This window comes from Salmo salar, chromosome ssa03 (genome assembly GCF_905237065.1).
Source record: "Salmo salar chromosome ssa03, Ssal_v3.1, whole genome shotgun sequence".
NCBI lineage: Eukaryota > Metazoa > Chordata > Actinopteri > Salmoniformes > Salmonidae > Salmo > Salmo salar.
The window spans coordinates 38,753,729-38,825,817 of NC_059444.1; the positions used below are offsets into that span (position 1 = coordinate 38,753,729).

At 42.1% G+C, this 72,089-nt stretch overlaps 1 protein-coding gene across 8 annotated transcripts; it reads right to left on the reverse strand.

Annotated features, from left to right (window-relative positions):
• Positions 1-4,314: 4,314 nt before the first annotated feature.
• On the reverse strand, positions 4,315-30,500 carry LOC106600054 (glutamate decarboxylase 1). Of its 8 annotated transcripts, none has more exons than XM_014191393.2 (17): positions 30,297-30,500; positions 27,934-28,078; positions 26,012-26,065; positions 19,722-19,874; positions 19,273-19,515; positions 16,110-16,200; positions 8,938-9,050; positions 8,489-8,604; positions 8,291-8,370; positions 8,143-8,197; positions 7,822-7,938; positions 7,672-7,736; positions 7,506-7,584; positions 6,880-7,029; positions 6,604-6,711; positions 6,366-6,458; positions 4,315-6,274 (listed from the first exon to the last, which is right to left on the reverse strand). In XM_014191393.2, exons 2-17 carry the CDS (start codon positions 28,007-28,009, stop codon positions 6,101-6,103), a joined length of 1,767 nt encoding a protein of 588 aa, XP_014046868.1. In that variant the 5' UTR covers positions 28,010-28,078; positions 30,297-30,500; the 3' UTR covers positions 4,315-6,100. The 8 variants fall into 8 exon arrangements, with proteins under 8 accessions (XP_014046868.1, XP_014046871.1, XP_014046870.1 ...); XM_014191396.2 differs by lacking the exon at positions 30,297-30,500 and adding an exon at positions 29,922-30,035; XM_014191395.2 differs by lacking the exon at positions 30,297-30,500 and adding an exon at positions 29,806-30,034.
• Between the last annotated feature and the right edge of the window lie 41,589 nt (positions 30,501-72,089).

Below are 72,089 nucleotides of genomic sequence, written 5' to 3' on the forward strand. Positions count from 1 at the left end.
TAAATGCCTTCTATGCTCGCTTCGAGGCAAGCAACACTGAACCATGCATGAGAGCACCAGCTGTTCTGGATCACTGCGGGATCACAATCTCCATAGCCAATGTGATTACAAAGGAAGACCCAGCCGTGATCTGATGTGAGGCCCGCCAACGACCCAAAAGATTGGGAGATCTTGCTCTCCGAGGCCGACTTGAGTTTTTAATTAGGTCAACATCCACAAGGCCGATGGTATTCCAGGGCGTGCTCTCAGAGAATGCGCAGAACAGCTGGCAGGTATATTCACAGTCATTTTCAACCTCTCCTTGTCCCAGTCTGTAATCCCCATGTTTTAAGATGACCACCATCATTTCTGTTCCCAAGAACTCTAAGGCTTCATGCCATAATGACTACCACCCTGGAGCACTCACATCTGTAATTATGAAGTGCTTTGAGAAGCTGGTTATGGCAACCCTTAGGCTACAATTTCCACGCCCCCCCATCCGTCTGTTTAAGATAGAGCATGGGCTGCGTCTCAATCCACCGTATCTGCCGATATCATTGTTCTTCATCTGTGGTAAAAGGTGGCAGAGCTAGAGCGTAGTTTGTCAGACCATGAGACATCCTGAAAATCGTTCTTCTCACGAAAACGTCTGGGCTACACACTAATATAGCTTAGGACCCTGGGACAGGAATGCCTCCCTCTGCAACTGGATCCTGGACTTCCTGACGGGCCGACCCCAGGTGGTGAAGGTAGGCAACATCACCTCTGCCACGCTGACCCTCAACATGTCGTTGCTCACGACTCCAACACCATCATTAAGTTTGCTGACAACACGATGGTGGTAGGCCTGATCACTAACAAAGATGAGACAGCCTATAGGGAGGAGGTCAGAGACCTGGTAGTGTGGTTCCAATGTCAGCAAGACAAAGGAGCTGATCGTGGACTACAGGAAATGGAGGGTCGAGCATGTACCCATTCACATCGACGGGGCTGTAGTAGAACGGGTTGAGAGCTTCAAGTTTCTCGGTGTCCACATCACTAAGGATCTATCATGATCCATACACACCAACAAAGTTGTGAAGAGGGCACAACAACGCCTCTTCCCCCTCAGGAGGCTGAAAGGATTTAGCATGGGCCCTCAGATCCTCAAAAAGTTCTACATCTGCGCTATTGAAGACATCTTGACTGGCTGCATCACTGCTTGGTATGGCAACTGCTTGGCATCTGACCGCAAGGGCACTAAAGAGCCCTCAGATCCTCAAAATGTTCTACATCTGCACCATTGAAGGCATCTTGACTGGCTGCTTCACTGCTTGGTATGGCAAGTGCTCGGCATCCGACCGCAAGGCGCTACAGAGGGTAAGGATCTCTCATGGTCCATACACACGAACCTAAAATAGTTAAATAGTTAACCAAATAGCTACCCGGACTACCTGCATTGACCCATTTTGCATCAACCTTTTTGGCTCATCAAATACGCTGCTGCTACTGTCTATTATCTATCCTGTTGCCTAGTCACTTTATTCTAAGTTATACAGTGTATTCGGAAAGTATTCAGACCCCTTGACTTTTTCCATATTATGTTACGTTACAACCTTGTTCTAAAATGGATTAATCGTTTTTTTCCCCTCATCAATCTACACACAATACCCCATAATGAAACACAAGCAAAACATTTTTAGAAATGTATTCAGACCCTTTTTTTGTATTTCACCCCTTTTTTGATCTTGTCTCATCGCTGCAACTCCCCAACAGGCTTGGGAAAGGCGACCCGCCAAACCGCGCTTCTTAACACCCACCCACTTAACCTAGAAGCCAGCTACACCAATGTGTTGGAGGAAACACAGTTCAACTGATGACCATGGTCAGCCTGCAATTGCCCAGCCCGCCACAAGAGCGCAATGAGCCAAGTAAAGCCCCCCAAGCCAAACCCTCCCCTAACCCAGACAATTGTGCACCGCCCCATGGGACTCCTGGTCACGGCTGGTTGTGACACAGCCTGGGGTCTGTAGTGACGCCTCAAGCACTGCAATGCAGTGCCTTAGACCGCTGCGCCACTCGGGAGGCTGTATTCAGACCCTTTACTCAATACTTTGTTGAAGCACCTTTGGCAGCGATTACAGCCTCGAGTCTTCTTGGGTATGACGCTACAAGCTTGGCACACATGTATTCGGGGAGTTTCTCCCGTTCTTCTCTGCAGATCCTCTCAAGCTCTGTCAGGTTGGATGGGGAGTGTCGCTGCACAGCTATTTTCAGGTCTCGCTAGAGATATAGCCAAGTTATCGTTACTCATTGTGTATTTATTATAACTTTTATTATTACGTGTTATTACTTTTCTATTATTTCTATATTTTCTCTCTCTATGCCTTGTTGGGAAGGGCCCGTAAGTAAGTACTTCACTGTTAGTCTACACCTGTTGTTTTCCGAAGCATGTGATGAACACAATTTGATTTGGCAGGTAAATTCATTAACCCTTCCATTGTTTAACGCCTCCTTCATTTGAACTGCAACCAGCACCCATGATGGTAAATAAGGGTCTGTTTGAAAGGGGGTCATATAAACATTGCCTTATATTTTTTACAGGTAACATACCCATTTCAGACAGAAAATGTGGTATCTGTCTGCTCTCTCTCTGTATCTCTGTCTGTCTGTCTGTCTGTCTGTCTGTCTGTCTCTCTCTCTCTCTCTCTCTCTCTCTCTCTCTCTCTCTCTCTCTCTCTCTCTCGCTCTACTGTATGGCTGTCTCCTCCATATTCATTAGTTATCATTGTTATTGCAGGCTTGGAACACCTGCTTCCAAATTACTGCTGTAATGACCAATTACAGTCCAGACTATATTAACACTTTCTACTGTGTGCGAGCTGCTGATAGGCTTTTTGGTTACCGTCAACATAGAACATTCAATGGAATTCCAAATCAACAATTGAAAAGTGGAATTCATTGTCAATGACAATGTTTCTGTTCTTGAATAGGAATCTCAATTCACTAGACATCTATATCTTCATTACTCTGAGGTCAGAACTACACAGGGTTCCTTATTCGGCAATTGGCACACTTGAGTACCTCTGATTGACGCACGGTCTAGAGCCACCACCAGGGGGAGTCATGCCGCATCAGACCACTCAGATGAGTGGCTGACAGCCATAGGGAGTGGAGAGGAATAAAGGTGGAGGAGAGTAGGCTGATTAAAAGGAGAGGAGAGGAAGAGAGGTGAGGAGGCTGAGAGAAGATGTGGAGCTGTCAACAGCTCATCAGGCAGCGGTAGACAGCTGGGGCCAACCAAATAATTTCCCTGGGTGATTAGGTGTGTGTGTGTGATAGCATAAGGGCAATTGGGGTGATTACCACTGAGATTTTGGAGCTGGAGAGAACACTGTGGGTAGGACACAGAGGAGTGAAGTTTCCTTCAGGTGGTACAGAGAGAAAGAGAAGTGAAAACGATAAGAGGAGAGAACTGACTTCTGACTGTAAAGGAGGAACATGGTGTTGTCTTCTTTCTTCTAGATGAAGTTCATTTTGCAATGTGCTGTCGTGTGTCACTCTGGAATGAGGTGTGAGTCTATTTTGTGTGTGTATGTGTATTTTCTGTACATTTATCAACATGTACAGCGGGGATTTCAAACTCATTCCATGGAGGTCCTAGCATCTGCTGTCTTTTTCCCTTTCAATTAAGACCTAGACAAACAGGTGAGGGGAGTTCCTTACTAATCAGTGACCTTAATTCATCAATCAGGTACAAGGCAGGAGCGAAAACCCGTGGAATGATACAAATGTATACACACTCCTATCCGACAGGTACAGTCTTCTACACACTCCTATCCAACAGGTACAGTCTTCACACTCCTATCCGACAGGTACAGTCTTCACACTCCTATCCGACAGGTACAGTCTTCACACTCCTATCCGACAGGTAGTCTACACACTCCTATCCGACAGGTACAGTCTTCACACTCCTATCCGACAGGTACAGTCTACACACTCCTATCCGACAGGTACAGTCTTCACACTCCTATCCGACAGGTACAGTCTTCACACTCCTATCCAACAGGTCCAGTCTTCACACTCCTATCCGACAGGTACAGTCTTCACACTCCTATCTGACAGGTACAGTCTTCACACTCCTATCCGACAGGTACAGTCTACACACTCCTATCCGACAGGTACAGTCTACACACTCCTATCCGACAGGTACAGTCTTCATACTCCTATCCGACAGGTACAGTCTACACACTCCTATCCGACAGGTACAGTCTACACACTCCTATCCTACCAGAAACAGTTGAAACAATAACATTTACATTACATTTAAGTCATTTAGCAGACAATAAGACACACTCTGTTTCTTAATAGACTTTATTGTAGCTGCACATTGCATGATTGTGAGTTAAAGTGCCTACTGTACCTTCCCAAAGACAATTCCCCCACTACGGCTTCATACACATTAAGATTGGTCACATGGTTTAGGTCACTGTGCAGTTTACTTAGCTGGTCCCCTTAGCTGGTCCCTATTTCTATAATCACATCATTCTTAAATTACTGCAATACACATCCATTTAAAATGGAAGAAATAAAGAAGGATATTACTGTGCAAAGACACTAACTGAAACTCTTAGATTTTCCAATGAGTTCCCAAAACACTGAAGGTACAGGAAATATGTAACTTAAGTAAGTATATTACATTTTTGTAATTATATTTCTGACAGGAACAATCCTCTTTTTCTCCTTCTTTGAAGAGTACATTCCCCTCTCGATTGCCTTGTGCTTCTTGCTAGATGAAGGACTGACAAGTTAACACCAGAGTTGACACTATAGCCAGTAAGGTTGTTTCTCAAATGACACCATCAGTACCATATATATGGCTCTTGGCATATGAATAGATGTATAATCTCCTTATAATCTTATAATAATTAAGTAGCATACAGTCAATCTGATCACTGCAAAACATTCAGTCAGAGAGACACAATCACAGATACACACTATACAGATTGCATTGAGGATCAGGGTAATTAAGCAACATATTTAGAATATCTTACATGTGATTTAGTGTATTTCTGCAATCTCAAGGGCTGTGGATTGCTGTACGTTCCCGATTCACTTTCTTTGGCTCACACATTCACTATAATATATTAATATATCATGGACTAATAACATTATTAATCAAAACATACAGATTACATAGAGGCTATAGAATATACATAAAATATACATTTACAAATGGAGGAAAATACTTGACTTTTGAAACACTGGTAATGTCATAAATAACTCATATTTTAACTTTATATATATTTATAGTTATCATATTAGTATTTAAACATCTTCAAAAATGGCATACTGTTTGCTTGTTCCGCACAGGCCAGGAGCCAGTGTTTTACACTCTGCAAGTATAATTTGCCTTTAGACATAGATTCAGGATCAGCTTACCCTCCCCAATACCTAAAATTAATAATATTAACCATTAGGGAGAAAAACATAATACTGACCCTTGATCAGTAACTAGGGGCATTTTCAGCCAATAGTCAACACTAAGGTCATAGTTCAAAGGTCAATACAACATTATGTTACAGCATGGGGTACATACACTGTTACAAACACACACCTCCACGAAACACACACTGGAGGTCAAGGTTTAACGCTAGGAGAAAGGGTTGGTGCATCTGTCTCTAGAATTATATATATGCTGAGCGCAAGTGATGCATCGTGTATATCGTAATATTCATATATCATAGTATATTGTATACTATATGTGCTCTCAGGCATTTCTTTGTTTTCACACACACACACGCATACACACACACACCGATGTAGAGGGTTTCCCTGTGTTACCTTACCTTACATAATTTAATCTACTGAATCTACTGTGCAACACAGACAAATGACTGCTTTACGGACTTGAACACACACACAACACAGTACTCTACTGCAAACACACACATAAAAACATTAGTCAAACTTTAGTATTGGAATGTGTACCCAACATGCCATAAAAGCTGTGGTTTACACATCCTACCTACAGAGAGAATTGTTTAGGACAAATCAAGAACAGCTCCAAAATTCTCTCAGAGCCCGATTAGTGTGGTCACATGGTCACAGGTATAACATTGAAAACTGCCGTTCCCGCTATCTACAGGTCACGCCCCAGCCTCTCGATCTCGTCAATAAGGAAGTCGATGTCTGACTGGAGGGCTGCAGGGTTGGAGATGACCATGCGGAAGAAGTTGACCTTCTGGCCCTGAGGCTGGTAGCCCACCATGGTCGTACCAGACTCCATCATCATTGCTTTGATATTGGGCGCCACCTGTAGGATGGGAGGGGAATAGAACATCTTTAGAATACTGGAATAACGTTTCTGGAACATTTGAAAAGATAGAAGACCGTATAACAATTACCTTGTGAAGTTTCTCTCGATACTCTTTGCTGTTGTGTTCCATGCCTCTCAGGCTGGGTGGAATGTACCAGAAACACACATTGGTGTGCTGGGGCTACAGAGAGAAGACACACATTTAGAATATTTGGATTTGTTTTATTATTATTCTTTTTTCAGCACCCCTACTTCCCGCGGCTATGGAAGGAAGGGGGGGGGGGGGTGACTGAGGGAGGAAAGGAAAAAGTAGGACAGTTGCTTACCACTCCCTCGAACACCATCTCGTATCCCTCCCTGTTTCTGATCTTGTCGTAGAGGTACTGAGACAGGTCCAGACACTTGTCTATGTGCTGCTCAAATCCTACGGTGCCCTGCGGAAAAAAAATATAATATTACAATGATTAATAGGAGCTGAAAATACAGAGGTGCTGGCTGGGGACAGCAGGGCATTCCTATAAGTGTTGAAACCCCATTGGGGTCTATATGTAATTAGAAGCCTGGATATGACAAAATACTAGATTCATGTAACATTGACTCACCTTGGCCTTCCACATGAGCCAGAACTTAAAGATGTCAACGTGGCGCCCACACTGGATGGCTTTGTCACCTGTGTCATAGCTGACATCATACTGTTTATCAGGCTGGAACAGGTACCCTGCGCACATCGAGTTACAGCCCGCCAGAATACCCTACAGAGAGAAAGAACAGGGTAATATAGAGAGCGAGTGTCACGTCCTGACCATAGAAAGATGTTATTTTCTATGGTAGAGTAGGTCAAGGCGTGACAGGGTTTTCCCCCCTATGTTTTCTATTTCTATGTTCAGGTTCTAGTTTTGTATTTCTATGTTGGGGTTTTGTTTGAGATGATCTCCAATTAGAGGCAGCTGGTCCTCGTTGTCTCTAATTGGAGATCATACTTAAGTAGGGGTTTTTTTTCCACCTGGGTTTTGTGGGAGATTGTTTCTGAGTTAGTGTATGTTTCTACTCTGCGTCACGGTTTGTTGTTTTGTTATTCAGTTTGTTTATATGTATTGCATAGTTTCACAGTGTAAATAAAATGTGGAACGACACACACGCTGCACTTTGGTCCGCTCCTTCCTACGACAGCCGTGACAGCGAGAGTGTCTGTGTGTATGCGCACGTGCGTGCGTGTGTTTGTCCTCACCTTCTCTCTGACCAGGATGGCGGAGCACTGTAGAGGCACTCCCATCATCTTGTGAGGATTCCATGTGACAGAGTTAGCCCTAAAAGAGGAACAGCAGCCGTTACTGTGTTTGTTGTGTGAATTAAGGAGTGTGTGTATGTGTGTTTGTGTGTGTGTTTGTCAGTACCTCTCAACACCGCTGAACTTATGGCGATGCTTCCTGGACATCAGGAGACCACCTCCCCATGCACCCTGGAGAAAGGACACATGCACCATTAGAACAATAGGAAAAAACTATACACACACACACACACACACACACACACACTGTACTCACGTCTACGTGCAACCACATGTTGTATTTCTCGCAGATGTCAGCGATCTCATTGATGGGGTCAAATGCTCCGTAAACAGTGGAACCAGCTGTAGCGTTCACAAACAGTGGATGATAACCCTGGAGGAACACAATATCACAGGAGTCGCAAAGTGACATAACCCTTCATGTAAGAAACAGAGAGAGTGAGAGGGTCGGACGTACGGACAGAGAGAGACAAAAAGAGGTAGAGAGACAGAGGAAACGACAGAGGGACAGACAGAGAGAGAGAGACAGACGGAGAGAGAGAGATACAGAGACAGAGGGAAGGAGAGAGAGAATCACCTTCTGCTTGACATCGAGGATCTTAGCTTCTAGATCAGCAGGAATAACTCTCCCCCTGAGAAAGAACAGGAACAGAGAATCAGCTGATCTATCTTAATGTATATCTACGGTGGGTCAGGTGCGACCTTTGTGTGTAGCTGTAGTGTACCTCTCATCTGTGCTCAGCAGAACCACGTTCTCTGAACCAAAGCCCAGAGCTGCCCCTGCCTTCTTGATAGAGTAGTGGCTCTGTGGGATTACAGGAAAATACAGGAACTTAAACAATTTAAAACCAACATTATTGAGGATTTCTTCAGAGTGTGTTTTTGCTTGTGAGTGTGCGTGTGTGTGTGCGCGTGTGACGTACATGTTCTGATGTGAAAAGCACCAGGCGGGGAGCGGCAGACATGCCCTTGGTCTTGACCTCAGGGAAGTACTTGTAGCGAGCGATCATCACACTGTACATGTTAGAGATGGCACCCCCTGTGGACAGAGAGAGAATGACTGGTCAGTACAGGACCCTGGACAGCAGCTAGTCCAATACAGGCAGACATGACCACCTGATTTTCGCACTATCCAATGATACATTTCCACATAACATGACAATAAAGCTATCCAGTCCTGTTGTACATGATCACTTCTATATTGAAAAGATATCAAACAGTATTGGACATGTAGTAACACACATAACGTACTCACATACTGTATGCCTGCCTGCGCACACACACACACACACACACACACACACACACACACACACACACACACACACACACACACACACACACACACACACACACTCCATATTCTACATACCTGGTGAGAATATGCCGTCCCCCTCTCCTGAGGGCCAGCCAATAATCTCTCTCATCTTCTTCAGCGTCAGCTGCTCCATCAGGACAAACACTGGAGCGATCTCATAGGTGAACCTGCCGGTCAATATATTAATACATGAATCAATCAATTCATACAACTATCAATTCACTCAAAACAATATTTATTGCAACATTTCACTTAAAATATTTCGGTCACATAGACCTTTGACCCTTTTCCTACATTCCAGCTAAGACTTTACTTCAGGTGAACAAAAGTTCAACATATTCAAGGATGTTATTTTTGCACGGCTAAACTGAGCTGAGAACCCAGAGCTACTGCTAGAACTGCAAGACAACCCAATGGACTCAACGTTCCATTAAATGAGCCTCTCACACACACACACACACACACACACACACACACACACACACACACACACACACACACACACACACACACACACACACACACACACACACACACACACACACACACACACACACACACACATACACATAAGCAAATTTTGCTGACAGAGTTGAACTAATTAAAAACCGCCTGATATGAGACAGGGAGCAGACATTCATATTCAAATCCCTTTAAAGTATCAGTCAGCGTTTAATTAAAGCACACAAAGCTCTGATGGATATCTGTCAATTCTGTCAATCACAACAGAGGCTTTTGATGCGACTGGCTGAAGGGTGTGTGTGTGTGTGTGTGTGTGTGTGTGTGTGTGTGTGTGTGTGTGTGTGTGTGTGTGTGTGTGTGTGTGTGTGTGTGTGTGTGTGTGTGTGTGTGTGTGTGTGTGTGTGTGTGTGTGTGGGAGGGAGGGAGGGAGGGAGGGAGGGAGGGAGGACTTGTGTTGAGGAGAGATAAGAAGGCTTTAGCCCCAAATCTATTTCCTGCTTCAGAGTGGAGGAACCAATGGAATGGAGAGAAAAGGGAAGACAAGACGCAGATGTAGAGACAGAGGGAGAGAGGAGACAGATGACAACAGAGAGGCTTTGTTTCAATCTCTATTGAATATTGAGATCAGGGTTTGGCTCATTTCAGAATTGAATTGAGAATGCCTCATAAATTCCAATTCAAGTCTTGAATTTGAATTACATTTGAATTGAAGTAGTAAACAGGATACAGAATCACAATTCAAATTTGAATCAATGGAAAAATAATTGAATTCAGTGAAACTCAATGAAATTAAAATGCCTCTTCTATTCCGCATTAGGTGTAGTCTATATAAATATACATCTTGTACATAAAACATAAAACAGGTCGTTATATACATGCATATAAAATATTGTTGTAAAAATGTAAATTAATCTTGAAATTAATGGTCAAGGAAAACAAAACTTGTATGTGAATCAGTGGAGGCTGGTGAGGAGAGGACGGCTCATAATAATGGCTGGAATGGAGCGAATGGAATGGCAACAATACTTGGAAACCATGTATTTGATGTATTTGATACCATTCCACCAATTCCGCTCCAGCGATAATCACAAGTCTGCCCTCCCCAATTAAGGTGCCACCAACCTGCTGTGATGCAAATATTCTAATTACTTATTTTTAATTAATCACTTACATTTTTCAATATGGGGAAAATACAACATTTCCCAGAAGGCATTAGTTTAACCCTCAAGTTAACCGCGAGGCCTTCAAAAAGAAGCAAAACAAATGAAATGGTCGGTGGAAAAATAATGGTCTATTCTAAGCACTAAGGTAAAAAGGTACATGAGCATTGTTTCCAGAGGAAAATTATATTTTCTTTGTTATCTGGAAGTGTGACCTTTCAGATTCAATGAAACTCTCATGTTCTATGACTGAGTGGAATTTATTTGAAATGCACTGAATTAAATTCTACTTCCTGTTAATCAAATTAAAATTCTACATCCTGTGGGGAGTGGCCAATTCTAATTTCAATGAGTTGAATGGGAGTCAATTCAAACATTCTAAATTGGGCCCCACCCTGGCTGAGATGTTGTGATTTGATCATTTCAGAAAGAGAGGGCAAAATCTCTGGTTGACTGAAATGATCTATGACATTTGTAAGCAACTCTGGGTTGGGATGTGTGAATTTTGTGGCCCTAAGGCTATGTACCTCTGATGCCTGACCTCCCCACATCCTTCCCCTTCCTTCCCCGCCTCTCTCGCCCCTCCAGCTATGGCGCATTTCCAATTATAATTTACCCCAGAGTTTTACGCAAAAGGCTCAGACTTTTCTGTTTCACTCTGCCATAGCTCTGGCGGACTAAATTGGAGCCAAGGCAAGGCTCTGGGTATATTTCAGCTAGCATTTACATAACAATGGCTAACTGTAAACTTTGACACCTTCTCACAAAAGCAAAAGTCTTGAATGATGCAAAGGCTGTTGATTCTGCTCGTCACAAGTCTTTAGTGTCACACTCCTGATGGAAACACGATAACATTAGCAGCACACTAGTTTTGGGGGTAAATCTCATTGGGAAAGCAGCACTACTGTCTAACAAGGCCAGTTACACAACACACACACAACCCCCCTTCTACCCTTCACAGCCCTCCCCTCTTCATCTGGGGACAGGGGAGCCGCACTGACAGTCACACAAATATACACAGAGGAGGGGAGGAAGAGAGAGGGGAAGGGGAATAAGACATGACCGAGAGTGTAATGAAAGACATTTGTGGCAAAGAGGATAGTAGGGGGAAGAGAGCATTTTTTTAACCTTTATTTAACTAGGCAAGCCAGTTAGAACAAATTCTTATTTAAAATGATGGCCTAGGAACAGTAGGTTAACTGCCTTGTTCAAGGGCAGAACGACAGATTTTTACCCTGTCAGCTCAGGGATTTAATCGAGCAACCTTTCAGTTACTGGCCCAATGCTCGAACCACTAGGCTACCTGCCGCCCCAAGAAGAAGGAGGAAGGAGGGAGTGAAAAGTAAAGGGAGAGGAAATGAGAATGAGAGCGAGAGAATAGAGAGGGAGAGAGAGAGAGAGAGAGAACGAGAGAGATAAATCTCGGCAGCAGCCTTATAATTAATGTGCATTTATTCTGGCTGTAGCAGCCATCCTAGGGAGAGTTTGATTAGAACATTAGGTGCCAGTCAATACGCCAGCACAGATTATGACTGATGAGCCCTAATTACACACCACAAAGAGAGACAGACAGACACACAGACAGACAGACAGACAGACAGACAGACAGACAGACAGACAGACAGACAGACAGACAGACAGACAGACAGACAGACAGACAGACAGACAGGCACACACACACACACACACACACACACACACACACACACACACACACACACACACACACGGTCGGATTAAGAAATCATGATTGGCAACTCTGACTGACAAACTGAGATCAATCTGGTCTTCAGTTCAAACAATGAATAGCCCAGGCCAATGAAGCGACACACAGATTGTACAATATTAGCAGGCAATATATATATATATATACACAGTACCAGTCAAAAGTTTGGACAAAGCGTATCATTCAAGGGTTTTTCTTTATTTTCACTATTTTCTGCATTGTATAATAATAGTGAAGACAATAAAACTATGAAATAACACATATGGAATCATATAGTAACCAAAAAAGTGTTAAACCTTGAATTCTAAATAAATCACAACAGTGTCACCAGCAAGCACCCCACACCATCACACCTCCTCCTCCATGCTTCACGGTGGGAACCACATATGCGGAGATCATCCATTCACCTACTCTGCGTCTCACAAAGACACGATGGTTGGAACCAAAAATCTCCAATTTGGACTCATTAGACCAAAGGACAGATTTCCACCGGTCTAATGTCCATTGCTCGTGTTTCTTGGCCAAGCAAGTCTCTTCTTCTTATTGGTGTCCTTTAGTAGTGGTTTCTTTTCAGCAATTCGACCATGAAGGCCTGATTCACGCAGTCTCCTCTGAACAGTTGATGTCGAGATGTGTCAGTTACTTGAACTCTATGAAGCATTTATTTGGGCTGCAATCTGAGGGGCAGTTAATTTAAATTAAATTTTCCTCTGCAGCAGAGGTAACTCTGGGTCTTCCTTTCCTGTGGCAGTCCTCATGAGAGCCAGTTTCATTACAGCGCTTGATGGTTTTTGTGACTGCACTTGAAGAAACTTTCAAAGTTCTTGAAATTTGACTGACCTTCATGTCTTAAAGTAATGATGGACTGTCGTTTCTCTTTGCTTATTTGAGCTGTTCTTCTGTATACCACCCCTACCTTGTCACAACACAATTGATTGGCTCAAATGAAGGAAAGACGTTCCCCAAATTAACTTTTAACAAGGCACAACTGTTAATTTAAATGAATTCCAGGTGACTACCTCATGAAGCTGGTTGAGAGAATGCCAAGAGTGTACAAAGCTGTCATCAAGGTAAATGGTGGCTACTTTGAAGAATCTCAAATATCAAATATATTTTGATTTGTTTAACTTTTTTGTTTTTGGTTACTAAAATATTCAATATGTGTTATTTCATAGTTGTGATATCTTCACTATTATTCTACAATGTAGAATATAGTAAAAATAAAGTAAAACCCTCAAATGAGTAGGTGTGTCCAAACTTTTGACTGGTACTGTGTGTACTGTGTGTGTGTGTGTGTGTGTGTGTGTGTGTGTGTGTGTGTGTGTGTGTGTGTGTGTGTGTGTGTGTGTGTGTGTGTGTGTGTGTGTGTGTGTGTGTGTGTGTGTGTGTGTGTATACATATATATATATATATTAAAGGGCTCAATGACTCAGAAAACACAGACTAAATGTTGTAACCATGTTACAAAATGTCACTGTTAGAACATCCTATTTGCCTTACTTACCAGCAGAGCATAATCTTATATAAGGAAGACAGAATATTTTGACAAATCTGCCGATTTTGGCTGAGAACAAAGGATAATAATTTTTCCTCGTCTCGGGCAATAATATCTATAATGGCGATCATTATCACAATCACAGCCAATCATTGGTCTTTTCAGGATGAAAATTACCCTTCAGTCACCTGCCTGTCCTATGGGACAGCCCCTAAATGCCCTCATATTATCCTCAACTCAGATCCCCTAAGTGACTCTGAGCACCATTGTGTCAGTTGTGTGCATGTGTGTGTGAGTGTGTGTGTTTGTGTGTGCAAGTGCAAAGGAAAATCAGTCTTTATCTACAGGGACAATAGAGCCAGAATGAGTCCTCCACAGGGAGCCGGGGCAGTCAGTCGCTGAGTGTGACAGGGTTTTCAGTGCCGCCGGGCGGCCATTGTGTGTGGGGCCCAGCTGGGATATCTGCTAAGACCAGCTCACAATGAGCCTGCAGTCAATGGGGCGTTAACACTATCTCCTGAATCTGGGCCAGGCTGAACTGGTGTGTGTGTGTGTGTGTGTGTGTGTGTGTGTGTGTGTGTGTGTGTGTGTGTGTGTGTGTGTGTGTGTGTGTGTGTGTGTGTGTGTGTGTGTGTGTGTGTGTGTGTGTGTGTGTGTGTAGTGTGTAGTGTGTAGTGTGCAGTGTGTATCACTATTTAGTGTCCCTGCTCTCTGAGTCTCTCTCTCTCGGCATGGTTCCAAGTTTCCAACCGAGAGATGAGATGGAGTTTTCCAAGCAGGGTGATTGCCTAAGCTAATGTTTAAGAAAGAAGTGAAGCGTCTCTTCTTTTCAATCTTGTTCTGTTACTATCAAACTCTGATCTTGAATTCTTCTTGTTTTATTACCATTAATGAACATGTCTGGTCTCTCAAAATCCTGTGTTCTAATTAAGCAATAATGCCCGAGGTGGTGTGATATATGGCCAATATACCACAGCTAAGGACTGTTCTCAGTCACGACTGCCCCTGAACAAGGCAGTTAACCCACTGTTCCTAGCCTGTCATTGAAAATAAGAATTTGTTCTTAACTGACTTGCCTAGTAAAATAAAGGTAAAATAAAGGTAAAATAAAAAATAAAAAAATATATATATATATATATTTTTATTTTTTTTATTTATTTTACCTTTATTTTATATATATATATATACTATATATATATATTTATATATATATATATATATATATACTATGGCTGTCAGCCAATCAGCATTCAGGGCTCAAACCACCCAGTTTATAATTAAGCAATAAGAGGTGGAGGAGGAGGAGGAGGTGTGGTATATGGCCAATATACCACGGCTAAGGGCCGTTCTTATGCATGATGCAAGGCACAGTGCCTGGACACAGCCCTTAGCCGTGGTATATCTGCCATTTATCACAAACCCCCGAGCTGCCTTATTGCTATTATAAACTGGTTACCAACTTAATTAGAGCAGTAAAAATAAACGTTTCGTCATACCTGTGGTATACAGTCTGATATACCACGGCTGTCAGCCAATCAGCATTCAGGGCTCGAACTACCCAGTTTATAGTCATGTATTGTCTGTGATCTCTCTTGTATGTGCATGTCTCTCTTGCAGCTCTGGCATTGCCCTGCATGCTCTCTCTTGTAATGCTGTAGTCATTTGTCTTTGTTATATATTTGGTCTTGCACGGTCCTGTATTACTATTAAGTTATTAACCCGTTTCTCCTCTCTACATATGTGTTGTCGTTGCATTCTCTCTTGTAGCCCAGTCCTGTATTGTGTGTCCTGTATCCTGTGTTGTTTAGCTCTGCAGGGCTTCATGCCCTCTGTCAGAGTGGGCCACCAACTAAAACTGAGTTCTGATCGATGTTCAATAACCAGCCTGTGGGGCGTGTGTGTGTTATCTGAGATGTACAGTATTCAGGCCTACTGTTCGATACACGGTTGGTACAGTGCCACCATCAGTCAGGTCAAAACCAAAATTGTATACAACGGTCTTATAGGAACTTCATTTTAAACACCTTTGATCTAACCAATCAGAGGCCTTGGCCTTCGTTTTACCCCTGAGGTTAAAGATTTCCGATTCCGATTCTGTAACTGAGCAGGTCTGAGGGGAACCACACTTCCTGAGAAATAATGATTTTATTATATTTTTTTCTGCATGGCGGAAATCCTTTAAATGTCAATCACAACCCACGGGGGCTTTCCTGCAAACGTTGGCTAGCCATGCACACACACACACACACACACACACACACACACACACATACACATACACACACACACACACACACACACACACACACACACACACACACACACACACACACACACACACACACACACACACACACACACAAAACAGCAGTGTATGTCTCACATGTTTGTGTTGGCTGTAGAGGTGAGCCACTCCCCAGCCAGCCCAATGATGTCCAGCCCAGTAGAGAGTTGGTTGAAGAACCGCGGATGACCTGGGAAGCAAAGAGAGGGAGATGAGAGATTATATCTCAATGGGACTTCCTGGATTAAATAAAGGTTCATAAAGAAACAAAAGAACGTAGTGGAATATTTGCCTGGAAGGTTTCTATAACCTTATAAAAAGGTTTACCCTGGGGGCTGAAACAGTGTGTGTGTTCTTTTCTGCTATTAAAACAAACCACTTTAAGTTAAAACAAAAAAACAAAACAAAAAACACATTCACTCTTCTCTGTATTCCTATTGTGACCCGAGCCACAGTGAAACATTTGCCTTGGAGGTGCAGAGAAACTATACTGGGGACACAAAGCACGTATCCACTGATAACAAGGTTACATAACAACCACTTTGTCTGAGTTCACATAAAGATGCTCACAAAGCTTGAAGTTTAAGTTTGAAAGATATTAAACAAACAACAATCATCATCACTAGGCTACCACTGTTGTATTTACAGTTGAAGTCGGTTGGAGTCATTAAAACTAGTTTTTCAACCTACCACAATTCTTTGTTAAAAAACTATAGTTTTGGCAAGTTGGTTAGAATATCTACTTTGTGCATGACACAAGTAATTTTTCCAACAATTGTTTACGGACAGATTATTTCACTTATTATTCACTGTATCACAATTCCAGTTGGTCAGAAGTTTACATACACTAAGTTGACTGTGCCTTTAAACAGCTTGGAACATTCCAGAAAATTATGTCATGGCTTTAGAAGCTTCTGATAGGATAATTGACATAATTTGAGTCAATTGGAGGTATACCTGTGAATGTATTTCAATGGCCTAACTTCAAACTCAGTGCCTCTTTGCTTGACATCATTGGGAAATGAAAAGAAATCAGCCAAGACCTCAGAAAAAAAATATAGACCTCTACAAGTCTGGTTTATCCTTGGGAGCAATTTCCAAACACCTGAAGGTACCACGTTCATCTGTACAAACATTAGTATGCAAATATAAACACCATGGGACCACACAGCCGTCATAATGCTCAGGAAGGAGATGCGTTCTGTCTTCTAGAGATGAACGTACTTTGGTGCGGAAAGTGCAAATCAATCCCAGAACAACAGCAAAGGACCATGTGAAGATGCTGGAGGAAACAGGTACAAAAGTATCTATATCCACAGTAAAACGAGTCCTATATCAACATAACCTGAAAGGCCGCTCAGCAATGAAGAAGCCACTGCTCCAAAACCGCCATAAAAAAGCCAGACTGCGGTTTGCAACTGCACATGGGGACAAAGATTGTACTTTTTGGAGAAATGTCCTCTGGTCTGATGAAATGAAAATAGAACTGTTTGGTCATAATGACCATCATTATCTTTGGAGGGAAAAGGGGGAGGCTTGCAAGCCAAAGAACACCATCCCAACCGTGAAGCATGGGGGTGGCAGCATCATGTTGTGGGTGTGCTTTGCTGCAGGAGGGACTGGTGCACTTCACAAAATAGATGGCATCATGAGAGAAGAAAATTATGTGGATATATTGAAGCAACATCTCAAGACATCAGTCAGGAAGTTAAAGCTTGGTCGCAAATGGGTCTTCCAAATGGACAATGACCCCAACCATACTTTCAAAGTTGTGGAAAAATGGCTTAAGAACAACAAAGTCAAGGTATTGGAGTGGCCATCACAAAGCCCTGACCTCAGTCCTATAGAAAATTTGTGGGCAGAACTGAAAAAGAATGTGCGAGCAAGGAGGCCTACAGACCTGACTCAGTTATACCAGCTCTGTCAGGAGGAATGGGCCAAAATTCACCCAACTTATTGTGGGAAGCTTGTGGAAGGCTGCCCGAAATGTTTGACCCAAGTTAAACAACTTAAAGGCAATGCTACCAAATACTAATTGAGTGTATGTAAACTTCTGACCCACTGGGAATGTGATGGAAGAAATAAATTAAATAAATCATTCTCTCTACTATTATTCTGACATTTCACATTCTTAAAATAAAGTGGTGATCCTAACTGACCTAAGACAGGGAATTTTTACTAGGACTAAATGTCAGGAGTTGTGAAAAACTGAGTTTAAATGTATTTGGCTAAGGTATAAGTAAACTTCCGACTTCAACTGTATGTCATGTAGCCCCCTAGACGGACTGACTGAATGACTGGCTGAAGAGCGCAATATCGGAGATATGAAAGGCGAAGCGGATTTGCTCCCACTCTGTTGGCTGAGTGCAGCACCGTGGACAGAGAGTCATTGGAATGAAGGCATGGGAATCAACTGCGGTAGGCTAATTAACACAGACAATTTTTTCTTAGCTATCATCACTTTGTGTGTGTAAATGATAAATTAATTAAGCTAAAGGTCTTTAAGAAGGAAAACCCAAGGGACAGCTTGACTTTTGTTGTTCCTAATGGCTTGTAAAAGCACATGCAGGCTTGCATCCCTGCCGGCGGTACTTGGTTTAATAAGAAGAGAGAAGGAGAAGAGGTTGTCAACAGAATTACCAGGGGAATTGTAACCCGTCATTGTGATTGGTTGTAGCCTATCGAGGGAAATGCGTAAATGGTTTTGTGTAGTATTCCATTTTGCTCATCTGGTGTGAACACGAGCAGATGACTGTGACAACGATAAAACATATTGTAGCCCAATGCACTAATTAATGTGAAAAACATGACATGCAATATGTACAATATAACAGTGCATTAAACACTTCCAGATAGCCTATACAATATAAAAATATTATAGGCTATAGTCCTAGTATATAGGTTGGTTGAGTTTCATATAACCTAAGCTTATAGCAATCTTGTTTGTTTTGGATTGGAATGTAGCCTAAAGAGCAGAATGAACCGTGTTTGTTTCTAATCTCATTTCCAATTAACAAAGGAGAAAAACAACAGCCTATCTTAATTCGCTTTATAAGTTAAGGCCTTTTCCAATGAAAAGCTTTTAGTCTGCCTGGCCTGGTGAGAGATAACTGCTTTTATAAGAAATACAAAGAATAAAAAAGTTATACACACAAAAACTGTCCTAAAAGCATGAAAAGCAAACATCTGGTTTAAAATTTGTAACATATTTCATGTAATTATGTTGTGGCCAGTTTAGTGGTCTATGTTGTACAGTACGTACCTGTTCGCACGCCGTACTTGAGCGTGTCCCTGCAGTCCACAAGGATCTGCTCAAGGGACTCTGGCTGGTCAGAGAGCTCGAGGTTGAAGCCCTCCATGCCCTCGAGCAGCTGATGCGGATGGTGGAAGTCCAGAACCTTGGTGGAACGGTCAAACGTCTTCCTGACGTAGTTGGTGAGGATGTCCACAAGTTCCAATAAGAACTGCATAGTCGCCTCTTCTCCATTTTTGGCGGGAAGTAAGTCTAGAAGAATTAGAGGAAAAGCATTTACAAAACAAAAACAAATGTATGTAGAGGCTGGATTCCCTCATAGATAAGGGGGCCTGTAACGGCTATAACAAACCAGCAACATTGTAGGCCTAGACCAGCGTTCACTACATGTCTAGAAAATTAAAGATAAAAAAGAGTAGGCCTATATTGAAAGTCTGGCAAGAATAAACTTCTCTTACCTCTCGCAAACATGTTGGAGAAATCGGTCTCAGTGCGGCGGAAGCGCGCATCCCGGTCGCTGTTGACACAGGAGAACAGGTTCTTCTGGCGTTCTGAGAGCGAGCCTGCGAGCCGGCCTTCCTCCCCTAGACTGTTATTCTTCTGCAGGAACCCTAGGGTGTTGCATGGAGGCGCATGAGTGGGGGAACACGCTTGGTTACCACTGCCCAACATCGCTAGATAAATAACTTGATAATAACTTTTATTGAAAGACCTGAGTTTTATCTATCCTTGTTATCAGCTACAAATGCAACACAGGGCTTTGTGGTGTCCTCTCTCAGACAACGCTTATATACCAGGGTGGTAATCCCCATATAGCAGGAGGGTTATGGATCAATGTATGGATGAGGGTTGCCTGTGTGTCTGTGTGTCTGTGTATGTGAGTGTGTGTGTATGCTTGCATGGGTGCCCTGCCCAACCCTGCACAGTGACATCAACCCATAACCCAGCCATGCTGGGTTGGACAGTAGTTACACCTAATAGAAACAGGTTATTTTGGACAGTAGATACACCTAATGGAAACAGGTTTTGTTGGACAATTGGTACACCTAATGGAAGCAGGTTGTTTTGGATAGTTGGTACACCTAATGGAAACAGGTTTTTATGGACAGTATTTACACCTAATGGAAACAGGTTATATTTGACAATTGTCAAACCTAATGGAAACAAGTTATTTTGGACAGTAGCAATACCTAATGGAAGCAGGTTGTTTTGGACAGTAGTTACACCTAATGGAAGCAGGCTATTTTGGACAGTAGGTACACCTAATGCAACAGGTTATTTTGGACAGTAGTCACACCTGTCACATGGGTCGTATTGAGTGGACCAAAACACAGCGATTAGGTGCTCATCTTCTTATTTTTATTAAAGAAAACACTTAATCAAAATAAACAAATGACAAAAACAGTCCAGTAAGGTGCACAGACTATACTAGAAACAACCACCCACAAAAACCAGTGAAAACAAACACAACTAAATATGGCCTCCAATTAGAGACACCAACAACCAGCTGCCTCTAATTGGAGGTCATTGACAAAACTCACATAGAAATAGAAAAGCTAGATTTAAACATAGAAATAAGAAAACTAGAACCTAAACCCACAATACCCAAACACACAAAACAGCCACGCCCTGACCAACTATAATGACAAATAACCCCTTTTACTGGTCAGGACGTGACAACACCTAATGGAAGCAGGTTGTTTTGGACAGTAGTTACACCTAATGGAAGCAGGCTATTTTTGAGAATTGTCAAACCTAATGGAAACAAGTTATTTTGGACAGTAGCAATACCTAATGGAAGCAGGTTGTTTTGGACAGTAGGTACACCTAATGGAAACAGGTTATTTTGAACAGTAGATACACTTGATGGAAACATGTTATTTTGGATAGTAGGTACACCTAATGGAAACTGGTTCTTATGGACAGTATTTACTCCTAATGGAAACAGGTTATTTTTGACTATTGTCAAACCTAATTGAAACAGGTTATTTTTGACTATTGTCAAACCTAATTGAAACAGGTTATGTTTTACTATTGTCAAACCTCATGGAAACAGGTTATTTTGGACTATTGTCAAACCTAATGGAAACAGGTTATTTTGGACTATTGTCAAACCTAATGGAAAAATGTTATTTTTGACGGTAGTTACACTTAATGGGAACATGTTACTTTGGCTAGCAGTTACACCTAATGGAAACAGTTTTTTTGGACAATTGTTACACCTAATGGAAACAGGTTATTTTGGACAATTGTTACGCCTAATGGGAGCAGGTTATTTTGGACAGTAGTCACACCTAATGGAAGCAGGTTGTTTTGGACAGTAGTTACACCTAATGGAAGCAGGCTTTTGGACAGTAGGTACACCTAATGGCAACATGTTATTTTGGACAATTGTTACACCTAATGGAAGCAGGTTATTTTGGACAGTAGTTACACCTAATGGAAACACGTTATTTTGGACAGTAGTTACACCTAATGGAAGCTGATTATTTTGGCCAGTAGACACACCTAATGGAAGCAGGCTATTTTGGACTGTAGTTGCACCTAATGGAAACAGGTTATTTTGGACAGTAGTTGCACCTAATGGAAACAGGTTATTTAGGACAGTAGAAACACCTAATGAAAACATGTTATTTTGGACAGTAGTTACACCTGATGGAAACAGGTTATTTTGGACAGTGTAGTTACACGTAATTGAAACAGGTGATTTTGGACAGTAGTTACACCTAATGGAACCATGTTATTTTGGACAGTAGGTACACCTAATGGCAACATGTTATTTTGGACAGTATTTACACCTAATGGAAACAGGTTCTTATGGACAGAAATTTACACCTAATGGAAACAGGGTATTTTGGACAATTGTCAAACCTAATGGAAACAGGTTATTTTGGACAGTAGTCACAGCTAATGGAAGCAGGTTGTTTTGGACTGTAGTTACACCTAATGGAAGCAGGTTGTTTTGGACAGTAGTTACACCTAATGGAAACAGGTTATTTTGGACAGTATTTACACCTAATGGAAGCTGATTATTTTGGCCAGTAGATACACCTAATGGAAGCAGGCTATTTTGGACAGTAGTTGCACCTAATGGAAACATGTTTTTTGGACAATTGTTACACCTAATGGAAACAAGTTATTTAGGACAGTAGATACACCTAATGAAAACATGTTATTTTGGACAGTAGGTACACCTAATGGTACCAGGTTATTTTGGACAGTATTTACAACTAACAGAAACAGGTTATTTTGCACAATTGTCAAACCTGATGGAAACAGGTTATTTTGGACAGTGGAGTTACACATAATTGAAACAGGTGCTTTTGGACAGTAGTTACACCTAATGGAACTATGTTATTTTGGACAGTAGGTACACCTAATGGCAACATGTTATTTTGGACAGTAGGTACACCTAATGGAAACAGGTTCTTATGGACACTATTTACACCTAATGGAAACAGGTTATGTTGGACTATTGTCAAACCTAATGGAAACAGGTTATTTTGGACTATTGTCAAACCTAATGGAAAAAGGTTATTTTTGACGGTAGTTACACTTAATGGAAACATGTTACTTTGGCTAGCAGTTACACCTAATGGAAACAGTTTTTTTGGACAATTGTTACACCTAATGGAAACAGGTTATTTTGGACAATTATCAAACCTAATGGAAACAGGTTATTTTGGACAGTAGTCACACCTCATGGAAACATGTTACTTTGGACGGTAGGTACACCTAATGGTACCTGGTTATTTTGGACAATTGTCAAACCTAATGGAAACAGGTTATTTTGGACAGTAGTCACACCTCATGGAAGCAGGTCCTTTTGGACAGTAAGTACACCTATTGGAAATCTGTTATTTCAGACTATAGTTACACCTAATGGAAACACGTTCTTTTGGACGGTAGTTACACCTAATGGAAACAGGGTATTTGTATATGAAATTATGAATACATATCTACTGAATTTAATTGGTTTATTGAAACACTATTGAGAAAAAAATATTATTAATTATTATGTCAGATTGCCAAAATGTGTTCAGGTGATCAGGTGTCAGTTGAATTTGAACAAGTACCTCCCAAATGAATCAATTTTGTCAGCTCTAGCTCTTTTTTAGTTGCATTTGTCAGAACTACTAAATGAAATAAAAAACACCAATACATTACAAAGTTTCATTTCCAATTAACAATGGTACAGTGAAGAGGTCAGTAGGGAGCTTTGTGCTCCCATCTGCTTCTTACTCAGCCATGAAGTTCTTTGCCAGTTCCTGAGCCTGCAGCCTGTCAATTGAACTAACCTACAGACCAGTTTAACTACAATGACTTCATCAGTTACGGTTACATAAACTTTTAACTTTTAACATGTGGTTGTTTCTCTACCTTAGTTGAACGCACTGACTGAAGTCGCTCTCGATTAAAAGCGTCTGCCAAATTACCAAAATGTAAATTTACAAATGTACAGTTGGAAAGCATGCTGACGATTAATCTAAAGAGCTCTGCCCCCTAAAAAGACAAACTCTTAGACCAAACAAAATTTGCTCAGTTAATTTCTACATGAATGAATCTGGTGCAGATCAAGTTCCACCGAGTTAATAAATCAGTCAATTCTACAAGAAACAATTACATTCCGCCATAAAACATTAATTGTTCGTGTAATGTTAACAAAATATGATAGAGCAAATCTTAAAGGCAGCCAAAAAAATGTGTGTAGAGGAGACATTGTGGAAGGGAAAGGGGATACCTCGTTATTTGAACAACTGAATTGATTCTACCAAAATGTGTCTCCGCATTTAAATCAACCCATTCGAATCAGACTGGGGTTAATGATGGATGCGAGACATGTATTAACGGGCTCTGGATAGGCTAGTCTATTTTTTACTAAAGTCCGTGTGTATTAATAGCCCATTGATTTTAGAGAAAAAAACTATAGCAGACCACCATCAGAAAAGGTCATTATGGAAGGATTTAAACATTTCTTTTCACGTCATACAGTTTCAATTAAATTATTCTATCAAAATCGGATGTTAAAATGTTTTGCAATATCGAACAGACAAGGCTCTCTCAATCTCGAACAGACAAGGCTCTCTCAAACAGAACCCATTTTCTGTTTCAGAGCTTCAGAGATCCTTTCATTTAAATGTACTCCCCTAATCTTGGATGGCAGATTGGCACTGATTATTTTACAAGACCAGCAGCCTCGACAACTGGTTCTCGTTAATCTTCCCTCTCATCCACAGGACGCGTCTCTTCACTGAAAGGAGCTGACGACTATAATGGCCTGTAAATCCAACATCTAACAACTCGGCACAATTTTATGATGACTGTTGTCACAGAGGGATTTTTCTGTTTTCTCCTCCCCACAAAAAAAAATATTTCAACCCCGAGCACAAAACAATTCCTTATCAGCCCAAAGGGGATATTATAGAAACGAGGGTAAATTATTGGGGCTGGTGCATAATGAACAGAAATGTGAAAATTACACTTAAGGCCTAAGCAATGTCCTCTTTAAAATGAATCAGTCAGTTTATTGAATAAACATGTTTCCTCGTACATTGCGGTAAATTATTTCGTTATTAAGGTTATTTGCAGGGTTATAAGGGAGGTTAAATTGTGTTAATTTTATCCGGCAGGGGGCGTCCTCATTACGGGGCAGGTTACCTAATTATGTGGGCCCTCCGTACGAATTATAGTTCTGCATCGTAACTCTCGAGCTAAAACCCATTTATTCTTAGGCTAATGACATCCTCTTCTTTGTTTTTGGATTGAACCAATGGTAGGACAATGCATACTTTTGCAATTAAATGTTAACTTGACATTATCAAAACCATGCCACCAAAACATATTGGACTGAAATCAATGAAAGTAGGAAGGATTTCTTAAAGCAAATATATTTTTCTCAATGTGTGATGACGTCAAAGTAATTCTAGACGTAATAGAAAAACGATTAAATATACAGGGTCCCGGAAAAAAAGATCCTCTAAGATTCCTGTAGGAAAAATACTGGATTCAATCGTTTCACCTTGTTTTAGTTGGATTGGCTAACATAACAGAGGCTTTATGGAACCTCCCAGACTTACCAAACCCACGCCCTCCCACGTCAACTCATCGACGTCATCACATCTCATTTTATAAGGTATATAAGAAAAATACGTTTTGCATGAAGGGATCCAAATCCATACCACCTCCAAACGGAAAGGCGAGGAAATTAATGTTTTAAAAAATAATAAGGCGTTCATAATAAAATAAAATACAAAACTGGAATTAAAACATGTATTATTTAGTCTATAGCTTTAGTTTATGCACACACCATGTTAGCAGCTAATTCTGCATTAAAAACCTATTGGACAGCTCTATCTCGACAAATATTCAATGTTTAGGCATTTTCGACATTTCTGAGGCGGATTGTTACTTGCTGTAGTGTAGGCCTGTATCCTATCCATTGCCAACTGCAGAGATAAGGATAGGAAGGGACATGGGGTGCCTCGCGGGGTCGGGGCGGGAACCCCGGCGCGCCGTGCTTGGCCTAAAGCTAATTGCCAACTGACCTTTAGGAGATGAGAATGTGGAGTGACAGTCAGCGACGGCCTTGCCCTAACATTAGCATATTATAGCATCATTATGCTGGGTATGGAGATGGACCTATGAGGCTTCATATGCCTACAAAGTCAAATGACAACGTTTCTCGTAGGCTATTGCAGTGAATCAAATTAGATTGCCGTTGTTGATGGTTCATGGGTCTAAAACTTACCACATATCTTCATCCCCAGTTTCCGCGTGCATCCTTGCATCCACGCGTCATAGTCTAAAACAGAATGTTTGGGGAGAACGTTTGACAATTCGATTCTGGTATAATGAATATGTGTGATTTGGGTGACAGTGGGTTCGTCTTTATAAAGCGCATGGTGGCAGTGTATGGCACAACGGAGTGAAGAAGCATGAAGCAGACTCACATGCAGAAGAAGCAGCAGCCTCTACAGCTCACGCCACCCCTTCTGAAACCCCATTGGGAGGAAACAAAGCAGCGCTGACCTTAGATCAGTGCGATTATTAGCCTATTCCATGAACATTCGAATTGTTCCGAATCCACACAGTCCAAACAAAACGGGCCATTAGAGGCCCACACTGGCACGCACCCGGCAAAGGGGACGTTTTAAAATAAACACCCGTGAAATTAGCTCGCGAAGGAGAGCAGAAATTAATTGGGTGTAACACAGTATTTTGACTGGCGTGAGATGGTGATGTCTGGCTGGCCGTTTGGACACACACACACGCACACGCACACGCACACGCACACACCAGGCAGTATAGGGAGAACTACTGCAGCATAGGGAAAACGACCTTTAAGCTACCGTATTTTGGTATTGCATGAACATACAGATGGAAAATGGCATCAAAGCCACACAAAAAACACAAGCACACAGAGTCAAGCAATGGGACGGTAACAAGGCACATCTATATGCATATGAGCCTTATGGTGGTGTTGTTTGTCTAGGATTTAAGACCCGGATAGAACGTCTCGAGGTGTCACTCAGAGCGCAAGGTAAGCGCTGCCCGAGACACACTCGCACACAGGAACCACAGGCCGCCTCAGGTATGTATGCAAGACAGAGCGTGGCAGCGAGACAATTGCAACAATCAACAGTAGCAGCAGAGAAACAGGCAGAGTATAAACAACATCACAGGCTTTTTGAAACGGTTATGCATTCTGTAAAACCTGTCAAACACATAGCCTATAAAATGAAGTCAATTTTCCATATTACGCCAATGGCTTTACTGGCAGAAATTTTAGGCTGATTAACAAGGCCTAGGCTTCCATTTTCTAAAACAAATATGACTTGGCCTAGGTCTAAAGAGAAGAGGGTTTAGGGATTGTTCCTAACTAAAATGTAACTGTCAGTGGGTAGACTAAAAGGCTAATTTCAGTAATACCTACTAAATGCCCTCTTCTTTCAGTGTTCGATGGTAAAATTATCGAAGCGGGTCTCTATTACATTGACATCCCTCCTCCGCGTACACTTCGCCAATGTCATAGAAAACTAAAGCATGCCATCATCACGAGCAACGGAGTGCCTGCAATTACCAGCCATTTCCCTGCGTAATTGCGCTGGTAAGAGCTCTCAGTGATGCAGGACTACACTCTCATGCAGCGATGCAGGACCACACATTGGAAAGATTTTGAGGATAAATGATTGAAATTATTTTAAAAAATGTATCACGAATTTGAATGCTAATATTCAGAATATATATTTTGCCAATAAATAATAGCATAGGCCTACATTTAATGTTTAGGTTATTAGGCCTATTTTAAAATCGAGAATATTTTAAACATTATTTGATAGGCCAAATTAAAAAAAGGCATAACCTAAGGAAATTCGATAGGCTTATTCCAAATAATTGTGTTTTCTATTCCAAAAATAATTCCTTCCGGATGCCCTGCGCTGAAGACATAACGACGCTCTATGAGGCAATTACAGGAGGTCCGTTTCTCAGTGCGCGCCGCTGATCCGTTAGACAGCGGCAGGCAGTTGTGATAGCTCTGTTTTTAACCGGAATGATTAACGACGTCGCCCACACGGTAAATAGCCAGAGTGAGACACGTTTTTATCAGGCAGAGAAGGAGTGAGGTAGGGAGAGGGAGAGAGAGAGGAATGAGAAGAAAGATAGACCTACTTGTGGATGAAGGTCGTACATTTGCGGAGTTGGGGTCCTGGTCCCCGCCGGCGGCTGTCGGTTCAGACGTGGCCATCAGTCCTCCTTTATTCCCGTGCGCTCCGGGACTCTTATCAGATTATCAACGAAAACAACCAACCGGTTGCTGAAAACAAACGGCCCAGTGTTAAGATAGATGGCTAATATTAAACAAATAAATAACCGCATTCATGTTTGAAAGTTTGTCTATTTACATAGCCTAAAATAGGCAACATTAGCTGAATTTAATCAATGAAATTGAGCTTTAATTATCCGTGCAGTGACCATAAACGAAGAGGATGATGCATCATTTGCTGTATTATCTGCCTCTTTGACGGGAATCATTTATTCTAGAACATGGCTAGCATTTGCCGATCGAAGGGAGATAAATCAGTGGTGATCGTTTTGAGAAGATTTGTCTCGCGCCACACACGTAGGCCTACCCGGGCGCGTGGGTCCCTCTGTCAAATGCAGAAATGCATTCGGACGATAACATCGCGGGCATTCAATACTGGACCCAAATAAAGTCTGCAAACCTGACAGAAATTTAAGGCTACGCTATTCTAAGCTTAGCCTATAAACACCAACGGGAAAAAAACTGTCCCTAGTGAAGTTTTTATGGGTCGTTAAAGCGAAATCATCCCCATCTCAGAGGCGTCAGTCTTGGGCGCTCGAGCTAAGCGATGAGCACCAGACCGTTCAGTCTACTTAATTAGATCAAAGAGCACGAAAACAAAGGATTTTCGTGCCTTCAATATAAAGCAAATAAATAGGCCTAGGTCTAATCCACAAACAAATCATCCTGAACAGACCTATTCATAATGAGGAATATGCTAAACGAAAAACCCGATCACAATGATGTGCAATGGAATTATTTGACACAATTTGGCAATCAATTATTGGTTTCGTAAGAAAAATATATAATTGATTGGGCAGCCTACTGAAATCCGTTGGAAAATGGATTGACATAGCATATCGATCTTTAATTATGATGATCTTTGAATAACCACGGCGAAGCCAGCATCAGTCAATGTCATTGTTAAGAAGGAATAGTTAGGCTAATGATGGAATCGTGCTACTCGTATAGGCTATAAATAACAATAGCCTACCATTGCTCATAACATGTTAATTGTTTCTTAATTACAAACTTTTGAACGAGAGAGATATGGAAATCGGAACATTCAAGCGACAGGTCTTTTGCAAAAAATTCTAAACCAATCTCATCCTTTTTTTCGACTCCAATAAGAATGAGCATCGCAACAATGTAGCAGTTGTTGAGCGCTGTGCAGCATTCAAAAACAAAATCTCACTGTTATATTATGGAAAAATAAATCAATATTACAATATAGGCTCTTCTGAAACGTGAGAGCGCTCGCGCTATGAGATTGTAGGCTACCTTACCGTCTGCGGGTGCACAGGTTGTCGTGTCCAGAAACTATCACTAAAGAACCGAATTACAGTTCTCTATCCACCCAACGTTCTGAGACGCAAGACAGTCCAAAGCCAACGACACCGGAATACCAATGGAGTACGAAAAATTCCATCCAGCAGCGTGCGAGTGACCTTTTTCCCTCAAGAATGTTTCATTTTTTTAATTATTATTTCTGAGCGCCTGAATCGCCTATTTATCCACTTTTACGCACGCACACGTGAGTCATAGCATTACCTCCCTCTGGCACGAAATTAAGCTTCTTCACGACTACTGACGTGTCCCCTTTTCTGTGAGTGGGATACTTTATTTCAGCAGGTTTGATTGTCATGAGAAATGCATAGCTCCATTACGATCCCCAATCACGAAGTGTCACTCTTATGAAGTTTGATAGCAATCAAGTCCTCAATAGCCTACTTACTGACCTAGGTGATGTTCAACACGACCAAAAATAACAACGGAGGTTTTATTTGCGTCACTGGCACCTGTCAATCAAAGGAAAAATGTGACAAAATGGTGTTGGCCAACACTAGTAGCCTACCAGATATGGACTTTGGATGGACTCCATTTTGCTCAGAAGGCTAGGCATATCGATGAAATGTTATCACAGAGAAATGGACAAGTGCTAGCCTATTCATTTTCTTTTGTGCTGTTGTCCAGATTTCGTTTTGTGGATTGCGACGCTAGACTGATATGATGACTCTAGACACGAGGGGGCGCCTCGACTGCGTTCACAGATCTCTGTGGTCAGGCAGCGTTGATGGAATTTATTTCCAAAATGGTGAAAACCACGTAATCTCTTGCCTATGCTGTGCTGAACAGCATATTGTTTGGAACATGTCCATATAGATATCCTATACCTCCTAGCCTACATAGGCTGAAAAGTAAAACAAGAAAAAGATTAAGGTATACACACCTGAGGAAGTTTAGGGAATTGACCTATCATCCCATTATCCCAAGCAGCAGGGCTCCAATGGGAAGTGTTCTGTCCACAGTCCACTCCACTGCCTAATGCCCCTGCTTTCACTCTCTCTTTCCTCTTTCACCGCACCCCTTCTTTTTGGATTTTCTCTTCCTTTCCACTTGTTCTCCCTTCACCCTGTCAGAACAGACCTTTATAAACAGTGCATTCGGAAAGTATTGAGACCCCTTCCCCTTTTCCTCATTTTGTTACGTTACAGCCTTGTTCTAAAATGGATTGAATTGCACTACCGTTCAAAGGCTATTTTCTTTGTCCATTAAAATAAGATCAAATTGATTAGAAATACAGTGTAGACATTGTTAATGTTATATATTTTAAATACAAATATTTTTTATTTCACCTTTATTTAACCAGTTAGGCCAGTTGAGAACAAGTTCTCATTTACAACTGGCCAAGATAAAGCAAAGCAGTGCGACACAAACAACAACACAGAGTTACCCATAGGATAAACAAACGTACAGCCAATAATACAATAGAAAAAGTCTATATACAGTGTGTGCAAATGAGGTAGGATAAGGGAGGTAAGGCAATAAATAGGACATAGTGACGCAATAAAGCAATATATGTGACTATACAATATAAATGACTATTGTAGCTGGAAATGGCAGATTTTTTATGGAATATCTACATAGGCGTACAGAGGCCCATTATCAGCAACCATCACTCCTGTGTTCCAATGGCACGTTGGGTTAGCCAATCCAAGTTTATCATTTTAAAAGGCTAATTGATCATTAGAAAACCCTTTTGCAATTATGTTAGCACAGCTGAAAACTGTTGTCCTGATTAAAGAAGCAATAAAACTGGCCTTCTTTAGACTAGTTGAGTATCTGGAGCATCAGCATTTGTGGGTTCGATTACAGGCTCAAAATGTCCAGAAACAAATAACTTTCTTCTGAAACTCGTCAGTCTATTCTTGTTCTGAGAAATGAAGGCTATTCCATGTGAGAAATTGCCAAGAAACTGAAGATCTCATACAACGCTGTGTACTACTCCAGAGCAAACGGTCTCTAACCAGAATAGAAAGAGGAGTGGGAGGCCCCGGTGCACAGCGGAACAAGAGGACAAGTACATTAGAGTGTTTAGTTTGAGAAACAGAACAAGTCCTCAACTGGCAGCTTCATTAAATAGTACCCGAAAAACACCAGTCTCAACGTCACCAGTGAAGAGGCGACTCCGGGATGCTGGCCTTCATGGCCGAGGATCACTGGCAATCCAGCGAAATCAACACTAATGTTATTCTCACCTCCTGCACAGAGCACTTCCAATCTCACAAGTGGAGAGTCCTGAGTGAGAGAATAACACATCACATTTGCAGTCTAATAAATGATAAATGTAATAGCTTAGGATTTTTTGTGTGTGCTTTCTTAGTGTTGATTTACCTACCTTCACAGGATGTGATACTGCTTGTGTAGGAAGGTTCCTTCTGAAAAACAAAAACAAAAAACACATTTATGCATCACATGGGAATTCAATACCATGTCGGATGTTGAATGATGTAGTTAGAACTGGTCTTGCGGTGAAGCCTTACATGGGTGTGGCAATAATATGCGTTGCTTCCACTGTTTCTAGAACAAAAAGGTACAAAATAAGTTAAGGGAGTCATCAGTCTGAAACTAACTCATAAATCCAGGTCAGGGTAGAATAGAAAGCACAGTAGTGGTTGTTTGTTTCACCCTGCATACCAGATCTTTACACGTGGAGTAGGCTAATTACATACAGTACCTTTAAGAGTGGGTGTCTCAAAAAGTACAGGAGCCACCTGTACCATCAAATGTAGGCAACATATATGCACTTAATATGTCACAAATGCATGTTTAAACAAAAATAAATAGATGAATATCTAGCTAGCTAGTTTTATTTCATTTGTTCACAGACACATTTTCTTCTGAAATTAAATCATGTTCCCAACAAGTCTTGCTTCAACATGTCTTTGACAGAGCAAAATAAACACGTTTTACCTGCTTCTGTGGGACCTTGCAAGGTCATTCCATAAAATTCTAGTCTGGAAACAACATCAGTTAGACTAACAGCTAGCAACACAAGCTAACAATTGCAATTTTAATGCTAGGCCTAGTTGATTCATCTTGGGGCTACAATGTCTAATTTGAAAACGTGCCTTTCATTTCAGGGATACAATATGGCAAGCACTGTATTTGATACATTGACACATCATGCGTGCAACCATTAAAGTTAATGTTAGTTAGCTCACGTTAGGTAGCTAGCTCGCTAATGCTAATGGTAGCTAAATAGCTTTTGCTGGCTCACCGGTTCATGTAGCCAATTCTCGATGACTGCCAATTCTCGATGTCTACCAACCCGAGCAGTCCGACAAAGTTATAGAACCGATAGGCTATTTCAATATGAAACAATCTTATGCTCTCATGGATTTTTTTGCAACATTAGCTAGCTCACTGTGTTGCTTTCATGATATGCTACCAGAGTTGTTCTTCTATCTTGGTGCTGCTATGTTTCTTGTCAACTTTGATGGTCTCTTAACCAAACCAAAAAAAGCCTAGGATCAGAGGTGTTGTCACGTCCTGACCATAATAAGTGGTTATTTTCTATGGTAGAGTAGGTCAGGGCGTAACAGGGGGTGTTTGTCTATGTTTTGTATTTCTATGTTCAGTTTCTAGTTTTGTATTTATATGTTGGTTTTGTTTGGTATGATCTCCAATTAGAGGCAGCTGGTTGTCGTTGTCTCTAATTGGAGGTCATATTTAAGTTGATGTTTGTCCCACCTGTTTTTGTGGGTGATTATCTTTTGAGTAGTGTGTTTTCCTCTCTGCGTCACGGTTTGTTGTTTTGTGTGTATTCAAGTATTTTCATGTATTGCATTTAGTTTCACTATAAATAAAATATGTGGAACTACGAACACGCTGCATTTTGGTCTGATCCTTTGAACAGACGTGTAACGGCTGTCTGTAAGAGGGAACCAAGGTGCAGCAGAGGATGTGTTCATCATTAGAATTTTAATTCAAAAAAGCAAGAGAACACTACAAAATGAACAAAAACGACAGCAAACAGTCCTGTTAGTAGGAAAATACTCTAAACAGAAACAATTACCCACAAAACCCAAAGGAAAAACATGCTCCTTATGTGTGACTCCCAATCAGCAGCAACGAGCTTCAGCTGTGCCTGATTGGGAGCCACACACATGGCCCAAAACAAAGAAATACCAAAACATAGAAAAAGGAACATAGAACGCCCACCCAATGTAACACCCTGGTCTAACCAAAATAAAGAACAAAAAACCCCTCTCTATGGCCAGGGCGTTACAGTACCCCCCCCAAAGGTGCGGACTCCGGCCGCAAAACCTGACTCTGAAGGGGAGGGTCCGGGTGGGCCTTCTTACGGCGGCGGCTCAGGTGCGGGACGTGGCCTCTGCTCCACCCTTGGCGTCGCCCTCTTAGGTGGCGCACCTGGCCGCGCAGAAGGTCTGGTGGGCGACGCTGACTGCGCCCGGCTGGCGGGCGGCGATGGCTGCGCCCGGCTGGCGGGCGACCCTGGTTGCGCCCGGCTGGCGGGCGACCCTGGCGGCTCCGACGGCACTGACCCAGGATTCACCAGGCTGGGGAGACATGATGGATGCCTGGCCCTGGGCACAGGCACAGGACTCACCAGGCTGGGGAGACATGACAGAGGCCTGGCCCTAGGCGTAGGCACAGGACTCACTCTGGCAGTTCAGGGCAGTCTGGCCACTCTGGCAGTTCAGGGCAGTCTGGCCACTCTGGCAGTTCAGGGCAGTCTGGCCACTCTGGCAGTTCAGGGCAGTCTGGCCACTCTGGCAGTTCAGGGCAGTCTGGCCACTCCGGCAGTTCAGGGCAGTCTGGCCACTCCGGCAGTTCAGGGCAGTCTGGCCACTCCGGCAGTTCAGGGCAGTCTGGCCACTCCGGCAGTTCAGCGCAGTCTGGCCACTCCGGCAGTTCAGCGCAGTCTGGCCACTCTGGCAGTTCAGCGCAGTCTGGCCACTCCGGCAGTTCAGCGCAGTCTGACCTCTCTGGCGACTGTTGACTGGCGGGCAGCTCTGACGACTGTTGACTGGCGGGCAGCTCTGACGACTGTTGACTGGCGGGCAGCTCTGACGACTGTTGACTGGCGGGCAGCTCTGACGACTGTTGACTGGCGGGCAGCTCTGACGACTGTTCTGGACAGGTGAGACCCACTGGAGGCCTAGTCCTGGGAGGTGGCACAGGACGAACCAGGATGGGGAGACCCACTGGAGGCCTAGTCCTGGGAGGTGGCACAGGATGGACCAGGATGGGGAGACCCACTGGAGGCCTGGTCCGAGGAGGAGGCACAGGATAAACCGGGCTGTGGGGGAGCACTGGAGTTCTGGTACGGACACTCTTTACCCACACTCCAGGCTGAATGCCCACTTTGGCCCGGCACAGGCCGAGAGCAGGCATTGGGCGAACTGGACCCTCCCAGAGCTCTGGAGACACAGTGCGCAACGCCGGCGCAGGATAACCTGGACCGAGGAGGCGCACTGGAGACCAGACGCGCTGAGCTGGCACCATCCGCCCTGGCTCGATGCCTGCACTCGCATGGCACTTGCGGGGGGCTGGTATGTAGCGCACCGGCTTTGAACACGCACTGGGGACACCGTGCGCTCCACAGCATAACACGGTGTCTTACCAGTACCACGCTGCTTCCGGTAAGCACGGGGAGTTGGCTTAGGTCTACCACCTGACTCCGCCAATCTCCCCGTGTGCCCCCCCCCAAAAAAATTGTGGGGCTGCCTCCCGTGTCCGTTGCGCTCCCTCTCCTCATACCAGCGCCTCTCAGCTCTCGCCGCCTCGATCTCCCACTGTGGGCGGCGATAATCCCCAGCTTGAGTCCATGGTCCTTTCCCGTCCAGGATTTCCTCCCAAGTCCATGACTCCAGATAGCCTTTCTCCTGGTGCCTCTCCTTGTGCTGCTCCTTCCTCTGCTGCTTGGTCCGTTGTTGGTGGGTAATTCTGTAACGGCTGTCTGTAAGAGGGAACCAAGGTGCTGCAGAGGATGTGTTCATCATTAGAATTTTAATTAAAAAAAGCAAGAGAACACTACAAAATGAACAAAAACGACAGCAAACAGTCCTGTTAGGAAAATACTCTAAACAGAAACAATTACCCACAAAACCCAAAGGAAAAACATGCTCCTTATGTGTGACTCCCAATCAGCAGCAACGAGCTTCAGCTGTGCCTGATTGGGAGCCACACACATGGCCCAAAACAAAGAAATACCAAAACATAGAAAAAGGAACATAGAACGCCCACCCAATGTAACACCCTGGCCTAACCAAAATAAAGAACAAAAAACCCCTCTCTATGGCCAGGGCGTTACAAGACGTGACAGGTGTAGGCAGAAATTGCTGTGTGGCTGGGCATAAACCTCATAGACTGTACCTAAAGCTCTTCTATCGAGAAGCGAAATAAAGAGGCTAAACTCTACAGTTGTGGCCAAGTTTTGAGAATGACACAAATATTAATTTTCACAAAGTCTGCTGCCGCAATTTGCATATACTCCAGAATGTTATGAAGAGTGATCAGATGAATTGCAATTAATTGCAAAGTCCTTGTTTGCCATGCAAATGAACTGAATCCCCCAAAAACATTTCCACTGCATTTCAGCCCTGCCACAAAAGGACCAGCTGACATCATGTCAGTGATTCTCTCGTTAATACAGGTGTGAGTGTTGCCGAGGACAAGGCTGGGGATCACTCTGTCATGCTGATTGAGTTCGAATAACAGACTGGAAGCTTCAAAAGGAGGGTGGTGCTTGGAATCATTGTTCTTCCTCTGTCAACCATGGTTACCTGCAAGGAAACACGTGCCATCATCATTGCTTTGCACAAAAAGGGCTTCACAGGCAAGGATATTGCTGCCAGTAAGATTGCACCTAAATCAACCATTTATCGGATCATCAAGAACTTCAAGGAGAGCGGTTCAATTGTTGTGAAGAAGGCTTCAGGGCACCCAAGAAAGTCCAGCAAGAGCCAGGACCATCTCCTAAAGTTGATTTAGCTGTGGGTCGGGGCACCACCAGTACAGAGCTTGCTCAGGAATGGCAGCAGGCAGGTGTGAGTGCATCTGCACGCACAGTGAGGCGATGATTTTTGGAGGATGGCCTGGTGTCAAGAAGGGCAGCAAAGAAGCCATTGGACTGCTGAGGACTGGGGTAAAGTCATTTTCTCTGATGAATCCCTTTCCGATTGTTTGGGGCATCTGGAAAAAAGCTTGTCCGGAGAAGACAAGGTGAGCGCTACCATCAGTCCTGTGTCATGCTAACAGTAAAGCATCCTGAGACCATTCATGTGTGGGGTTGCTTCTCAACAAGGGAGTGGGCTCACTCACAATTTTGCCTAAGAACACAGCCATGAATAAAGAATGGTACCAACACATCCTCCGAGAGCAACTTCTCCTAACCATCCAGGAACAGTTTGGTGAAAAACAATGCCTTTTCCAGCATGATGGAGCACCTTGCCATAAGGCAAATAACTAAGTGGCTTTAGGAACAAAACATCGATATTTTGGGTCCATGGCCAGGAAACTCCCCAGACCTTAATCCCATTGAGAACTTGTGGTCAATCCTCAAGAGGCGGGTGGACAAACAAAAACCCACAAATTCTGACAAACTCCAAGCATGATTATGCAAGAATGGGCTGCCATCAGTCAGGATGTGGCCCAGAAGTTAATTGACAGCATGCCAGGGCGGATTGAAAAAGAAGAGTCAACACTGCAAATATTGACTCTTTGCATCAACTTCATGTAATTGTCAATAAAAGCCTTTGACACTTATGAAATGCTTGTAATTATACTTCAGTATTCCATAGTAACATCTGACAAAAATATCTAAAGACACTGAAGCAGCAAACTTTGTGAAAATTAATATTTGTGTCATTCTCAAAACTTTTGGCCACGACTGTAGATTTCATGAGACATGGGAATAAATTCACAATTCTTGTTGTGAATGCGAATATGAGGAGTCAGAGAGAGTGGAGTGCGGAGCTGTCCGGTGCTGAAATCTTTGATCTGACTTTTGTGACACATCCCGTGCCGGCCAAGCCACATTACCTACCCGTGATGCTGAAAAATAAAGGCCTATGCTACTGTTTCACACTCGCACTTTTTAGAACCCATATTGCCAAATATTTCACGTGATTTGTGTTTGTGTAGGCTACTTGTGCATGATTTCTCTATTGTACTACATCATTGATACGGCATATACCTTCCCTATACTACTTTGATACACATCAGTGCGGATTAAGAAGTGAGTATTCTCAATGCCCCACTGAAAAAAAGTGGGTATACGGCATATACCTGCATATAACCTCCACAGCCAGGAAAGGATGCATGCGTAAATTCACTGTGGAAGCCAGAATAAAAAGCCATATTACAACATACACTACATGGCCAAACGTATGTGGACCCCACTTCAAATTAGAGGATTCGGTTATTTCAGCCACACTCGTTGCTGGCAGGTGTATAAAATCGAGCACACAGCCATGCAATCTCTATAGACAAACACTGGCAGTAGAATGGCCTTACTGAAGAGCTGGGCAAGGATGGACGGTTGGGACAAGCTTGGCTTGAGTGGAGAAGGGTGGGCAAGGATGGGAGGTTGGGACAAGCTTGGCTTGGATGGAGAAGCGTGGGCAAGGATGCGAGGTTGGGACAAGTTTGTCTTGGGTGGGGTAAACGGGAGAGGAAAACTGGGAGCGGGAGGTGCAGAGGGGTGAGTTTGGCTTGGGAGAGAGGGAAGGAAGGATTTATCTATACTAGAATGTAATAGTTTTTCTTTTTAATAAGAGTTCTGGACAGATTAGGAGAGGATGTCGAGTAATTATTATTTCTTGTTTTCCATTATAGCTAAAATTGAATGGTGGTTATTGGTGAGAGTGGTTGATGGGCTCTATCTGAGGGATTGAGACGGGGTGGCTGGAGGGCATTAGTCACTTCTCTGAAGTATGTGTGATGCCTCCACTCATCTCACTACGGTCTCTCGGTGGACCCACTCTCCCCAAGTAATGCCCAACCAGCCACTATACTTTAATTTAATTCACAAGGTATTACAAACTGACCACAGTACTTAAGTGGCAGTCTTTCTCCAATGTATGTACAATTACATAATCCACAGACTTCTGGAGAGGAGTTAGAGTGTAAAAGCCCTAAAAGGCACAGTGCCTCAAAATACAAAGAAGTACGTTGCTTTATGTTTTATGTTTGGGCTCCCGAGTGGTACAGCATCTCAGTGCTAGAGGCATCAATACAGACCCTGGTTCGATTCCAGGCTGTATCACAACCGGCCGTGATTGGGAGTCCCATAGGGCGGTGCACAATTGGCCCAGCGTCGTCCGGGTTAGGCCGTCATTATAAATAAGAATTTCTTCTTAACTGACTTGCCTAGTTAAATTAAGGTAAAAAATAAAAATGGTGTGTTCTCTGTTAACTGTCTGCTCAGACTACATGTTCACACATTCTATATATGTAATGTATACAATAACTATGTATTCATACTATGACTCTTCCATTCCTTGGAATGTCCACCACCCTCATATGACATGTCTGCTAAAATGTTTCATCTGGTTCTTCAACGACAGACGGAACAGACAAGATTAACTTTGGAACATGGAATGTGCACAGGCTCCATGATTGCAAAAAAAAGAATAAGGTTCTTGAACATTTAAAGATGTTGTCAGCAGATGTGGTTTTCCTGCAAGAGTTACATTTCCAAAAAATGTAATATTTAAAGAAGAGCTTGGTTGGAGAGGCCTATGCGGCCACCTACTGTAGTAACAGCAGAGGTGTAGGTATTCCCTTATATCCCTGCACACAGACCAAGGACGTTTTCTAATGTTGAATTGTACCTTACATTGATTTCATTGTATATCCCCCCAGGGGCAAATCTGGTGTTGTAACGTGGGTCGTATAAAGGGGACCAAGGCGCAGCGTGTAGAGTGCTCATATTTACTTTTAAGAGATATACTTTTTAACAAAACGACCGACAACAGTTCCGTCAGGTGAACTACACTAAACAGAAAACAACCACCCACAAAACCCAGGAAGAAAAACCCCTACTTAAATATGACCTCTAATTAGAGGCAACGAGGTTCAGCTGCCTCCAATTAGAGATCAACCCAAACAATCCCAACATAGAAATAGAAAAACTAGAACTTAAACATAGAAATATAAAACATAGAAAACCCCAAAACACCCCCTGTCACGCCCTGACCAACTCTACTGTAGAAAATGACATCTTACTAGGGTCAGGACGTGACAGGTGTTTTTAGATAGAATTCAAATTATATTAGATCAAATCCAGATTATTTTATCAGGTGACCTAAATCACATCGAAATAAAAAATACAAATTCAAGGAGCCTCCAAAGAGGCTGAAAATTTTTATATCTATGAATAATTTACAGGACACCTGGAGATTACTATTCCCAACTATAAAATACTACTTCTTTTCTTTCTCAAACTAAGAAAAGCTTTTCAAGAATTTACTACATTTTTTTTCTCCAAAAATGCACTCAACAATTAACCGGGTTAAAAAAAATCTATGACATCGTGATATCGGATCATTCTGCTGTATCATGCTTAATTACACCAACAGAAAATTATTTGGAAAAGTATACTCGGCAATAACAAACTTTATATTGGCAAATAAACTCATAGAATAAAAAGGAACGTTTTAACTCACCCTAAGTATGAGGGTGGTTTTGACCTTCCAGACCTGGAATTGTATCAACTCACCACCCAAGGCTTTTACTTGAATCATATTGTTAAATGCACTAAAGAGGAACAATGGGTACATATTAAATATGTGCCTGCTCATCCCCATAATCTTTTCCCGTGCCTATTTTCAAAAGATAAAGCTAAGAACATGAACAACTTTATAGTTAAGAACACTAGAACAATATGGAAGGAAATTCAACAGATTCTAAAAGAACCAATATCACTCCCAAAAAAACACACACTTATGGAACAATTCTTGTATAGCTTTTCACAATTCACTGATAAATCGGTCCACATGGAAAACTAAAAGGCATAGAAACCATAAATTACTTGGTGATAGGAAATACAATTATTTCCATGACAAAATTAAAAAGCAATTTTGGACTAATGACATTTCAATTTGAAATCTTTCAGACATCAGAGCAATGTTGAGGGAATCCTGTTTCAGTCAGAAAATGATACCAATATGATAGATAATATATACACAGCCTTGCAGAGAGTCTATCCAACTGACAATCTCTTAGAAAGAATTAGAAACTATTGGGACCAAGACTTAAAAATAACTGATATTGGCACAAGATGGAGGGAGTGTTGGAACATAATTAATGAAATTACAGTTAATGAAAATGTACGCTTAATCCAGTATAAACTAATGTATAGAATTTAGTATACAAGATTTTTAAAAATCACAAATTCTACAGCCCAACGGCAGAGTCATGTCTATAGTGTAAAGTTAGAAAGTAAGTTAGAAAGTTGGCTGTCGGACCTCCCGAGTGGCACAGCGATCTAAGGCACTGCATCGCAGTGATAGAGGCATCACTACAGACCTGGGTTCGATCCCGGGCTGTATCACAACCGTCCGTTATCGCGAGTCCCATAGGGCGGTGCACAACTCTCCCAGCATCGTCCGGCTTAGGGGAGGGTATGCCCTTGGGGGGCTTTACTTGGCTCATCACGCTCATCACAAAAAACATAATAATAATACAAAAAGCTGGCTGTCAGAAGTTTTACAATTTAAGATTTATTTGAATCCGTCTATCTGCATTTTTCATGGCATATGAGGGTGAGGTGAGATACCCAATGGGTTGGACCATACATTTCTCATCAATCATTTTGAAGAAACGTTTATCATTTGGCTTTATAACATTCTCAGCGCATTTAAGGATTTGACAGAATAACATTATTTGCTGAGTATTTCATTACTTTAATAGAACGTTTCCTAAAAGTTCAAACATGGTTACATTTAATCACATTTGAGTAACGCTCCAACTGGTTTGACATTGGGAATGTTCTCCAACAGTTCACAGATCTTTAAAAACAACGTTCTTCTGTGGGAATTTCAGTTCTTCAGCGTCAAATCAAATCCAATCTTATTAGTCACATGTGCCGAATACAACACGTGTTCCCAGAACCACAGGAAACCAAAAATGTACGTTCCCACAGCTTCCAAGGAACCAACATAATTGATATGCACTTTAAATAAACATTTGATTTGGTCCTATTCTTTAACTTAGATTTTTGGTTGAATCCAACATATAAATGATTAATTTGTAAACAACCTTGAATTAAAAACTTAGGCTGCAGGGATTGGGGTAAGGGAGAGAAAAAACCCATGGTATATTTATATATGGGCCCCATTCTGCAGGGAGAGCTCTCAGCTCTGTCTTGTTAGCTATGCGCTCATGATACACTCTTATCTATTCATTTGTAGGAGTTTGGAGTCAGTCACGCTCTGCTGTACAACAGACAATTTACTTTGTAGTTTACTAATCAAGTAAGGGAGAAGAGACTTAATTTCTTCAAACAATCATACTTTAATATCGATTTATTATTTCAATAATGGAGCTGGTCAACGACCAGCCGTAGGTGATCATTGAGAGCCCGAATAATACAGAAACGCAATGATGTTTTTATGTAAGGTCCTTATTTTCATAGCCGTGCCATATCATGTCCAAATCTTCCTAAAGTATCAAAAAAAATGACTGTATAACTAGATGATTTGGACATGATTTTGAAAATGCTAATTTAGGTACCATTGGATTGCCAGGGGTGCTAGTTGCTCCCAACACACTCACCTTAAATTTGACTGCTTTATCAAAAACGGATTAAATATCTCTAACAACTCATTTATCTTTAGGCTCCCCTAATGGTATGTATATAAAATGTTTGTAGATGTAACTTAAGCCTTGTGTGATGTTCGGGTCTGTGGGACCCATTTTCAATGTTTACTAAAATACAAATGATACAATGAATAATTATTTCAACCTGAGACTCATTGGCCTTGGCTCATTTTCTGTGAAGAACATGTAAAAGAACACATTTTCATTGAGAGCATACTGTGCACCCCCTTACACATTTATATTACGTATGTGGTGTTCGGGTCCACTGGACCCGAGGATAATAAAAGTGTGGGAAAGTGTGTGTGAAGGTGAAAACAAGTAAAAATGAAACAAAAAGGTTTGCTTTGTGCCTTCACTCTCTCTTTCTCCTTCCTGGGCCTGCTGAATCAACATACTGTAGCACCAAGAACCTGTCTGTCTCCCTGCCTGTCTGCCTGTCTCCCGCTTTTCTCGCACTCTTTACCCTTTGTAGTGTGTGAAACTACACAATGTCTTGCGTGAACCTGCACAATGTTATTACAATACATTATTTTGAAACATTATTTCAATACATTCTATAAAAAAATGCAGTATTTTCCCACACTCCTCCAGCCAGTTGCAAATTGGGGAAGGGACACAAGAACAAATACCTTTGCATGTGTGGCTCCTTACCACAATCAACCAGTATAGCAAACATAATCTCTGCTCAAAGGGCCTTAGAAATCATTTTTGCAGAGAGAGAAAATAGCGTGGAAGGAGCATCTTCCACTTTGGAAGATTAATAATTTTAAGAATTTTCCATGTCTCTGTCAATTCGGAGTCTGACAGTGAGTTAGAAGAAGAGGATGAGATTGACCCTGAGCCAGCCCCAGGACCAGCCCGTTAGCAGCCAGCCCCAGGACCAGCCAGCCAGCAACCAGCTCATCAGCAGCCTGTAGTCGGAGAAATATGGATGTCAAATAATTGTGAAATTGAATGGTCTTTCTTGCCCAAGGAATGAGCCACACCGCATGGCTGCCAAAGTGATAAGGATGCAACCAGGGCCGACACAGATGGCGGTTACTCATGTGCAGGACATAAAGTCTTCTTTTGAACTGTTCATCTAAGACACCGTCCAGAAAATCATTCTGGTCTGCAGTAATTTTGAGGGAAGGATTGTTTTTGGAGAGAGATGGAAGGAGATGGACCAAACTAATATACATGCATACTTTGGGGTTCTTATCCTTGCTGGTGTTTTCAGATCTGAAGGGGAATACACAGAATCCCTGTGGGATGCAGAAACTGGCAGATAACTTTTCTGTGCAACAATGTCTCTGGAAAACTTCCCCATTATTTCCAGGATTATCTGCTTCGATAACCGAGACACCAGACCAGCTCTGCGGCAGAAAGACAAGCTAGCTGCAATCAGGTCAGTGGGACAAGTGGGTGGACCGCCGTCCCGTTTTTACAAACCTGGGCCCAACGCTACTGTTGATGAGTAGTTTATGCCATTTAGGGGCCGCTGCCCCTTCAGGCAGTACATATCGTCTAAACCCGCAAAATATGGAATCAAGATCTGGGCTGCCTGTGACACTGCTTCATCATATGCGTGGAACTTGCAAGTGTATACGGGGAAGCCAGATGGAGGAGCCCCTGAGAAGAACCAATGGATGCGGGTTGTCCTGGACATGACACAGGGACTCTGTGGCCAGAACATCACATGCAATAACTTTTTTTTTTACTTCGCACAAGCTGGGACAGGAGCTCCTCAAGAGGAAGCTGACGATGGTAGGAGCAGTACGAAAAAACAAGCCAGAGCTTCCACCTCAGCTGTTGAATACACAGAGTACAATTCCTCTAAGTTTGTGTTCACGGCCCTAGTGTCCTACGTGTCATAGAAAGGCAAAATGTGGTACTCATGAGTTCACTGCATAGGGATGTGAGAATCTGCGGCCAGGATCATCAAAATCTATAAATCATAATGGATTACAATGCCACAAAAGGAGGGGTGGACAATTTAGGTGGTGCAGCTGGTGACTGGCTACAGCTGCAAAAGAAGAACCCTACGCTAGCCACTTGTGATATTCTTCAACACCTTGGACAACTCGGCGTACAACGCGTTTGTCATCTGTATGCAGTGGCGGTTCTAGACCATTTCAACTGGGGGGCCAAGCTGGGGCCAGTTGTACTGTTAGAGGGGCCAGTTACATTAGACGTTATTGTTGTCATATTGTTTTTTTCACTGCATTGCAGGCATTAGCAGGCAAAATACCATGTTCATAATCATTAGTGTTCCGCGTTGCCACTGTCTAATAACGGATGTAAAAAAAAGAACAATAGCAAAAATGAGTTATTCCAAAATTGTTGTCACAGGGGCACTGCCCCCCCCCCAGAACCGCCCCTGTCTGTATGGCGTTGAACCCAGATTGGAACAGAGGGAAGTGTCGTGGAAATTCTAATCAAGTAAGGGAGAAGAGACTTAATTTCTTCAAACAATCATACTTTAATATCGATTTATTATTGCAACAATGGAGCTGGTCAACGACTAGCCGTAGGTGATCATTGAGAGCCCGAATAATACAGAAACGCAAGGGGTTTATAAAGAAAAGCAAAAACTGCTTAGTCATGGTTGGTTCCACCCCTACCCGGCAGATCGGGGCATCATAAGCTACCTTGTTTTCTTCTTGTGGCTATGTGTATCAGGTGTGTGAGGTCGTAGCGCACAAACAAGTGATAACAGCAGGTCCGTTACTCCTTTCTCTACCAAGCTAGTCTCTGTTCTCTTCATATCTCCACACAGCTGTGCCCTTGGAAGATAGTAAAAGAACAGGATGGAGTGAAGAACTGTGGTAACTCTGAGACTCTTTGTCTTATGCCGTGTGACCAAGTTATTCAGAAGCAAAGATGATTCGAAACAATACAGGTTTATTCTGTTCCTCAAGTTTATCTCCAACTGGTGTTGACAAGAATGTCCTTGACTACACGCCTAGACCAGCTGCGGGGAGCTAATAGGGGACCATCCTATCTCAGAAGCACAGCATTGGTAGAATAGAAATGTCTTACTATTGTTAAGCATATAATTATTAACTATTAATATTAAACAAATCAGGTAAATATGTAATTTGTCATGCAATAAATACATTTGCAACATACACACAGTAAAACTCTGTCCCTCGTGGTGTGTAGACCGGCCTGAATTTGTGTTCAATGTGGCTTATTTATCATTTCCATAAAATATTGTATGTAAAATGTGTCCTTTCAATTTGTACAGTTCTAAGCAATAAACATCAATAGTGATGAAAACCTTGCTTCATTTATATTGTTCAAGATAAACATTTATTTCACCCATGTCTTGATTATAACAGATTTTTGTTGACAAAAATCAAATCTTATCCAAAAAACGAATAGCGCTTTTATTGATAAATGTGATCTAGCAGAGGTAAATGTCAAATATTAACCATGTATGCTGTCTATATTGCTTGCAATTGATATAAATCAACATTTAAGTATTAAGTACTGAGTATTTGTACGTACATTTTTAAGGCTGTACTGTTTTAAAAACCCAATAATGTTGTGGGTCCATCAGACCCGCGAACATTGGGTGAATAACAAAAACATGAACACCACACAAGGGTTAATTAGATTATATATTACTTTTGATAAATTACTAAATATTAGATCAACTTACCTCAGATTCGTTTTGTTAGAGGGACTTAAAAAATGTAGATGAGACCGATACCATCTTAAGTTGAGCAAGAGTAGAGGTATTTTTTAAAGCTTGTCTTGATATAGCTTTGGTAGACCTTCAATACAGTTGTTGGCTCTGCCACTACTCCTCCCACACAGGGCTTTCAGGTGGTTGATAGATTTTTTTCCTCCATGTCCATAATGTGGATTGTCCACTTCATGTCCTGTTCAAAGGTAACCCCCAGGAATTTGGATGTTTTCTCTGTTTTAAGATTTTGCCCATGCAGTTTTATGGTGAGTGGTAACTTCGATTTTTTATTGTTTGTTTTGCAGAAGAGGACATGCTGTGGTTTAGCTGGACTCGCCATGTGTTGGACCATTTTAACATTTTTGTCTATGCATGTTTGGAGCTTCTTCGCTGCTTTTTGTGGGTGCGTGGGTGTTGTCCAATAGCAGAGGTCATCGACAAATTGGGACACATTCCCTACTGTAAGGGTAATAAATATCAGATATGTAAAATAAATTATCTGGTGGGTGAGAAAGCTCTGGATGATCTTTATTGTTTGTTGGCAGAGCTTGAGTTTGTTGTCCTGGAGCCGGTAGAAAAGACCTTGGAGGCACATTTTGTCAAAGTCCTTCTCGATGTCAAAAAACACAGCAAGGACAAAAACTTTTTTGTTAAAATCTTTTCAAAACACTTTCTTAAAATGTCCGTTGCGGATCTCCCTTTTCTAAAATCATCCTGATGAATGCCATGCACCTCCTAGGCCTCTATGTGGTCGCTCAGTCTCTTGTTAAAAACGCATTCTAAAAGTTTCACCAGGTTACTTACTTAAAAAACCGATGGACCGATGATGGACCAATAACTTGTGACATTTTGTGGGTCTTTTCCAGGTTTCTTGATCATAGTCACCAGTGCCGACTCCCAGGGTGTGGGGAAGTGGCCTGTTTTGGAGGCAGGCAGAGAAGAGCTGACCCAGCAGGTTCAGGTAATATTGTGGAGCTTCTATGAGGAGCCTGTTGTCAACCTCATCCTCTCCGGGGCTTTTACCTAAGTCACGTTTATATGGGTCTTGAGTTCTTCTGGTGTCACTGGTTCTGTAAGGGTTGTTAGGGAGTATTAGTACTTACACACAGCCGGTAATGCAACTGACACATAACATAGCATCGCATAACATAGTACAGCGTTTCTCAACTTTTACTATACCAGTGATTGGCTAAACATGGTTCTCCTTTTTTAACCAGCTTATGTTTAAGATAAATAGAACATGTTGAAACACCACTGGAGACACAACTAACCCCTATAACCGTGCCTGTGTTGCGTTGCCACTCCTCAGTAAAAGGCACAAGATTCTCAGGTCTGATGAAACCAAGATTGAACTCTTTGGCCTGAATGCCAAGCATCACGTCTGGAGGAAACCTGGAACCATCCCTACAGTGAAGCATGGTGGTGGCAGCATCATGCTGTGGGGAGGTTTTTAAGCGATAGGGACTGGGAGGCTAGTCAGAATCAAGGCAAAGATGAACTGAGCAGTGTACAGAGATGTCTTTAATGAAAACCTGCTCCAGAGCGCTCAGGATCTCAAACTGGGGCTAAGGTTCACCTTCCAACAGGACAACAACCCTAAGCACACAGCCAAGACAATGCAGAAGTGGCTTCGGGACAAGTCTCTGAATGTGCTTGAGTGGCCCAGCCAGAGCCCGTACTTTAACCTGATCGAGCATCTCTGGAGAGACCTGAAAATAGCTGTGCAGCAACGCTCCCCATCCAACCTGACAGAGGCTGTAATCGATGCCAGAGGTGCTTCTGCAAAGCACTAAGTAAAGGGTCTGAATACCTATGTAAATGTGATATTTCAATTTTTAATTTTTAATAAATTAGCAAAAATGTCTTTAAACCTGTTTTTCTTTGTCATTATGGGGTATTGTGCGTAGATTGATGAGGACGTTTAAAAAAATCTAGTTTAGAATAAGGTTGTAACCTAACAAAATGTGGAAAAAGTCCAGGGGTCTGAATACTTTCCGAAGGCACTGTACATAATATTGAGCCAAAATATCAGTGTGTCTCTCTGTTTTTTTCCTACTTCCACTGCACTTGACTCTGAGGCAGCAGCAGGTGAGCTGTCTGTGCTACTAATCCTAGTAAGTATTACTGTACTCCTAATATTAAACAAATAACGTGAGTTTTCCCATCTGTAAAAAGCAACCACGTCTCGCATTTGCTTACCCAGATGAATGAACAACAGTGCACATGGGAAAATAAAGCTTCTGATGTGATCAAAGCAAAAAATGCCTACATGAAAGTAAGAGAGAGAGTAAAAACGATTGTTTCTAGTTGAGGTTAGTTACAAGTGAAGTGTCCTGGCTTCGCATCAGTTCAAAAGATTGACGAGTGACTGACGACACCGTCTGGGGGCTGTGTGGGACAGCCGCGCAGATCAACTCAATCAGATTGTGCAACTGAAAGATGTCAATTCTGCCAATGGGAGGATAGCATGAAATATTCTGCATGCATGCATGCTCATGATTGGACAAAAAATATGAAATTGCGCTTCATGTCAAATTAAATGTCCATTAGTCTCACATGAAATTCTCATCTCATCAAATTTGTCGACTGAAATGAAAAGTAATTTGTAAATGTTATAATTTTTTTCCAGGGCATCTCATCTCTTAACATAATAGTTTTAGGAAAAACAGGTTGTTGAGTTAGTGTTGACGAAATTAACACTGAAGAAGACCAGGGGACAACACTGCCTGTGCTGAGCCCAGCATCGGCCTAGTTTTGAATGAATAAAAACATATATTAGAGAAAGAGGAAAATCACTGAATAAATGCCTTCTAGATGACTGACCATTGGCTTATATTACTTTAACAGCCTAACTAATTAGGCTAAATAACAAATTAATGCCTGTCATGGGTACTCCCCTGCCCACTTAGCTAAGAGTTTAAATATACAGCCAAAGCATTATGGAACTGGCAGTCTCTCCCTCTCTCTGTTTTCTTCTATTGAATTTTATATAAAAACTTCTGTGTTTGTCATAGAACAATGGGATTAGTCGCTGTGGATGCGGATAGATTTTCAGCAATGTGCTTGGTTTGACAGTGCCGCAGCTATGCGTATCCTTCCACCAAGAAGTGACGGGCCCTCGGATGAGCGAATAACATTTTAGGCGGGTCTTTCTAGCCTCCAATGGTGTTGGATATGTAATGTAATCTGACAACACTCGTCACAACACTCGTCACTACAGTTCATAAACTAAGACCCTTGCCTTGCTGGCTGAAGAGACTAAGATTCAGAAGCAAATAAACATTGATAAACAATTCAAAGCCACAGACAGTCCCCAAAGTCACATTTAACAGATTAATAAGGATTATTTAGTAATTACTATGCATTAATTCAGTGTTTCATTGTAATAGCATACATGATGCCTTGTACTTAATAAAAAGCACTGCATAAATGTCTAATATATGTCTATTGGCATATGTGTTATATAAAATGCAAATCTAATTACTTTTTAGGCGATTGCAAAATTAGTGCCTGTCATATGTGTTCCCCGGAATCGCCCCTACCCTAATTGAGTGTTAATTGGCCTACTATTTCATACGATATACAGCCAAAATATTAACTGGCAGTTGTAGGCTACTGTCATGTCCTGACCATAGAGAGCTCTTATTTTCTATGGTAGAGTAGGTCAGGGCGTGACTGGGGGGTTTATCTAGTTTATTTATTTCTATGTGGGGTTCTAGGTTAGATTTTCTATGTTGGTGATTTGTATGATTCCCAATTAGAGGCAGCTGGTAATAGTTGTCTCTAATTGGGGATCATATTTAAGTAGCTGTTTTTCCCACCTGTGTTTATGGGATATTGTTTTGAGTTAGTGCACGTAGTATCTCTGTAGTCACGGTTCATTTATTCATTCTTTGTTTGTTTTGTACTTTGTTAAGTTTCACTTTATTAATAAAGATGTGGAACGCTACTCCGTTTCTACAAACGATCGTGACAGCTACATCTTTTTCAATTTTCTCCCGACCTCGATTGCAGCAGCAGCTGATCTGTCTGTGCCAAGCCTAGCATAATTTGTCACAGACACAGTCACAGCACGCAGAACCAGCTGAACCTTAACAAATTTAGCAGCGTAGTCCTCAAGAGGTGTGTTTTTTAGGTCTCTCTTACTACTTTGGCACAACCTGTCAGTTTTTTACAATCCAAGATTTTGTCCAATGGAGGCTCCTCAGTAAATTTCATAAAAATAAAAATAGGGAAAAATTAAAAATTTATCAGTTTTAGATAAAACTATACTAAATACATTATCACCTCTTCCATAGACTTACACACTGCAGCGCATAAAACGTGGTGTGTAGTTAACGCAAAGAGAGAGAAAGACAATAGTTGAACAGGTTTGAACAAATTAGAGAGAGATCTGGTTGTATTTTAAACATTTTGACTTTCACTTAGCAGCTAGTTTAGCCTACTCAAACAGAGAGGGATGATATGTTAGCTAGCTGGCTATGGCTATCCAACACTGGAACTCTTCCAAGCCAAGGTAATCATCCTCCCTCATCTTAAATGGCACCGACCGCTACTGATCTTGGCTGAATGATGACAGAGTCAGAGTGGGTCTCTTTGCTTTGAATGTTACTTTGAATGTGAATTTGTGTGACCTTAGCTCAGCTAATCACCATCTTGGTGGGGCCCGGCCAGTGCCCACTGATCAGTCAAAATGCTCATTATATATTATTATGACAACAGGGAAATTGTGCAAAAATCATTCAAAAAATCTTAACAGGCCCATTGGCCGTGTCCCTTTTTTTTGCAGAATTGTTTAGTTTTTTTTGTCAATTTTGATCATATCACCCAACTAAAAGATGGTCCAGCCCCTCTGGCATTTGCCAGAACTGCCAGATGGCAAGTCCAACTCTGGTTGTTCTCCAGGAGCTAAATGTTTTGGACTAGGACTGTTGTGCTGTTGACTTAGTTTCCATTGAGACATTTTATGTTTTCCCAGAAAGTTCGGGGGTTGGCATCTTTGTCCAGTTGGTGGTAAAATGTGGTCAATTTGTTCTGATTGTGCAAGGTGAGTCGGTGTTCGATTTTGTTCTGGAGCCAGTTGACTTCTGTTTTTATGTGATCTTGTTTTTCTCCTTAGTTTTTGTTTTTGTTTGATGAGTTGATCGAGGTGGGGCGGAAGCTGTTGTAAAGGTGGCTTAGTGGTGGTGAGTGGATCCTCCCCAACCCATCTGCCAGCTGATCCCGGGGGTCCTCTGAGGCTGCTGGGATGTATTGTGTTTTTCTTACCACTTATTCTTACCACTCATTTCTTCCCAGTCAGCTTTTTTGTAGTTGTTTCTTTTGGGGGGAAATCTGGTGGAGCTGAAGGAAGAAAGACTCGAGGATGGTGAGGTGGTCACTACCTACATTGTGGCTGACAGAGAAGTTGAGGAGTTTTGAGGCCAAGTCGGGGGAACAGAGCATGAGGTCAAGGATGGGAGTGGAGGAGTTATTGCTGTGGATGTAAAAAAAGGAAAAGAGAAGCAGCAGTGTATACTGTATGATATGTGTGTGAAAATATGTGCGTGTGTGTGTGTGGCGTCAGTATGCATGTTTGTGTTATATAGTGTATGTGTGTGTGTTTGCGTGAGATTATCGTGTGGATTTGTGTGGGTGTGTGGTAGAGTCTTGTGCGGGTGCATATGGTCAGTGGAAAATAGGATCATTATAGATACTCCAGGTAATCATTTGATTAACTATTTCACAGTCTTATGGCTTGGGGATAGAAGCTGTCTTGGAGCCTGTCGGTAGCAGGGAGAACTTGCCGGAAGGTAGCAAGGAGAACAGTCTATGGGTTGGATGGCTGAAGTCTTTGGAAATTTTTCAGGCCTTCCTCTGGCGCTTTGCGGTCGAAGGAGGTGCAGTAGCCTTACCAAGCGGTGACGCAGCCAGTCAAGATGCTCTCAAGGGTGCAGCTATATAGCTCTTTGAGGATCTGAGGGCCCATGCCAAATCTTTTCAGCATCCTGAGGGGGCCAAGGTGCTGTCGTGCCCTCTTCACAACTGTGCGGGTGTGTGTAGACCATGTTAAATCTTTAGTGATGTAGATGCTGTGACGTGTTGTCAATGATGTCTCTAAGGAGCTTCCCGGGGTGGTTGGTGGTATTACAGTTAAAAATCGGTGTGTTTTGAGCTAAAATCTACCAAGATCAGGGTGGGGTTGCCTTTTTGGGTGAGCATGTTTAAAAGTTTATGTAGTGGTTGATGTTGATTTTGTCCGTTACATATTCTTTGCTGTTTGTTTCAGCTTCTGTGAGGTTAAAAGGGATTTAATTGCATTCAATGTCTTTTCTCACCAGGAGTTCCACGCCTTCTCGGGTGCCTACTGGCTGCTCCTTCCTGATCATATTAAAAACTGGCACCCGGAATGTGGTATTTATTGCTAAAAACATTTGGTTGATGGAAGCGATATTTACACCCTTTTCCCTCATTAGCTTGGCCAACTGCCTTATTGCCTTTAATGCCTCTTATGTTGATATATAAAAAGAGGTAAAAAATAGGTTTTTTTTGAAGGGGGTTATGACTAAAACGGAAGCTGGATGGGAGTTCAAAGGTTCAAAACTTTTCTTGAACCATTTATTTTACCTCGCACCGGCTAAAGGTCATGAAGTTTCTGCACAAGTGAAGGATTCTCTATGTAGATTTTTTATGTACCTGCTGCTCACCTTCCCCCTCGCTTCACATTTCTTACGTATCTTTTGCTCAATCTCCCCCTCTCTTCACGTTTCTCTCTTTACTCGCCCTCTTGCGAACCCTCAACCAATTTGATTGCCATGATGATGTAGCCTACGTCTCTGCCTCATATTTCTGAACAGCCGAAATAAAACCCTGCGTCTATTTGAATGAACATTCCAAAAATAAATATATTTTGTAGGCTAGTTTAGGATGTAGGCTACAACCTTCTGTCTATAATATTTATAATTATGCTGCCATATAATAGCCTGAGTGGTTGAGTACCCCACGATTTCATAGACAGTTTATGATTGAAATTCACTAGAGCAGCTGTTCCACCTCTGAGCAGCCGAAGCGTGTAGCCGGTAACCAGTTTGACAGTGGGGTTGGGCACTAGGTACCGGATGGCCTGGTGCCTAATGCTATTTGTCATATCATAGTCTGAGTTGCTGAAAAAAGAACAGTACAACTTCGAACAGCCTGTCTCCTGCTTAGCGAATGTTTGAAAATAGATGACGATGAAAAAATGAAATGTAAAAGGTCAGAGAAAAGTTGGATCCACAGCCAAAACACGGTAAGAGACTTGGGGTGGATTAAAAGTAGATGGAAAAACTGGTATTAAAGGGTTTAAAAGTTGGTTTCTTCAAAGGCCCAGTGCAGTCAAAAATGAGATTTTCCTGTGTTATTATATACACTCAGTGCTAGCTTATCTAGTACTGGGTCAGACTCCTCTTTGCCTCCAGAACAGCCAGAATTCTTCAGGGCATGGAAACGTTGCTCAATTGGTATCAAGGGACCTAACATGTGCCAGGAAAACACTCCCCACACCATTACACCACCACCACCAGCATGTACCATTGATACCAGGCAGGATGGGGCCATGTAGTCATGTTGCCCACACCAAATCTTGACTCTGCCATCAGCATGACGCAACAGGAACCAGAACTTGTCGTACCAGGTGGTGTTTTTCGACTCCACAGTTATCCGGAGTTGGTGATCGCTTGCCCACTGCAGCCGCTTCTTCTTGTTTTTAGCTGATAGGAGTAGAACCCGGTGTGGTCGTCTGCTGCAATAAGTCCATCTGTGGCAAGGACCGACGAGTTGTGCGTTCCACAATGTCATTCTGCAGATTACTGTTAGCTTGCTTGATTCTTATCATTCTCCTTCGACCTCTCATCAACAAGCTGTTTTTGCCTGTTCTAACGTTCAATCAAAAAGTAACTGAATGCCTCGATGCCAGTCTGCCTGCTTTATATAGCAAGCCGCGGCCAGATGACTAACTGTCTGTGGGAGCGAACCATTTTAGGGAATGGGGTGCTGCACCTAATAAACTGGCCACTGAGTGTATATTTCCAGACTATGAGGTTGGAATAATACTTAGACATTTTTAAGGTGACGATAATGCCCTTTTAGTGTAAGACCTGTGTGAAAAGACCGCTTGAAAATTCTTTCTGTTTTGGTGGGATGGATTTTTGGCATTCCTACCCACTGGGCACACACTGGTTGTTTCCACGTAATTTCAAGGAAATTACGTAGAACAAACGCATAATAGACATTGAATTGGCGTCTATGCCCAGTGGGTGGTGACATCTTCAGGTGGTAAATTAATTAATACACGAGTAAGAAAGAGAATTCCAAACCTCAATGCAAATCACAGCTAGTTTTCAGTTATCCCCTTCCCACTCAGACCACTCCCAGATTGTCCAAGCAAAATTATTGCTTGAAAATTGCTCTTTGCTAAGACGCAATTTTGGTTTCTTTTTAACCAATTTAATTTCAAACAATCACAGTAAGTTACTTAATTGTTACCCAGAAATGATTTGATAAACGTCCGTACTCTCCAGATTTTTCCAAATGGATTCCTCACATGAGCAGATGTTTCAGCTCCTCCTGTAGGTGAGTGAGGATGTTGGTTCCTTTGAGGGGCTGGAAGCTGTGAATGTTTGATGTTCTGGGTTGGTTTGTGGTGGTGGTGAGGGCTATGTAGGTGGGGCAGCTCCTTGAGGCTGCGGTGGGTGAGTTTGCCTTTTCCACTCTGCAGAAGCCTTCGTGGAGGAGTTTGATGGAGTGTCCTGTGTGGAGCTCTTTGATGATGACTTGTTTCGTCAGCCTCTCCTGTGGGTGTCCATCCCTCCTCTGCTGGGCTAGACGGCATGATAATTGTGATCCAGCGAAGGTGTCCTCAGGCCGGGGAGTGAGGTGCCTGTTCAGTGATGGGATGCCTTTTGTAAATACAAGGATCCCTCCTCCTCAGATGAATCAGTTTTAGCAATAAAATATTAGGTTTGCATTGCATGATCTCTTGTGTTATTTTGCTGTCGTTGTTGAAGGTGTTTTGGTGAAAGTTATTAATGACGACAGGGGGGATGGAATGGAGGGATTGACCAGGTTTACAGTTTTGTGGGTGTGGACCAGAGTCGGGGTTGGGTTTAATTTCACCACATCTTCCTCGGTTATTGGTTACTGGTTACCACTTCTGCAAAGGTTATTTCTGGTCTGGGGCAAAGCCAGGTAGGCTTAGAAAAACATTGAGCCACTCCCTGGGCAAAACCATTGCCTCAACAAGCAGGGGTGCACATAAACCTCATTTATAAGCTGAAGACTATAAAGTAGAAGCTTCATAACATCACATAATATTTACAGGACTTTCTCAATCAAATTGGAAATGGGGAGCAAGACTTCATAGTTACAGTCTAGCCTACACATGTTTAACACCAGGGACGTATTAATTAGTCGGATTCCGTAGAAAAATGTTTTGCCTGTTGCAAAACGTTTTGCAACAGAAACTGTTTACTCCAAACGGAAAACGTTTTGCAATGAAAACAAGAGTTTCTATTGGACAAATTCAGGTAGGTCCATCACCTTTTTGTTCCATTTGCTCTGTTTGCTTCCATTTTGGTTCCTAGAGTAAAAGGTAAATGGTTTCTGTTGCAAATAACGTTAGGCAACAGATGAAAAATTTTGCAACGGGATCCGCTTAATTGCTACACCCTAGTATAAATACGGTGGCATGTTTTAATGTCTGCTAGCCGGCAGCCTAGGCCTACCAGCATTTGAACAGTCAGTTTACTTTCCTGTGGACATTTTGTCTCAAATTTCCAACGGGATGAGGACCAACCAAGTGGACAACTGGCAGAGTACGTTCAAATAACTATTTATTCAAAATTCTACAATATAAGTCACCTTCGCAGAAATTGCTGGCTTGCTATTAGGTCAGGAAGCGTGCAATGTCTTCAAGAGGAGAGTGGGGCTCGATCTTGGGAGCGAGTGTGATGTACACAGGTACACCTGTCGCCATCATCACACCTCATGGGTACCTGAACTCAGCTCATGCCTTCAAATGAACTCAACTGACCCTTACCGGAAAATATGTGCACATGCACCAGTCCAGGGCAGTGGAGTTTATCTGTAGGGTAGCTTAATCTATGGCATAGAGTAGCCTACAGATAAATACCACATTCAAATTGGAGAAGGTAAACACATTTGAGTGACAGGTCAGTTAATTTACCAACCACAGATGCAGAACTCAAATCATTCTGCATAAAATAAAATGGTGGAATTTCAATAGTATGTGCCTTTAGATTTACATAGAAAAGAGTCTTCTCGTCACTCTGTTTGACTGAGAGGTAAATCCCCAGGTGTGTCTTCTCTCATGTGAAGCGCTGTCAGTTTGCAGCAGGTTCAGCTCAAGACAGGGTTGAGGAGCTAGACAGAGGCCCATTAGATGATTTATGTGTGTCTCCACAGCCTTTCAAAGATCAGCTGCACATACACCCACACACACTTTGGTCCTTAATGAGGCAGCTGATTCTAAATGCTCCCTTGGGGATACCACCACTTACTGCCATGCTCCTTAACCGTGTGTGTGTGTGTGTGTCTGTGTGTGTGTGTGTGTGTGTGTGTTCTGTGTCAATACGTGTGCAAATGGTAGGAAAGGATAATATCAGTCTTGTTGCAAGAAACAAAAGATGCATTGTCACGGTAACAGTAAGCATGAGAGAGGCAGGTCCACAGAAAGGGATGAGCCCCCAGCTTTTAGGATAATTTCACTTTCATATACTGGAGCCTGAAAGCCATGGTATAAGATCATCATCCCAGCTACACCCTAACTATGACAATGTCTAGGAGCAGAGTGTGAATTATGCAACAAAAGTAACACTTTTTTGGGGGCGGGGCTAATTTAACCATTCTCCTATTTGTTTAAAATGCAATTTGTACTACTACAGTGGTAAATATGAAAATATAACCTTATTCCAAATTAAACGAACACCCCCACATCTGTCTCGTTGTTAAAACCATTTTTTCCCCATGTTGCTGCACTTGTCATTGAGGGACAGTCCTGTATTTCAACCCCTTTTCAGGTGTCCCGACTTCTCTTCCTACAAAAAAGGTCCCTTGGTCAGCAAGATGCATCAAATTCATTCAGGCTACAAGAGTGTAGACGTAATGACAATTTGCTAAATGTCATGACACTTGGTGTTTTGTAACATATCTCTTCCCATTTATCAAATGGCTGGGTACACAGTGCACCGTATGGATGCCGGAATTATTTTGGAGCGCGCAGGTAGCCTCGTTTTTGAAGTGATTTGTTTGACAATCAGATGAAAACATCATGACTGTTAATGTTCGTGCCACAATAGAAGGTAATCAAATGTTTTAACGTTATATTGCATGTCTTTATTATTAGGCTCATAAAAACGTTTAATGGGAGGTGCTGTGGGAAGAAAAAAGCCCTCCTGAATGTCACGGTATAATTCACGCTCTGTCTAGTGTGAGAGACAGATGGACAGAGCGCATGTTTGAATCAACAAACACATGCGTCACAGTGAGCACACACACACTCACACCTACCTGCTACTGCAAGTTGAGGGGGAAATATATTTCAGACAGATGACATGATAACAGAATAATTTCATGCTTCTGTGATTTCCCCTGCAGCTGACTCGCAGGCTGTGTGTGTGTGTGTGTGTGTGTGTGTGTGTGTGTGTGTGTGTGTGTGTGTGTGTGTGTGTGTGTGTGTGTGTGTGTGTGTGTGTGTGTGTGTGTGTGTGTAGTCCTGTCACAAGACTTATATGCTAGGGGCCAGAAACTTTTTCGATATAGAATGCAAATGCACCAACAACTGTTGTGAGCGGGTATAAAATCTCAGTACCAACACTAGCTGTCAAAGCTGTTATTGAGAAATCACAATGCTCAATAGTGATGTCACTTCCCACATAAAAAAATGCTATACTAACACGTTTGAAGGTAAGACGCAGGTGCAGACAATGTCGAAGTAACAAAAGTTTATTCAATTGAACACGGGCAGGCAAAGGTACAGGGTGGTAGACAGGCTCAGGGTCAGGGCAGGTAGAAAGGTCAAAACCCGGAAAAACTAGAAAACAGGCACTATAGACAGGACAGGAGCAAGGGGGAAAACACTGGTAGGTATGAATGAACAAAACAAACTGGCAACAGACAAACAGAGAACACAGGTATAAATACACAGGGGATAGTGGGGAAGATGGGCGACACCTGGAAGGGGGTGGAGACAATCACAAAGACAGGTGAAACAGATCTGGGCGTGACAATACTGTAAATCACGTGTCAAACTCATTCCACGGAGGGCTGAGTGACTGCGGGTTTTCGCTCCTCCCTTGTACTTTGATGATATAAGGTCACTAGTTAGTAAGAAACTCCCCTCAACTGGTTGTCTAGGTCTCAATTGAAAGAAAAAAAACTAAAAACCTGCAGACACTAGGCCCTCCATGGAGTGAGAATTGTTATCAGTATAAAAGACACCTGTCCACAACCTCAAACAGTTGAACCTCAAACTCCACTATGGCCAAGACCAAAGAGCTGTCAAAGGACACCAGAAACAAAATTGTAGACCTGCACCAGGCTGGGAAGACTGAATCTGCAATAGGTAAGCAGCTTGGTTTGAAGAAATCAACTGTGGAAGCAATTATTAGGAAATGGATGACATACAAGACCACTGATAATCTCCCTCGATCTGGGGCTCCACGCAAGATCTCACCCCGTGGGGTCAAAATGATCACAAGAACGGTGAGCAAAAATCCCAGAAGCACACGGGGGGACCTAGTTAATGACCTGCAGAGAGCTGGGACCAAAGTAACAAAGCCTACCATCAGTAACACACTACACCGCCAGGGACTCAAATCCTGCAGTGCCAGACGTGTCCCCCTGCTTAACCTGTTTGGGCTAGGGGGCAGTATTGACAATTTTGGAAAAAATATGTGCCCATTTTTAACTGCCTCCTACACCAACTCAGAAGCTAGAATATGCATATTATTGTTCAGGTTTGGATAGAAAACACCCTAAAGTTTCTAAAACTGTTTGAATGGTGTCTGTGAGTATAACAGAACTCCTATGGCAGGCAAAACCTGACAAGGTTTCATGCAGGAAGTGGCCTGTCTGACAAGGAGTCGTGCGTCTTGCATCTGTTTATTGAAGAGTAAGGATCTTAGCTGTAACGTGACAATTCCCAGGGCTCCAATAGGCTCTCAGAACCCGGGAAAAACCTGAACGATGACGAGGCAGCCTCTGGCTGAAACAGATTATCGCCTTATCCAAGTGGCCGATCAGAGGACCATTGAATGAGGCGCATGCACGATTCGCCCCCGTGGAGAAATTTCATTCGGCTGTTTAGCTTATTGCAGATTCCCGGTCGGAATATTATCGCTTTTCTACGAGATAAATGGCATAAAAATTGGTTTTAAACAGCGGTTGACATGCTTCGAAGTACGGTAATGGAATATTTAGACATTTTTTGTCACGCCATGCGCCATGCGTACGACCGTTATTTACCATTCGTATAGTGTCTAGAACGCATCGAACAAAACAGAGGATATTTGGATATAACGATGGATTATTTGGGACCAAACCTACATTTGTTATTGAAGTAGAAGTCCTGGGAGTGCATTCTGACGAAGAACAGGAAAGGTAAGAACATTTTTCTTATAGGAAATAGGATTTTGGTGAAGGCTAATCTTGCCGGGTGTCTAAATAGCTAGCCGTGATGGCTGGGCTATGTACTTAGAATATTGCAAAATGTGCTTCATCCGAAAAGCTATTTTAAAATCGGACATATCGAGTGCATAGAGGAGTAATGTATCTATAATTCTTAAAATAATTGTTATGCTTTTTGTGAACGTTTATCGTGAGTAATTTAGCAAACTGTTAGTAAATTCCCCGGAAGTTTGCGGGGGTATGCTTTTTCTGAACGTCACATGCTAATGTAAAAAGCAGTTTTTTGATATAAATATGAACTTGATTGAACAGACATGCATGTATTGTATAACATAATGTCCTAGGTGTGTCATCTGATGAAGATCATAAAAGGTTAGTGCTGCATTTAGCTGTGGTTTGGGTTTTTGTGACATTATATGCTAGCTTGAAAAATGGGTGTCTGATTATTTCTGGCTGGGCACTCTCCTGACATAATCTAATGTTTTGCTTTCGTTGTAAAGCCTTTTTGAAATCGGACAGTGTGGTTAGATTAAGGAGAGTCTTGTCTTTAAATAGCTGTAAAATAGTCATATGTTTGAGAAATTGAAGTAATAGTATTTCAAACGATTCAAAAATCGCGCCACTGAATTCAGGTGGCTGTTACGTAGGTGGGACGAATTCGTCCCGCCTTGCCCATAGAGGTTAAGCTAGTACATGTCCAGGCCCGTCTGAAGTTTGCTAGAGAGCATTTGGATGATCCAGAAGAGGATTGGGAGAATGTCATATGGTCAGATGAAACCAAAATATAACTTTTTGGTAAAAACTCAACTCGTCGTGTTTGGAGGACAAAGAATGCTGAGTTGCATCCAAAGAACAACATACCTACTGTGAAGCATGGGGGTGGAAACATCATGCTTTGGGGCTGTTTTTCTGCAAAGGGACCAGGACAACTAATCCGTGTAAAGGAAAGAATGAATGGGGCCATGTATCGTGAGATTTTGAGTGAAAACCTCCTTCCATCAGCAAGGGCATTGAAGATGAAACGTGGCTGGGTCTTTCAGCATGACAATGATCCCAAACACACCGCCTGGGCAACGAAGGAGGGGCTTCGTAAGAAGCATTTCAAGGTCCTGGAGTGGCCTAGCCAGTCTCCAAATCTCAACCCCATAGAAAATCTTTGGAGGGAGTTGAAAGTCTGTGTTGCCCAGCGACAGCCCCAAAACATCACTGCTCTAGAGGAGATCTGCATGGAGGAATGGGCCAAAATACCAGCAACAGTGTGTGAAAACTTTGTGAAGACTTACAGAAAACGTTTGACCTGTGTCATTGCCAACAAAGGGTATATAACAAAGTATTGAGATAAACTTTTGTTATTGATCAAATACTTATTTTCCACCATCATTTGCAAATAAATTCATTAAAAATCCTACAATGTGATTTTCTGGATTTTTTCTCTCATTTTGTCTGTCATAGTTGAAGTGTACCTAAATTACAGGCCTCTCTCATCTTTTTAAGTGGGAGAACTTGCACAATTGGTGGCTGACAAAATAATTTTTTGCCCCACTGTATCTGATATTGGCACAAAGCTTAAAATCTAACTGCGCTGTCCAATTTTCAGTAGCTATTACAGTGAAAGAATACCATGCTATTGTTTGAGGAGAGTGCGCAGTTATGAACTTGAAAATGTATTAATAAACCAATTAGGCACATTTGGGCAGTGCAGTGCAGTTTAACAAGAATTTAAGCTTTCTGCCAACATCAGGTATGTCTATGTCCTGGGAAATTTTCTTGTTAATTATAACCTCATGCTAATCACATTAGCCTACGTTAGCTCAACCGTCCCGTGGACGGGACACCAATCCTGAAGAAGTTTTATTAAGAGGGGACACTGACCGCCACTGGTGTGTATTATCCAGTGCGTATACAGTGTAGTATATAGTGCATATATAGTATATCGTTTCCCAGGCAGAGAGCTCCTTTATATTTTGTAAATATTTAATCACTTTTATGTGTTTTTTGTAAATATCTTTTTACTTTCTTTTTGGTTTTGAATAGCCAAATGGGTATAGATCTGGTCTGGATTGCATCGATTGGTTTAATTCCCGTGAATTAATGACAAATCAGCTTTCTAAAGATAGCTAGCTAGTGATGCTATCAAGCTAGCTAGCGAGTGTATTTTGATTTGAATACACCAGCCTATTTTTTGTTGTTTCTACAGTCTCCTGAACCCAATGAGGAGGACTACAATGCATGGCGAGCTGACAGTGACAATTTCATCGGTCTGGAGGTATCCTCCGAAGTTCTGAGCAGGCTTTCATCATAATGCTGAGTGAGTGGAGAGCTCAAAAACAAAATTAATCTCATTCTACAAGACCAGAGTCCACGGCTACGGAGAAGTCGCAGTCGGACGGCGGGGACGGCGAGGCGCCGGTGAGACTCCTTCAATGGAGAGGCTCATCTCCCCCTGTATTGGCTCATCTCCCCTGTTGACCTCCCTCTGCTCAAGCCCTATTGACTATAGTTCCATCTGTTGGAGGCTTGAAACACTCAAATCTTTCAACTCCGGCTGAAAATCGTAGTCCAGACCTACTCTTATCATACAGTATCTGTTTTATTTGATTCCCGTTTATTGTTTCCCTTTTTCATGCGCTTTGAAATTATTTTATGTAATGCAAAGTGCTATAGAAGTTGAATAATAATAATAATTACTATAGTATTCTACAGTATACTACAGTTTACCACAGAACTATATAGTAAGTACTATAGTATTCCATAGTAAACTGTATTGTTTTTATATGGTTGTTCTGACATTGTGATGAATACTGAAATCCAGAATCTGAACATTACAATGCAATTGGGACATTGTGACATCATTGTGGAACTTGTATCCTGTCTACTGAAGGGTTGTTATGACATCATTATACACAGATTCATGAAATCAAGCATAATTTTAGCAAAGGTTATTTTGGTAATGTCACAATGCATGCAACATCAATGGAGCTGCTCAAATATGCAAATCATATCTGTTCCATACACTGACTAATCGTGTGTGTGTGTTTCTGGTGTATGGCTCGCTTCATGCTTCAAAGCTCTTGGAAAGCAGCAGCTAATTAAAAATGCAAATTGCAATCAGAGCTGATCTGAGAGAAATGATAATTACTCCATTATGGCACCAAAGTGTGTGTGTGTGTGTGTGTGTATAAGGTTGTGGGTGTGTTGCTAATGTCACCAGTCCTCAGAGGGTGAAATGGATGTCAGAAAGACATTCAGAACTCGGACGTTCAGCACCACAGGACAAAAGCCAGGGGCCTCAATCGTAATGTATCAAAGGTGTTTGTGGACAAAAATACTCTAATGCCCGATGTCCTGCAGATGCATATTCTTTTTGTTTTGCCAGATGTCTAGCCCACATTTCCCATACATGATGCACATGTGCCTCACTTTTCAACTAGTCTGTGTGTGTACTTCTGTTTGTACCACAGCAGGCTAAAGTAATGCACGAGTTGAATATATTGAACCACGCGGTAGACAGAACGCACCGCAGCCTAGTGCGGCATCCCCGACGTAGAGTTGCTCCATTGACAATGAACGACTTCCACCGGAACACAAAGAGTTTAATACATCTGGTGGACATGAGGCGTTGACCTTGCGTGCGCCAGTTTCCCTCAAAGGTTGGTATTTCTCCATTTTGAATTTCACGGGAAAGTGTACCTATCTCCATGCACAGCTCAGACCATGTGTATGCACAACTTCCAGTGGTTGAAGAATTACAAACAAATGCTGTTATTCTGGGGGAAACGGAGGTGTGTGACGCACAGCAATTATAATCATGGTAAGCTAATAAAATCCTGAAAACAGATGCATCTGCCGTTGGAAAGGAATTTGGATCATTTAGCAGCATGCACGTAGCCTAATATGTTTCTTTGACTTGTATTATATGGGCCCAAATCATATTTTCTGACATGACTGGTTTATTCCTGCTACACATCAAATATTGGCCTACCATTTGTCCATCACTCATTCAATAGCCAAGCATGCTGGCAAGTAAATAAACCAGTAGCCTACACAGTATAGGTAGCCTACAGTATTGCTGTGAGATAGGAGCGTGACATACTGTAGCCTATATAATCTCAGAGTCTATACCAAGACAGGAGATTGAAACACAATCATATTTCGATAAACAAAATATGAAACTACAGTTCGTCTTTTGGATAGAAGTGTGGGCTGTAGAATGTACTTTTAAATAGTTCAAATAGACAACCGATCATACAGAATTGGCGGCCGGTGTTGGCAGTCGATTTAAGCGGCATGCATTTTTAGTTTGAAACATTCTGCCCACAACCCACAAATGTGATCAAAGTTACTGTTGGGCTTTCTTTTAGAAACAGACATGGCCCAGTTCCAACATTTCCAAATCATACAGCAAATGAGGGCCTTTTTGTTACCGTAAAAGGTAAATGGAGGGTGTTTTCCAGGCGGGTGTGTAGCACTCGTTCACCAGCGCACTAATAGTATGGCGCTACAATCTCCACTTATGCCAGAATTTTGTAATACATTTATGCACCTTTGATAAATGAGGCCCAGTCCTGGACGATGGATAGTGATATCCTGAACCCCATTTCCCTTATTTGTTCCTGCCCATTATAAGAAGCAGAGTAATTTCACAGCGAGATTCACATTATTTATTTTGCCATAAAGGGAACAGGAAACAGCCAGGTTCCTTCCAACGTAATTGCCTCTCCAATTATCATATTAATGGGCTTCTGATGGTGTCTCTCTCTTTCTGGCAATTGGACTCAGACTATGATAGCAAATCACATGTGCAGGCACATACCGTAGGGAACGGTCTACAGCAATCACACATGAAGAAACCCTAATAAGCTAGCCGCCTTATTGGAGAATGTCTACCAAACATTGAAAACAGAGAGCTACTCACCTTAGTGTGACCTTCTATATGTTGAACAACACTATTTATCAACACATCTAAATATTAAAATCGTATTTGCCACATGCTTTGTAAACAACTGGTGTAGACTAACAATGAAATGCTTACTTACGGGTCCTGTTCCAACAATGCAGAAAATTGTGACACAAGGAATAAATACACAGTGAATAACGAATAACAATAATGTGTAAAATGTCTATATATAGGGAGTACCAGTACCGAGTCGATCTGCAGGGGTACGAGGTCATTGAGGTACATTAGCTATAGGTAGGGTGTGTGTGTGTGTGTGTGTGTGTGTGTGTGTGTGTGTGTGTGTGTGTGTGTGTGTGTGTGTGTGTGTGTGTGTGTGTGTGTGTGTGTGTGTGTGTGTGTGTGTGTGTCTGTGTGTGTGTGTGTGTGTGTGTGTGTGTGTGTGTGTGTGTGTGTGTGTGTGTGGCGTCAGTATGCATGTGTGCGCATGTTATGTGTTTGCGGGTTATGTGGTTTATGTGCATGTAGTCCGGGTAACCATTTGATAAGCTTTGTAGCAGTCTTGTTTACCAGTCTTATGGCTTAGGCGTAGAAGCTGTTCAGGGTCCCGCTTGCAGTGCAGTAACAGAGAGAACAGTCTATGGCTTGGCCAGTGGTGGTCGATTCCGTTTAAGATGAGGGAGGATCATTTTTTTATTTCACCTAAAACCCTGACAAACTTTTACAGATGCACAATCTAGAGCATCCTGTCGGGCTGTATCACAGCCTGGTACGGCAACTGCACCGCCCTCAACCGCAAGGCTCTCCAGAGGGTGGTGCGGTCTGCACAACGCATCACAGGGGGAAAACTACCTGCCCTCCATGACACCTACAGCACCTGATGTCACAGGAAGGCCAAAAAGATCATCAAGGACATCAACCACCCGAGCCACTGCCTGTTCACACTGCTATCATCCAGAAGGCAAGGACAGTACAGGTGCATCAAAGCTGGGACCGAGAGACTGAAAAACAGCTTCTATCTCAAGGCCATCAGACTGCTAAACAGCAATCACTAACTCAGAAAGGCTGCTGCCTACATTGAGACCCAATCACTGGCCACGTTAATAAATGGAGCACTAGTCACTTTATACAATGCACTCTAAATAATGTCACTTTAATAATGTTTACATCTTACATTACACATATCACATGTATATACTGTATTTTATACCATCTATTGCACCTTACCTATGCCGCTCGGCCATCGCTCATCCATATACGTACATGTACATGTTCTCATTCACCCCTTTAGATTTGTGTGTATCAGGTAGTTGTTGGGAAATTGTTAGATTACTTGTTAGATATTACTGCACTGTCGGAACTAGAAGCACAAGCATTTCGCTACACTCGCATTAACATCTGCTAACCATGTGTATGTGACAAATCAAATGTGATTTGATTTGATTTGATTACAGCATATTGGATGACTGTCATTCTTATTACATTAATCAAGTTCAATGTAACGTTGATAGGTTTAGATTACTACATGATGCTCGAATTTTCCCTGTAGCCATCATTTACTACAACCTAGCCTATGAATGAAAGTATACAACGTAGGTGCACAGGTTCGAGAGCATTTTGAGTCATCAAGGTGACAGACAGTGACACATTCAATCCTGCCTTGCACACTCTTGCCTGCATCTAGCTGACCTAGAGTGAAATCATTAGTCCGACAGTTACAAACAAGAGTTTCTATTGGACAAATTCAAGCTTACCTTGACTTGCAAGCGTTCCAGTGTTGGATAGCCATAGCCAGCTAGCTAACATCGCATCCTGGGTGTTTGAATAGGCTGAACTAGCTAGCTGCATTCAATGCTAGCAGGCTAAGTAAGGGAAAGTGAAAGTGAAAAAATATATTACAAAATATAGCTAGCTCTCTCTCTCTCTTTCTGTCTCTCTCTCTTGCTTCTCCTTAATTTTGGAAAAAATGTGTTTGTTCAAAACAGTTCTACTATTGTCTTCCTTTCTCTTTCAGTAAACTAGTCACCACATGTTATGCAATGCAGTGTTAGCTAGCTGTAGCTTATGCTTTCAGTACTAGATTCATTCTCATTTCCTTTGATTGGGTCGACAATATGTCAGTTCATGCTGCAAGAGCTCTGATAGGTTGGAGGACGTCCTCTGGAAGTTGTCATAATTACTGTGTAAGTCTATGGAAGGGGGTAAGAACCATGAGCCTCCTAGGTTTTGTATTGAAGTCAATGTACCCAGAGGAGGACAGAAGCTAGCTGTCCTCCGGCTTCACCATGGTGCAATTTCTTTTCTTCCTCTGACACAGCCTGATATAGAGGTCCTGAATGGCAGGGAGCTCAGATCTAGTGACATACTGGGCCATTCTCAGCACTCTCTGTAGCGCCTTGTAGATGGGTGCCTTGCAGTTTCCGTACCAAGCGGTAATGCAACCAGTCAAGATGCTCTCAATGTTGCAGCAGGGACCATGGCAAATCTTTTCAGCCTGATGAGGGGGATGAGGTGCTGTCGTACCCTCTTCACAACTGTGGGGGTGTACCTTGTTAATTCTTTAGTGATGTAGACACCGAGGAACTTTAAGCTCGGGACCCGCTCCACTACAGCCCCATCGATGTGGATAGGGGCGTGCTCACCCCTCCGTTGCCTGTAATCCGTGATCAGCTCCTTCGTCTTGCTGACATTGAGGGAGTGGTTGTTGTCTTGGCACCATACTGCCAGGTCTCGGACCTCCTCCCTATAGGCTTCATCGATGTCTGTGATCATGATGATGGTGTTTTAGTCATGCACGGTCACACAGTTGTGGGTAAAAAGGAATACAGGAGGTGTGTGTCTCCGTGTGTGTGTGTGTGTGCTTGTGTGTGTGTGTGTGTACGAGAGAGAGAGAAACAGAGAGAGAGAGAGGGAGAGAGAGAGAGACAGTTGCACATATGCCAAGGCCGTGAGCAGAGCAACAGGCCCAACCCCCGCTAATACACCACCCCAAGCCCCATCCTGCGACCTAAGAGGTATGTATCAGATGCTCAACATGCTCTGCTCGCACCTACTGTAATGTTTCAGTCCTAAACCCCTTGAAAACAACACTAGACACAAAACCTTTACTCTCTCATCCTGGAATATACAAGGTCTGAGGTCATCTGCCTTTGGTCTTGTTGGATTCTGGGGTAAACTTTGAACATGGTTATACTCAGAAGTATAGGAACATTATTAACATAAGAGACATGACGGGTGCCATAATGAAGCTTGGGAGGGGCTGATGGCAAGGAAAACAATTGCATGTGACAGTACTGATAAGGGGAGAAACCGTTGAAGGGTCATATCATTTATTTCCCTGCTTAGCAAGAATGATGCAATGTTAAGAGATAAGGAGGAGACTCCACCCAAAGTGGGGTATGAATACCACCATGGGGGAAACCATTTCTTTGTCTGAATTACAGCTGTAACGACCCTTTGGGAAGAATTAAACTTGGTTAAGCTTCTCTAGTGTCCGTGAGTTATTTACTCTGAAAAATTTGAACCTAACAGTCTAAAGAGCAGGAACCGAGATTGCGTCAAAGAAATTGGAAATACAGACATTGTCATCCTACAAGAAACATGGTATAGAGGAGACGGACCCACTGGTTGCCCTCTAGGTTACAGAGAGCTGGTAGTCCCAACCACCAAACTACCAGGTGTGAAAAAGAGAAGAGACTCAGGGGGTATGATAATTTGGTATAGAGCAGACGTAACCCACTCTATTAAATTAGTCTAAACAGGAATATTTTACATCTGGCTAGAAATTTATAAGGATATTATCTCAACAAAGAAACATTTCCTCGTGCATTACCTATATCCCTCCAATAAATCAAATCAAATCAAATACAATTTTGGTTAGCAGATGTTAATGCGAGTGTAGCGAAATGCTTGTGCTTCTAGTTCCGACCATGCAGTAATATCTAACAAGTAATCTAACAATTTCACAACAACTACCTTATACACACAAGTGTAAAGGAATGAAATAATACATAAAAAAACAAAATACTGCATAGTTTCCTGAGACCGCGAAGCGAGGCGGCCATGTCTGTTTGCGCCGGATTATAAAATCCCCATACTTTAACGATGACACCTTCTCCATCCTAGAGGGGGAGATCAACCATTTCCAGGCCCAGGGACATGTACTAGTCTGTGGTGACCTAAATGCCAGAACTGGACAAGAACCTGAGACTCTCAGCACACAGGGGGACAAACACCTACCTGGAGGTGACAGTATTCCCTCCCAAATATATAACTATTTATGTCACGAGAATTTTCATTCCCAATGATGATAATTAACAATTATTTTAAGCTTTGACCAATCCCCAAGGTTTGTAAGACCCTGGGTTTAATAATAATTAGGCAAAGACTCAGCTTATGCAAAAGGTCCGTACAGTTTATTCAGAGAACGTTCTGAAGTCCATAATACAAAGACATCCATTTTATAGTTCACTCCCTACTTACGCACATACATACACATGAACAATAGATACCCTATGCAAATACATACTAACAAACAGTAGGTGAGTTGTATCCCACTGTTTATCACTACCAAGCCGACAGTTCCATTCCCCTGAGATTAGAGGAACCTTGAAAGGGCTTGAAAGGACTCCCTGCCCTATCATAAGTTTCTCAGAGTTCTAGCCAGGTCGGGTCAAACACAGTTGAATTGTTCTCGGTATTTTCTTAGACACACACACACACACATTTATATCCCTCACCTGTCTCTACCAAACCTTATTGGACTTATGTTTAGTACTTTAATCATTCATTATACATGCTACATAAACTAATAATCACTAATAGTTAGGTTTCAGGGTGGAATATTTTAATCATTACCTTTAAGCATATAATTCCCTTATCAATTTAAAAAAAAATGTTTACCTTTATTTAACTAGGCAAGTCAGTTAAGAATAAATTCTTATTTTCAATGACGGCCTAGTGTAACGCTTGATGTAGTGGGTGTGGAGTCAGGCGCAGGAAACAAGAGTGTTTGCTATCGGGCTTTAATAAATGCACCGTCAAAAAGAGTATACACCCAAGAACAACAACAGGGTGTAATCAAAAAACACAAGGATCCAAAAACACGTTCCACTACACGAAACACAGTGAGCGACTGAAAATAAACCTGCACACAGAACAGGTGGGGAAACGGGCTTAAATACCCAACTAATCAATAATAGAACACAGGTCAAACCAATAAAGACAAAACCAACAGAAAAGGGAAAAGTGGCAGCTAGTAGGCCGGTGACGACGACCGCCGAGCGCCACCCGAACAGGGAGAGGAGTCACCATCGACAGGAGTCGTGACACCTAGGGACAGTGGGTTAACTGCCTTGTTCAGGGGCAGAACGACACATTTTTACTCTGTCAGCTCAGGGATTTGATCTTGCAACATTTTGGTTACAAGTCCAACGCTCTAACCACTAGGCTACCTGCCACCCCTAACTATGACAAAACAACCAACAAAAACGGGTTTCAACTCCTGCAGCTCTGTCGCACACTGGGTCTGTACAATGGTAGGCTTCGAGGAAACTTCTACAGTAGGTACACCTACAGCTCATCCTTTGGCAGTAGTACTGTAGATGACTTTATCACTGACCTCAACCCAGAGTCTCTCAGAGCGTTCACAGTCAGCCCACTAACACCCCTATCAGATCCCAGCAAAATCACAGTCTACTTGAACAGAGCAATACCCAATCATGAGGCATGAAAACTAAAGAAACTGCACATTATTAAGAAATTCTATAGATGGAAGGAAAGTAGTGTAGAAATCTACCAAAAAACAATTAGGCAAACAAATTCAATCCCTTTTAGACAACTTCCTGGACAAAACATTTCACCATAATTGTGAAGGTGTAAACTTGGCAGTAGAAAGCCTACACAGTATATTTAACCTTTCAGCTTCCCTATCAAATCTAAAAATGTCAAGCAGACAACATAAGACAATTAAAAACAAAGACAAATGGTTTGATGAAGAATGCAAAAACCTAAGAAAGAAATTGAGAAAACTATCCAAACAAAAAAACAGAGACCCAGAAAACCTGAGGCTATGCCTTCAGTATGGTGAATCACTAAAACAATACAGAAATACACTATGGAAAAAGAAGGAACAGCAGGTCAGAAATCTGCTCAATGTAATTGAAGAATCCATAGAATCAAACCACTTCTGGGAAAATTGGAACACACTAAACAAACAACAACATGAAGAGTTATCTATCAAAAATTGAGATCTATGGATAAGCCACTTCTCCAATCTTTTTGGCTCTAAAACAAAGAAAAACAGCAAAAACATATACAGGATCAATTACAAATCTTAGAATCCGCTTTTAAAGACTACCAGAACCCGCTGGATTCTCCAATTACATTGAATGAACTAAAGGACAAAAAGCAAACCCTCCAACCCAAAAAGGCCTGCGGTGTTGATGGGATCCTAAATTAAATAATAAAATATACAGACCAGCCTTACCCTACTAGAATCAGAAATCAAATGTCTACTGTTTTCTGATGATTTGGTGCTTCTGTCCCCAACCAAGGAGGGCCTACAGCAGCACCTAGATCTTCTGCACAGATTCTGTCAGGCCTGGGCCCTGACAGTCAATCTCAGTAAGACAAAAATAATGGTGTTCCAGAAAAGGTCCAGTTGCCAGGACCACAAATACATATTCCATCTAGACACCGTTGCCCTAGAACACACAAAAAACTATACCTACCTCGGCCTAAATGTCAGCACCACAGGTAACTTCCACAAAGATATGAACGATCTGAGAGACAAGGCAAGAAGGGCCTTCTTCGCCATTAAAAGGAACATAAAATTCAACATCCCAATTAGGATCTGGCAAAAAAATACTTGAATCAGTTATAGAACTCTTTATGTTTGTGAGGTCCAGGGTCCACTCACCAACCAATAATTCACTAAATGGAATAAACACCAAATTGCATTTTTTGCATTCAGAATTCTGCAAAAACATCCTCTGTGTACAACGTAAAACACCAAATAACGCAAGCAGAGCAGAATTAGGCCGATACATGCTAATTATCAAAATCCAGAAAAGAGCCGTTAAATTCTACAACCACCTAAAAGGAAGTGATTCCCAAACCTTCCTTAACAAAGCCACCACCTATAGAGAGAGTTACCTAGTGTCATGACGTTGGCCTGTGGGTAAGGTTTATGACCCCCCCATAAATACCTTTCTCCCTTCCCCTCTCTTTCTGACCCTACTGAAGGACTTGAATAGCCTGTGTTAAATATAGAGAGTCTGGGAACATCAAACAAATGGGGAAAAGGAACCATATTTTGGTAATAAAACCAGTTGGAAATATGCTTGGGAATGTAATGAGTATGGATGTCAGTTCGGTTGTCATCTGAGACATTATGACTGATGACAGGACGACATAAACTGTACCTGAGAAAGTATACACCCTCTAGTTATCAGAGTAACATGGAATTGTTATGCAATTGAAATGTTTGATATTGAAATTCTTTGTTAGGAGATTAAATGTAATTTTAGCTTCCAAATGAGAGAATTGGGTTTTCATAAGGAAAGTGCCCTGCTTGATCAGTGGCCCACCCCTGTGAAGAGACAGGGGTTATAAACGATGAAACACATCCTTCCCTCTCTCCACTATATAAGCCTTTGACG

What these genes read in the sequence shown, in the direction of transcription:
- LOC106600054 (XM_014191393.2), bottom strand. Translation starts at nt 28,009, where the DNA reads ATGGCCACGTCTGAACCGACAGCCGCCGGCGGGGACCAGGACCCCAAC. An exon ending in TCCTCGATGTCAAGCAGAAG is followed by an intron (nt 7,939 to 8,142) that starts GTGATTCTCTCT and finishes GTGTTCCTCCAG; the next exon opens with GGTTATCATCCACTGTTTGT. An exon ending in GGCTCATGTGGAAGGCCAAG is followed by an intron (nt 6,712 to 6,879) that starts GTGAGTCAATGT and finishes TTTTTTCCGCAG; the next exon opens with GGCACCGTAGGATTTGAGCA.